Here is a 72,089-nt window from a genome sequence, read left to right as displayed (position 1 = left end):
CTGCACCTCCTGGATTTTGATGCTTGTTCCCTTTTCCATTTTAGGGAAATTCTCTACAATAATTCTCCCCAATATACCTTCTGCTCCCTTCTCTCATTCTTCTTCTTCTGGAATCCCAATTATTCTAATGTTTCATCTTATGGTGTCACTTATCTCTCAAATTCTCCCCTCGTGTTCCAGTATTTGTTTGTCTCTCTTTTGCCTAGCTTCTTTATTATCTGTCATTTGGTCTTCTATATCACTAATTCTTTCTTCTGCCTCATTTATCCTAGCAGTAAGAGCCTTCATTTTTTATTGCACCTCATTAATAGCTTTTTTGATTTTGACTTGGCTAGATTTTAGTTCTTTTATCTCCAGAAAGGGCTTTTATCTCTCCAGAGAGGGTTTCTCTAATATCTTCCATGCCTTTTTCAAGCCCGGCTAATACCTTAAGAATCACATTCTGAATTCTAGATCTGACATATTACCAATGTCCGTATTGATTAGGTCCCTAGCCTTTGGTACTGCCTATTGTTCTTCTTTTTGTTGTGAGTTTTTCTGCCTTCTCATTTTATCCAGATAAGAATATATGAAGGAGCAAATAAAATACTAAAAGGGTGGCAAAGACCCCAGGAAAATGCACTTTAGCCAAATCAGAAGAGACTCCAAATCATGGGGGGATAAAGGGGATAAAAAGAAGTTCAGAGAAAAAAATTTAAAAAAAAAGAAAACAAATTTAAAAAAATATAAAAAAGTAATATATATATATATATATATATATATATATATATATATATATATATATTAGACTGGTGACTAGAACAGGGTCACCCACTTAATTTTTGAAGTATTTTGATCTCTTAGAAGAAACTACCTCCCCAAATTTTAAAGAATGAAAAATATATATATAGGTAAACACAATGAAGGGATGGAATATGCCTATAAAGATAATTTTTTTTAATTTCTTAAAAAGGAGTTGATAAAGTAAGTTGGTTGGGAGAATAAAGAAAAAGAAAGTGGAGAGATTTTGCTTGGGCTGGAGACTAGAACAAGCCCGCAGCTAGATTTAGGGCATATTTTGATCTATTAGAAGTTGTACCCCAAATTTTTTAGAAGAAACAACCCTATGTGTATACAAATAAAGTTAGATACAATGAAGGATAAAATATGACTGTAATAATGAAGGTTCAAAAAAGATCATCATTATTATTATTTTTATGAAAGGTATTGTTAAGATAAACTAGTTAAAAAATGTTAAAAGAGGAAAGGGTAAAAGTTAAAAAAATTCAGAAGAAGAAAAAAATTAAATTAAAAAAAATTTAAATTAACTGCAAGACTAAGGAATCATGGTGAGAAAGTCATGAATTCCATGCTTTGCTTTCTCCTCCTCTGGGATTCTGCTGTTCTCCTTGGTACATGAACTTGGTCTTGGCTAGATTTTTGTTGAACTTCTGGGGGAGGGCCCTGTTATAGTGATTCTCAAGTGTCTTTGCCTGAGGTGGAATTGCACCGCCCTTACCAGGTTCACTTTTAGGAGCTTTTGTTCCCTGAAGGCTTTCCATAGATTTCCAGAGGATGGGAATGAAAATTGCGGCCTCCCAATCTCCGGTCCAGTGGAGCTGAGAGCTCGGGGTGCCACTCCTCAGTGCGCCCTCAGAGACAAGAGCTCAATCACTACTGTGTCCCTGGCCTCTGGCTGTGCTCCGAGCTCACCCAGCCTGTGACTGGTTCAAGGTAACCCCGAGCTGTGACCTCACCCCTTGGCTCTGTCTCTGTAGCCGGCTTCCCCGCTCTAATACGTGTGAGCTCTGTGACACTCAGACACCCCTGATCATTCTGTGAACCTGAGGGACCTGGGGCCACGCTGACCCCGCGTTGGCTTCACTCCAGTTTAGCCTCTGGAGCAATGTCCCTCAATGGAGCAGACTTTTAAAAGTCTTGATTTTGTGCTCTGTTGCTCCACCGCTTGCCGGGAGCCAACCCCTCTCCCCACGGTCTATCTTCCCATCGCTTTGGATTCACTTCTCCGCTGGTCCTACCTTTCAGAAAGTGGTCAATTTTCTGTTTCTAGAATTGTTGCTGTTCTTCTCTTCAGTCTTCTGTTGTTTTGTAGGTGTTTGTAATGGGTTGGTAAGCTATCTAGCTGATCTCCTTCTCTGCCATCTTGACCTCAACAACATATTCCTTTTTGTTCTCCAATTCTGTGGTATTATATAAATAAGTTCAATGAGTGTATTTGGACAAGTCTCCCTGTGAAAGTAAGAGTTGCTTTAGGACAAATACCCAGGATAGAAATAAATGGATTTTAGAACCAGGTAATTCCTGATTATTTTCCAAAGTGATTGAGCAAATTTATACTCTTATCTTTAATGCATCAGACTTTGTATTTTGCTCCACAACATCATGAAAATCTGGTATATTTGCTCATTTAAATATTTGCCAAAAATGAGTGTGCAATACTATCTATTGGTTTTGTTTTCATTTCCATGATTATTAATTATACCCAGTATCATTTTATGGGTTTATTAATCATCCATGATTTCTGTAAAATTACCATTCATGTCTTTTGCACACATTTTTTTTTCCTTGTGGGATGTTGTCTTCAGGGATTCCTAAACATTTTACATGTATTCACTTGCTGATTCACTCATGCATCTAACTGCTTAGGTGAACTTCCCATTTGAATGGCTCCTATACATCTCTGATGTAACAAGTTCAATCTTGTATCTTGATCCCCCGTCCCATAATTTTCCAGGCACATCCTTCCTTATTCCTGTGGACAGCAGTGGCATCCTTCAATGCCTGACCCAAAGCTTTGGGGTCACCCAATTGTGCTCTGATCTGCCCACACTCTTATGTCCCATTCACTGGGATTTCTATGGTCTCTACCTCCAACACATCCAGAATCAGGTGACTTCTCACCACCTCTACTGTAACTACCTTGCTCTGATCCACATGTATCTCTCATACGGATTTCTGAAATGTTTGCTTAATCTCCCTACCTCTACCCATGACCCTCAGAAAACTACTCTCAACAAAGTAGCTAAAATCAAACATGAAAGCCAGATTATAGCCTTTGCTTAATTGCTTTCCATTGACCTTGGAGCCAAATTCACAGTCCTTATGAAGTCTTCCAAGATTCTGTCAGTAATATTTCTAGATATCTCTGACCTCTTCTTCATGCCAACAAACTGACATCCATGCAGTTATGGAACATACTATCCACAGTCTTCTATCAAGTGTGTATGGGAATAATTCTCTCCTTGCTTTCTAGTCTGTGCTCTGAAGTTATTATTCAAACAGGCCTCAATGAACTTCCCAATATTACACTCATTATTTTTTATTGGTCTCACCTTTGCTACTTTTTCTTTCACCAAATCACCAATACTCTTCTAACATCCTGCATAATTTACTTACCTATTCTGTGTATATTTAGTGTCTGTTTTTCCCCCAATGCACATACACACACACTCAACTTAAAATATACTGTGCTCCTAAGCAGGAATTTTTGTTTGTGTTCTTTTATAATCTTATTTTATTTAAATTCAATTAATTGACATATAGTGTATCATTAGTTTCAAATGCAGAGTTTATTCATCAATCACATATAATACCCAGTGCTGATTCTTTCACATGCCTTTCTTAATGCCCATCATATTTTATTTATCTCCCTCCCCTCCAGCAACAATCAAATTGTTTCCTAAAGTTAAGCATCTCTTATGTTTGTCTCCTTCTATGATTTAATCTTGTTTTATTTTTCCCTCCCTTCACCTATCATCCCTCATTTTGTTTCTTACATTATATACATGAAGTGATGTGATAATTATCTACTCCTGATTCACTTATTTCACTGAGCATAATATCATCCAGTCCAATCAATGTAGCTGCAAAAGATAAGATTTCATCCATTTTGATGTCTGAGTAATATCTCATTTGTATATATACATCTTCTTTATCCAATCTTCTGTTGATGGATGTCTGGGCTCTTTCCATAGTTTGGCTATTTTGGACACTGCTGTTCTGGAACACTGGGGTGCATGTACCCCTTTGAATTACTATGTTTGTATAAATATATAGTAGTGTAATTGCTGAGTCATATGGTAGCTCTATTTTTAACATTTTGAGAAACCTCCATGTTGTTTAACAGATTGGCTGTACCAGCTTGCATTCCCATTTCTGGGTTCCCCATTTCTGTTCTATTAATCTATGTGTCTGTTTCTGTGCCAGTACCATACTCTCTTGGTGATTACAGTTTGAAATCTGGCATTGTAACTCCACCAACTTTGGTTTTCTTTTTCAGATTGCTTTAGCTTTTGTGTGTGTGTGTGTGTGTGTGTGTGTGTGTGTGTGTGTGTGGTTCCAAACAAATTTAAGATTGTTTCTCTAGTTATGTGAAAAATGTTGTTGGTATTTTGATAGGGGTTGCATTAAATATGTAGATTGCTTTTGGTAGTATGGATATTTTAACAGTATTTATTCTTCCAATCCAAAAATGGAATGTCCTTCCATTTCTTTTTGACATTTTCAATTTCTTTCTTTGATTTTTTATAGTTTTCAGAGTACAGGCCTTTCAACTTTTTGGTTAAGTTTATTCTTTTTTTTTTAATTTTTTAAATTTCTTTTCAGCGTAACAATATTCATTGTTTTTGCAGCACACACAGTGATCCATGCAATCCGTGCACTCTCTAATACCTAACACCTGGTTCCCCCAACCTCCCACACCCCGCCCCTTCAAAATGCTCAGATTGTTTTTCAGAGTCCAGTCTCTCATGGTTCACCTCCCCTTCCAATTTCCCTCAACTCCCTTCTCCTCCCCATCTCCCCTTGTCTTCCATGCTATTTGTTATGCTCCACAAATAAGTGAAACCATATGATAATTGACCTTCTCTGCTTGACTTATTTCACTCAGCATGATCTCTTCCAGTCCCGTCCATGTTGCTACAAAAGTTGGGTATTCATCCTTTCTGATGGAGGCATAATACTCCATAGTGTATATGGACCACATCTTCCTTATCCATTCGTCCGTTGAAGGGCATCTTGGTTCTTTCCACAGTTTGGCGACTGTAGCCATTGCTGCTATAAATATTGGGGTACAGATGGCCCTTCTTTTCACTACATCTGTGTCTTTGGGGTAAATACCCAGTAGTGCAGGGTCATAAGGAAGCTCTATTTTTAATTTCTTGAGGAATCTCCACACTGTTCTCCAAAGAGGCTGCACCAACTTGCATTCCCACCAATAGTGTAAGAGGGTTCCCCTTTCTCCAAATCACCTCCAACACATGTTGTTTCCTGTCTTGCTAATTTTGGCCATTGTAACTGGTGTAAGGTGATATCTCAATGTGGTTTTAACTTGAATCTCACTGATGGCTAGTGATGATGAACATTTTTTCATGTGTCTGATAGCCATTGGTATGTCTTCATTGGAGAAGTGTCTGCTCATATCTTTGCCCTTTTTTTGATATGATTGTCTGGTTTGTGTGTGTTGAGTTTGAGGAGTTCTTTATAGATCCTGGATATCAACCTTTTGTCTGTACTGTCATTTGCCAATATCATCTTCCATTCCGTGACTTGCCTCTTTGTATTTTTTGTTTGTTTGTTTGTTTTTCTGTTTGTTTTGTTTTGTTTTTGCTGAGCAGAACCTTTTGACCTTGATGAAGTCCCAAAAGTTCATCTTTGCTTTTGTTTCCTTTGCCTTTGGAGACGTATCTTGAAAGAAGTTGCTGTGGCTGATATCGAAGAGGTTACTGCCTATGTTCTCCCCTAGGATTCTGATGGATTCCTGTCTCACATTAAGGTCTTCTATCCATTTTGAGTTTATCTTGGTGTATGGTATAAGAGAATGGTCGAGTTTCATTCTTCTACATATATCTCTCCAGGATTCTCAGCACCATTTATTGAAGAGACTTTTTTCCACTGTATATTTTTTCCTATTTTGTCAAAGATTATTTGACCATAGAGTTGAGGGTCCATATCTCGGCTCTCTACTCTGTTCCACTGGTCTATATGTCTGTTTTTATGCCAGTACCATGAGGTCTTGGTCATCATAGCTTTGTAGTAAAGCTTGAATCAGGTAACGTGATGCCCCCAGTTTTATTTTTGTTTTTCAACATTTCCTTAGCAATTTGGGGTCTCATCTGATTCCAAACAAATTTTAGGATTATTTGCTCCAGCTTTTTGAAAAATACCGGTTGTATTATGATCAGAATGGCATTAAAATTATAGACTGCTCTAGGCAATAAAGACATTTTAACAATGTTTATTCTTCCAATCCAAGAGCATGGAATGGTCTACCATCTTTTTGTGTCTTCTTCAGTTTCTTTCATGAGTGTTTTGTAGTTCCTCGAGTACAGTTGCTTTACCTCTTTTGTTAGGTTTATTCTCAGGTATCTTATGGTTCTTGGTGCTATAGTAAATGGAATCGATTCTCTAATTTCCCTTTCTGTATTTTCATTGCTAGTGTATAAGAAAGCCACTGATTTCTGTACATTCACTTTGTATCTTGTCATGTTGCTGAATTGCTGTATGAGTTCTAGTAGTTTGGGGGTGGAGTCTTCTGGGTTTTCCACATAAAGAATCATGTCATCTGTGAAGAGAGAGAGTTTGACTTCTTCATTGCCAATTTGGATACATTTTATTTCTCTTTATTGTCTGATTGCAGGTGCTAGGACTTCTAATACTATGTTGAACAAGAGTGGTGAGAGTGGGCATCCTTGTCATGTTCCTGATCTCAAAGGGAAGGCTGTGAGCTTTTTCCCACTGATGATGATATTTGCTGTGGGTCTTTCGTAGATAGAATGTTACCTCTATCCCTATACTTTGAAACATTTTAATCAAGAATGGATGCAGGATTTTGTCAAATGCTTTTTCCTTGTAGCCCAGGGAATGAATCCAACCTGGTCATATTGGATAATCATTGTAATGTGCTGTTGGATTCTGTTTGCTAGGATCTTGTGGAGAATCTTAGCATCCATATTCATCAGTGATATTGGTCTGAAATCTTCCTTTTTGGTAGGATCTTTGCTTGGTTTGGGGATCAGGGTAATGCTGTATTCATAGAAAGAGGCTGGAAGTTTTCCTTCTGCTTCAAGTTTTTGAAACAGCTTCAGGAGAATAGGTGTTATTTCTTCTTTGAAAGTTTGGTAGAATTCCCCAGGGAATCCGTCAGGTCCTGGGCTCTTGTTTTTTGGGAGGTTTCTGATCACTGCTTCAATCTCGTTACTAGATATCGGTCTATTCAGGTTATCAATTTCTTCCTGGTTCAATTTTGTGAGATTATAGTTTTTCAGGAAAGCATCCATTTCGTCTAGGTTGCTTAGCTTATTGGCATATAACTGTTGATAATAACTTCTGATGATTGTTTCTATTTCCTTGGTGTTAGTTGTGATCTCTCCCTTTTCATTCATAATTTTATGAATTTGGGCTTTCTCTCTTTTCTTTTTGGTTAGTGTGGTCAATGGTTTATCCATCTTATTGATTCTTTCAAAAATCAGCTTCTATTTTCATTGATATGTTCTACTGTATCTCTGATTTCTACCTCATTGATCTCTGCTCTAATCTTGATTATTTCCCTTCTTATGTGTGGAGTTGGTTTGATTTGTTGTTGATTCTCCGGTTCTTTAAGGTGTAGAGAGATCTGGTGTATTCTGTATTTTTCAATTTTTTTTGAGGGAGTCTTGGATGGCTATGTATTTCCCCCTTAGGACCGCCTTTGCTGTATCCCATAGGTTTTGGACTGAAGTGTCTTCATTCTCATTGGTTTCCATGAATTGTTTCAGTTCTTCTTTGATCTCCTGGTTGATCCAAGCATTCTTAAGCAAGGTGCTCTTTAGCTTCCAGGTGTTTGAGTTCCTTCAGAACTTTTCCTTGTGATTGAGCTCCAGTTTCACAGCATTGTGATCTGAGAATATGCAGGGAATAATCTCAGTCTTTTGGTATCGGTTGAGTCCTGATTTGTGACCCAGTATGTGATCTATTCTTGAGAAGGCTCCATGTGCACTTGACAAGAATGAGTATTCTGTTGTTTTAGGGTGGAATGTTCTGTATATATCTATGAGGTCCATCTGGTCCAATGTGTCATTCAATGCTCTTGTTTCTTTATTGATTTTCTGCTTTGATGATCTGTCTATTTCTGAGAGAGTTGTGTTAAGATCTCCTACTATTAATGTATTCATATCAATATGACTCTTTATCTTGATTAACAGTTTTCTTATGTAATTGGCTTCTCCCATATTGGGGGTATAGATATGTACAATTGTTAGATCATCTTGGTGGATATTCCCTTTAAGAATGATGTAGTGTCCTTCTGTACCTCTGACTACAGTCTTTAGTTTAAATTCTAATTTATCTGATATGAGAATCGCTACCCCAGCTTTCTTTTGAGGCCCATTGGCATGAAAGATGGTTCTCCATCCCTTCACTTTCAGTCTGGGTGTATCTTTAGGTTCAGAATGGGTCTCTTGTGGACAACATATGGATGGGTCCTGTTGTTTTATCCAGTCTGAAACCCTGTCTTGTTTTATGGGTGCATTTAGGCCATTCACATTGAGAGTGACTATTGATAGATACATTGTTAACGACATCATGTTACCTTTAAACTCTTTCTCTCTGTAGATTGTCTCTATATTTCTGTTCAATGGTATTTTTAGGACTTTTCCTCTTTTATAGAAACCCCCTTAATATTTCCTGCAGTGTTTGCTTGGTGGTTGCGTAATCTTTTAAGCCTTGCCAGTCTTTGAATTTCTTATCTCTCCATCCATTTTTTTAATTAATTAATTTATTTTTTTAATAATCATATATTTTTATCCCCAGCAGTACAGGTCTGTTTTACACATTTCACAGCACTCATCATAGCACTTACCTTCCACAATGTCCATATCCCCACGACCCTCTCCCATCCCCCCCTCCCCCAGCAACCCTCAGTCTGTTTTTTGAGATTGAGTCTTTTATAGTCTGTCTCCCTCCCAATCCCAAATTCTTTCATTTTTTTCTTTTCCTACCTACCAATCCCCCCCACATTGCATCTCCACTTCCTCATATCAGGGAGATCATATAATAGTTGTCTTTCTCTGATTGACTTATTTCGTTAAGCATAATACCCTCTAGTTCTATCCACGTCACCTCAAATGGCAAGATTTCATTTCTTTTGATGGCTGCACAGTATTGCAATATATATATATATATATATATATATATATATATATATATATGCCACCTCTTCTTTATCTGTTCATCTTTGATGGACATCTAGGTTCTTTCCATAGTTTGGCTATTGTGGACATTGCTGCTATAAACATTCAGGTGCACATACCCATTCGGAACACCACATTTGTATCTTTAGGATATATACCCAGTAGTGCAATCTCTGGGTCATAGGGTCGCTCTATTCTCAGTTTTTTGAGGAACCTCCACACTCTTTTCAGAGTGGTTGCACCAGCTTGCATTCCCACCAACAGTGTAGGAGGGTTCCCCTCTCTCCACATCCTCGCCAGCATCTGTCATTTCCTGACTTGTTAATTTTAGCCATTCTGACTGATGTGAGGTGGTATCTCATTGTGGTTTTGATTTGTATTTCCATGATGCCCAGTGATGTGGAATATTTTTTCATGTGTCTGTTGGCCATCTGAATGTCTTCTTTGCAGAAATGTCTGTTCATGTCCTCTTGCCCATTTCTTGATTGGATTACTTTTTCTTTGGGTGTTGACTTTGCTAAGTTCTTTATAGATTTTGGATACTAGCCCTTTCTGTGATATGTCATTTGCAAATATCTTCTCCTATTCTGTCAGTTGTCTTTTGGTTTTGTTAACTGTTTCATTTGCTGTGCAAAAGCTTTTGATCTTGATAAAATCCCAACAGTTCATTTTTGCCCTTGCTTCTGTTGTCTTTGGCGATGTTCCCAGGAAGAAGTTGCTGCGATTGAGGCCAAAGATGTTGCTGCCTGTGTTCTCCTCAAGGATTTTGATGGATTCCTTTCTCACATTGAGATCCTTCATCCATCTTGAGTCTATTTTCATGTGTGGTATAAGGAAGTAGTCCAGTTTCATTTTTCTGCATGTGGCTGTCCAATTTTCCCAGTAGCATTTGTTGAAGAGGCTGTCTTTTTTTCCATTGGATATTCATTCCTGCTTTGTCGAAGATTAGTTGACCATAGAGGTGAGGGTCTATTTCTGGGCTCTCTATTCTGTTCCATTGATCTATGTGTCTGTTTTTGTGACAGTACCATGTTGTCTTGATGATGACAGCTTTGTAATAGAGCTTGCTGTCCGGAATTGTGATGCCACCGACTTTGGCATTCTTTTTCAATATGCCTTTGGCTATTCGAGGTCTTTTCTGGTTCCATATGAATTTTAGGATTATTTGTTCCATTTCTTTGAAAAAAAAATGGATGGTACTTTGATAGGAATTGCATTAAATGTGTAGATTGCTTTACGTAGCATAGACATTTTCACAATATTTATTCTTCCAATCCAGGAGCATGGAACATTTTTCCATTTCTTTGTGTCTTCCTCAATTTCTTTCATGAGTACTTTATAGCTTTCTGTGTATAGATTCTTAGTCTCTTTGGTTAGGTTTATTCCTAGGTATCTTATAGTTTTGGGTGCAGTTGTAAACGGGATTGACTCCTTAATTTCTCTTTCTTCTGTCTTGTTGTTGGTGTAGAGAAATGCAACTGATTTCTGTGCATTGATTTTATAACCTGACACTTTACTGAATTCATGCACAAGTTCTAGCAGTTTTGGAGTGGAGTCTTTTGGGTTTTCCACGTATAATATCATATTATCTGCGAAGAGTGATAGTTTGACTTCTTCTTTGCCAATTTGGATGCCTTTAATTTCCGTTTGTTGTCTGATTGCTGAGGCTAGGACTTCTAGTACTATGTTGAATAGCAGTGGTGATAATGGACATCCCTGCCGTGTTCCTGACCTTAGCGGAAAAGCTTTCAGATTTTCTCCATTGAGAATGATATTTGCAGTGGGTTTTTCATAGATGGCTTTGATAATATTGAGGTATGTGCCCTCTATCCCTACACTTTGAAGAGTTTTGATCAGGAAGGGATGCTGTACTTTGTCAAATGCTTTTTCAGCATCTATTGAGAGTATCATATGGTTCTTGTTCTTTCTTTTATTAATGTGTTGTATCACATGGATTGATTTGCAGACGTTGAACCAACCTTGCAGCCCTGGAATAAGTCCCACTTGGTCGTGGTGAATAATCCTTTTAATGTACTCTTTTATCCTATTGGGTAGTATTTTGGTGAGAATTTTTGCATCTGTGTTCATCAAGGATATTGGTCTGTAGTTCTCTTTTTTGATGGGATCCTTGTCTGGTTTTGGGATCAAGGTGATGCTGGCCTCATAAAATAAGTTTGGAAGTTTTCCTTCCATTTCTATTTTTTGGAACAGTTTCAGAAGATTTGGAATTAATTCTTTTTTTTTCTGTAAATGTTTGGTAGAATTCCCCCAGGAAGCTGTCTGTCCCTGGGATTTTGTTTGTCAGGAGATTTTTGATGACTGTTTCCATCTCCTTACTGGTTATGGGTCTGTTCAGGTTTTCTATTTCTTCCTGGTTCAGTTGTGGTAGTTTATATGTCGCTAGAAATGTATCCATTTCTTCCAGATTGTCGAATTTGTTGGTGTAGAGTTGCACATAGTATGTTCTTATAATTGTTTGTATTCCTTTTGTGTTGGTTGTGATCTCTCCTCTTTCATTCATGATTTTATTTATTTGGGTCCTTTCTCTTTTCTTTTTGATAAGTCTGGCCAGGGGTTTATCAATCTTATTAATTCTTTCAAAGAACAAGCTCCTAGTTTCGTTGATTTGTTCTATTGTTTTTTTAGTTTCTATTTCATTGATTTCTGCTCTGATCTTTATGATTTCTCTTCTCGTGCTGGGTTTAGGCTTTCTTTGTTGTTCTTTCTCCAGATCCTTTAAGTGTAGTGTTAGGTTGTTTATTTCAGAACTTTCTTGTTTTTTTGAGAAAGACTTGTACCGCTATATATTTTCCTCTCATGACTGCCTTTGTTGTGTCCCACGATTTTGAACTGTTGTGTTTTCATTATCATTTGTTTCCATTAATTTTTTCAATTCTTCTTTAATTTTCTGGTTGACCCATTCATTCTTTAGAAGGATGCTCTTTAGTCTCCATGTATTTGGGTTCCTTTCAAATTTTCTCTTGTGATTGAGTTCTAGCGTCAGAGCATTGTGGTCTGAAAATATGCAGAGAATGGTCCCAATCTTTTGATACCAGTTGAGACCTGATTTATGTCCCAGGATGTGATCTATTCTGGAGAATGTTCCGTGTGCACTAGAGAAGAATGTGTATTCTGTTGCTTTGGAATGGAATGTTCTGAATATATCTGTGATGTCCATCTGGTTGAGTGTGTCATTTAAGGCCTTTATTTCCTTGTTGATCTTTTGCTTGGATGATCTGTTCATTTCAGCGAGGGGAGTGTTAAAGTCTCCTGCTATTATTGTATTATTGTAGATGTATTTCTTTGATTTTGTTATTAATTGGTTTATATAGTTGGCTGCTCCCATGTTAGGGGCATAGATATTTACAATTGTTAGGTCTTCTTGTTGGACAGACACTTTGAGTATGGTATAGTGTCCTTCCTCATCTCTTATTATAGTCTTTGGCTTAAAATCTAATTGATCTAAGGATTGCCACCCCAGCTTTCTTCTGATATCCATTAGCATGGTACATTGTTTTCCACTCCCTCACTTTAAATCTGGATGTGTCTTTGGGTCTAAAATGAGTTTCTTCCAGGCAGCCTATTGATGGGTTTTGTTTTTTTATCTATTCTGATACCCTGTGTCTTTTGATTGGGGTATTTAGCCCATGAACATTCAGGGTAACTATTGAGAGATATGAATTTAGTGCCATTGTATTGCCTATAAGGTGATTATTACTGTATATTGTCTCTGTTTCTTTCTGATCTACTACTTTTAGAGTCTCTCTTTGCTTAGAGTACCCCTTTCAATATTTCCTCTAGAGTTGGTTTGGTGTTTGCTAATTCTTTCAGTTTTTGTTTGTCCTGGAAGCTTTTTATCTCTCCTTCTATTTTCAATGATAGCCTCTCTGGATATAGTATTCTTGGCTGCATGCTTTTCTCATTTACCTCTCTGAATATATCATGCCAGTTCTTTCTGGCCTGCCAGGTTTCTGTGGATAGGTCCACTGCCAATCTCATGTTTTACCCTTATATGTTACAGACCTATTTTCCTGGGCTGATTTCAGGATTTTCTCTTTGTCACTAAGACTTGTAAATTTTACTATCAGATGATGAGGTGTGGACCTATTTTTATTGATTTTGAGGGGTGTCCTAAGCATCTCCTGGATTTTGATGTTTGTTCCTTTTGCTATATTATTGAAATTCTCTACAATAATTCTCTCCAATATACCTTCTGCTCCCCTCTCTCTCTCTTCTTCTTCTGGAATCCCAATTATTCTAATGTTGTGTCATCTTATGGTGTTACTTACCTCTCAAATTCTCTCCTTGTGGTCTAGTATTTGTCTCTCTTTTGCTCAGACTTTTTATTCTCTGTCATTTGGTCTTCTATATCACTAATTCTTTCTTCTGCCTCATTTATCCTAGCAGTAAGAGCCTCCATTTTTTATTGCACCTCATTGATAGCTTTGTTGATTTCGACTTGGTTAGATTTTAGTTCTTTAATTTCTCCACAAAGGGTTTTTATCTCTCCAGAGAGGGTTTCTCTAATATATTCTATGCCTTTTACGAGCCTGGCTAGAACCTTGAGAATCGTCATTCTGAACTCTAGATCTGTGATATTAGCAATGTCTGCATTGATAGGTCCCCAGCCTTCAGTATTGCCTCTTGTTCTTTGTGTGTGTGTGTGTGTGTGTGTGTGTTGAGTTTTTCCGCCTTGTCATTTTGTCCTGATAAGATTTGCTTTCTCCTCTGGAATTCTGCGGTTGTCCTTGGTGAGTGAAGTTGGTCTAGGCTGTGTTTCTTCTTAATCTTCTGGGGGAAGGGCCTGTAGTAGTTATTCGCAAGTGTCTTTACCCCAGGTGGAATTGCACCGCACTCACCAGGGGCCGGGCTAAGTAATCCGCTCAGGTTTGCTTTCGGGAGCTTTTGTTTCCTGAGCGCTTTCTGTAGAGTTCTGGAGGACAAGAATGAAGGTGGTGGCATCCCAATCTGCGGCCAGGAGGGGCTGAGAGCTTGGGGTCACGCTCCTCAGTGCGCCCTCAGAGAAAAGCGCCCAACCCGCCCCCATGTCCCTGGCCTCTGGTCGCGCCTGGAGAAAAGCACTCAATTGGTCGCACTTGGAGAAAAGTGCCTGGTTGCTTCCATCTCCGTGGCCTCCCGCCACGCTCTGAATTCACCCAGCCTGCGACCGGTTCAAGGTAACCCCGAGCTGAAAGGTCACTCCTTGGCTTTGTTGCTATAGCCAGCTTCCCCGCTCTAATACCTGTGAGCTCTGCGACACTCTGACACCCCCAGCCCTTCTGTGACCATGCGGGACGTGGAGTTTTGCTGACCACGCATGGGCTTTTCCCCGGTTATGCTCTGGAGCGATGTTCCTCCATGGAGCAGACTTTTAAAAGTCCTAATTTTGTACTCCATTGCTATGCCGCTTGCCAGGAGCAGGCCCCTGCCCCCGCGGTCTATCTTTCTGTCAGTGGATTCACTTCTCCGCAGGTCCTACCTTTCAGAAAGTGGTCGATTTTCTGTTTCTAGAATTGTTGCTCTTCTTCTCTTTGATTTCTCTTTGGATTTGTAGGTGTTCGCAATGGTTAGATAAGCTATCTAGCTGATTTTCTGCTACCTGATGTCATCTCAGCCTGCTAGTTTTCCGCTATCTTACTCCTCCACTCTCCATCCATTTTGAATGTCAGTCTTGCTGGATAAAGTATTCTTGGCTGCATGTTCTTCTCATTTAGTGCCCTGAATATATCTTGCCAGCCCTTTCTGGTTTGCCAGGTCTCTGTGGACAGGTCTGACGTTATTCTGATGGGCTTTCCTCTGTAAGTAAGAAGCCTCTTTGTCATAGCCGCTTTCAAGAGATTGTATCTACAATTATGATTCCTCAATTGGACTATCAGGTGCCCTGATGTTTTTTTGGAATCTATAACCTTGGGTGGTGACGGTTCGGCCTCTAGTACATGAACGCTGGTTCCATTCGTGAGATTGGGAAAATTTTCATGAAGAACTTGATCCACTATAACTTCTAGACTTCTTTCTTTCTCCTCCCCTTCAGGGATTCCAATAATTCTGATATTGGAACGTTTCATGGCATCATTTATTTCCCTGATTCTGTTTTTTGTGGCTCTAAGCTATTTGTTCCAGGCTTCCTCCTGGCCCTTTCTCTCTATCTGTTTGTCCTCCAGATCACTAATTCTATTTTCTGTCTCAGTTACTCTAGCTTTTAGAGAATTTAGATTAGATTGGAACTCATTGAGAGCATTGTGAACCTCATCCCTGGTAGCTTTGAGTTCTGTCCTAACATTGTGAACATCATCCTTGGTGGCTTTCAGTTCTGCCCTAATCAATTCCGTTTGGTCATCCATGGCTTTGTCCAACCTAGCTATTGCCTGGGTAATTGTTAGCCTGAATTCCCTTTCTGACATATTGTCTATGTCTATAGCCATTAGCTCTGTTGCAGAAGGCCCATCCTCTGTATTTTTCTTCTGTTGGGCATTCCTCTTCCTAGTCATTTTGGTGAGAGATGACTGAATAGATGTAGCTGGATGTATCAACTGTGGTGCAGTCAAGGTGCACCCTGGAATGCTTCTGAGCAATCAGGGTTCCCCACCCAAACGAGAGAAAAAAGAAAAGAAATAGAAAATAGAGAGAGAGAGAGACAGGAAAAAAGGGAAGATAAAAGAGAAGGTTCAGCCCAAATGGGCCCCAAGGTAAGATTGATGAAGTATACAAACAAAAACAGACAAACAAAAAGGCTGATAAAAGTATATGACAAGAGAAAAAAAAATATGTATATAAGCAAATAAAGGAAGAAGCTTGTCAAAAAGAACTCCAAGTGTAAGATTTATATACTATCAGGACAAAAACAAAAACACAGAAACACTGGTGGAATTAAAAGATGCGAAAGTAGTTATAAATGCTCAGTGTGGGTGCGAAAGGTTGTTTTGATTCTTCCTGGATGCATGTTGATATCTTTGTTAAAGGACTCAACTTTCCTAAGATAAATGAGGATTAAAAATTGGTTTACCTATAGGGGTAGCATTGATTGGGGAAAGGGGATTACTTTGAAGTTTAACTCTATATGAATATTAGAAAATAAAAATAAAAAATGAATAAACAAGACTAAAACTAAAATTTAAAAAAAAATTAAAAATAGAAATGGAAAAGAAAAACACAGGTGTATGTATCAAAAAGTTTGGGTTTGTAGGTTATTATGGAATTTAATGTACTGGACATCTCACTGTGATGGTAAATAGGTTAAAAATTATCTATATAAAAAACTGAACCAGAATAGTGGGAATGAGTCAAAAATAAAAGTTGTCGTATGAAGTAGTGGTGGTTGTTCTCCTGTAGTCTTTTTTTTTTTTTTCTTTCTTGGTTGGTTTTCTGGGGGAGGGGCCTGCCACGTGGGTTTTCAGTCAATGATGTTCCCTGAGTTGAGTCCTCCCGCCCCCCTCAAGGGGGTGGGCTCTGAGGAAACTGGTTTTTTCAGGCTTTTGTTTTCTGGAGGTTATTATGTTTGTTCACTTTTTTTTTTCTCTCGCCTTGACTGCTTTTGATGGTTTTTGTAGGTTTAGAGGAAAGCAAATTGCACCCTTACCTCCCTGTCAGAGAGAAGCCTCAGCCTGGTCCCCTGTGGGTGCTGCAGAGCCCATATAAATTCCCCCTTGGCCGCTGGCAGAGCAGGTTCCGAGTCGCCGTCCTAGGGGATGCAGGGTCTTCTTGTACCCAAAACCACGGCAGCGGTGGCTGTCTGGGCAGCTCTAGACCACCAGAGAAGTTTCAAGCAGCGATCCCACAGTGAGATTTTCCTGCTGGCCCAGGCTGGGAGTACCTGGTCTTTCTGGGTCTAAGAGTGCTGGGCTTGTGCACACCTCTCTCAGGGGAGGGTGTGGGTCATGCCCTCATCTTAGGCTCTGATAGCAAGGCGCGGGTCCGAGAGTCCCAGTCTGGGCCTTCGCACACTGTGGCTTTCGCACTCTCTCATGGTAGGGTTTGGGGCGTGGGGGTGTATCAGTCTCTGATCCAATGGCACGGGTCTAAGAGAACCAGGCTGGGCCTTCATGCACCTCTCTCAGGGGATGGTGAGGGGCGCGTGCATCTCAGGCTCTGTAGCAAGACTCAAGGTTCTGCCATCTGGCGAGGCTCCCAGCCCCTCATAGGAGCCAGACCCCACGCTTTCTCAGGTGCTCTGGTGGCTTAGGGAGCAAGACCTGGTTTCTCTGCAGCACCTTCTCTGGCTCAGCACCAGTGGAGGCTGTCCTTGGTCTGGGGACTTAAGCCCCTGTCCCTAGCGGCCCTGATTGCCACAATTTCTACCCCCCACCATGATCCTTTGCTCTTTTGGAGTGTTTTCAACCAGTCTCCAAGTTAATACTGGTCCCCAAATGCAGGGCACTCTCGTATTAGGGGTATTACTTTCAATTAGTTGCCTCTGGTTGCTCCCTCCCCCTTTTCTTTATCTTCCAATATCAGTCTGACGTTGCTACTCCACTTTACCTGCCCACTGGTGTCTTCTGCCCCTCTAGAGATCCAGACGTGTATAATTCTGATCTCAGGCTGATTTCATGGGTGATCGGAGTTCTTTGGTAGGTAATCAGCTCACTTTAGGGTACAGGTTGAAATGGTGCCTCCTCCTACTTCCCCACCATCTTGTCCCACTCCCTATGTTTATTCTTGATATCTTATTTTTTTGGTACAGTTGTAAAAAGATTGTTTTCTTAATTTCTCTTTCTGTTGCTACTCTATCATTGGTGTATAGAAATACAACAGGTTTTTGTATATTATCTTTATATCCTGTGACTTTGGTGAATTAATTTATCACTTCTATTAGTTTTTTGGTGGATTTTTATTATTATGTTTAATTAACCAGCATATAGTACATCATTGATTTTTGAAGTAGTCCTCACTGATTCATTAGCTGCATATAACACCCAGTGCTCATCATCATATCGTACCTATCACCCAGTTACCACATCCTACACACCCCTCCACTCTGTAACCCTGTTTGGTTCTTGGACTCTAGACACGCTCATGGTTTGTCTCCCTCTCTGATTTCTTGCCATTTAGTTTTCCCTCCCTTCCCCTGTGGTCCTCCCCACTATTCCTTATGCTCATATATGACTGAAATTATGATAATTGTCTTTCTCTGCTTGACTTATTTCACTTAGCATAATACCTTCCAGTTCTACCCATGTCGATGCAAATGGTAGGTATCCATCCTTTCTGATGGCTGAGTAGTATTCCTTTGTATATATGAAACACATATATGTTTATTCACTCATCTGTTGAAGGGCATTTCAGCTCCTTCTGCAATTTGGCTATCATGAGCGTTGCTACTATGTACATTGGGGTACAGGTATGCCTTCTTTTCACTATGTCTGTATCTTTAGGGTGAATACCTTGTAGTGCTATTTCTGGGTCATTAGGTAGCTCTATTTTTAACTTTTTGAGGAACTTTCTGTACTGTTTTCCAGAGTAGCTATACTTCTTGCATTCCCACTAAGAGTGTAAGATGTTTCCCTTTCTCCAGATCCTCATCATTTGTTATTTCCAGACTTGGTAATTTTTGCCATTCTAAGTGGTGTAAGGTAGTATCTCATTGTGGGTTTGGTTTATATTTCCCTGATGTCTAGTTATGTTGAACATTTTTTCATGTGTCTTTTAGCCATTTGTATGTTTTTGGTGGATTCTTTAGGGTTTTCTATATATAGTATCATATCATCTGCACATAGTGAACGTTTTGCTTTTTCCTTATTGGTTTGGAAGTCTTTCATTTTTGTTGTTGTCTAATTGTTGTATCTAGAACTTCCAGTAGTATGTTGAATAAGAATGATAAGATGGGAAATTCTTGTCTTTTTCTTGACCTTAAGGGAAATTTTCTCAGTTTTTCTCCATTGAATATGGAGGTTTCCATATTAGGGTTTCCATATAAGGCCTTTATTTGTTGAATTATGTTCCCTCTAAACATACTATTTTGAGAATTTTTATCATCCAATGAATGTTGTACTTGGTCTAATATTTTTTCCTGGATTTATTTAAATGATAATTTAAAAAAATACTTTCTGTTATTGATATGATGTGTCATCTTAAAGTATTATTATTATTTTAAAGATTTTATTTATTATCAGACAGAGATCACAAGTAGGCAGAGAGGCAGGCAGAGAGAGAAGGAGGAAGCAGGCTCCCTGCCAAGCAGAGAGCCTGATGTGGGGCTTGATCCCAGGACTCCGAGATCATGACCCAAGCTGAAGACACTAAGCCTTTCTCACTGAGCCACTCAAGTGCCCCATATAAATTATTTGAAATTATTAAACACACTTGCATCCAGGGAATGGATGTCACTTTATCTTGGTGAATATTTTTTTTTATGTATTGTTGGTTTGGTTTGCTAACATTTAATTGTGGATTTTTATATATCTCTTCAGGAAAATTATAGTGTAGGTCTCCTTTTTGTGGTGTCTTTGTCTGGTTTTGGTATCAGAGTCATGCTGATTTCATAGAATGGTTTAAAAATATTTTTTTTCTTCTCTATATTTTGGAATAATTTGAAAACAATAGATGTTAACTCTTCTATGAATGTTTGGTAAAATTCCCCTGAGAAACTCTATGGTCCTGGACTTCCATTTGTTGGGAATTTTTGTTTTGTTTTGTTTCTGATTTAGTTTTATTGGTGATAATTGGTCAGTTCAAATTTTCTGTTTTTTCCTGCTTTAGTTTTGCTAGTTTATTTTTTGGGGATTTATCCATTTATTCTAAGTTGGCCAATTTGTTGGCAAATTTTTCAAACATTCTTTTATAATTGTTTGTATTTCTGGGATGTTGGTTGTTATGTTTCTTCTATCCTTTCTGATTTTGTTTATTTGAGTTCTGGTTAGAGTTTTATCAATTTTGTTTATCTTTCCATGTGTATAGCAGCCTATATTAAGCCTATATTAAGTTGATGGTGGCTTAAGCTTGAAACTACTTACTTCTGTCTAACTCTGTCTAACTCTGTCTTACTCTGCCTAACTCTGCCCTATTTTACATCTTTTTATTTGTGAGCCCCTTGACTGATGCTTATAGAAATATTTATATTGCATTTGTGTTTCTTACTTTTCACACTATTTCTTTTTTTAAAGGATTTTATTTATTTATTTGACAGACAGAGATTACAAGTAGGCAGAGAGGCAGGCAGAGAGAGAGGAGGAAGCAGGCTACCCGCTGAACAGAGAGCTCAATGTGGTGCTTGAACCCAGGACTCTGGGATCATGACCTGAGCCGAAGGCAGAGGCTTTAACCCACTGAGCCACCCTGATGCCCCTTCATATTATTTCTTGATGCCTTCCCTTTCCATACAGAGTCCTTTTAACATTTCTTCTAGGACTGGTTCAGTGGTCATCAACTCTTTTACTTTTTGTTTGCCTGAGAAACGCTCTATTTCTCCTTCTATTCTGAATGATAACCTTGTTCAATGGAGTATTTTTGTCTGCAGATTTTTTCCTGTCATCACTTTCATTATGCCATGCCATTCTCTTCTCGCCTACAATGTTTCTGTTGGAAAAATCTGCTCATAGCCTTACAGGGCTTTATATGTAACTTTCTTTTCTCTTGCTGCTTTTAATTTTTTTCTCTTTTTCACTACTTTTTTTTGAAGATTTATTTATTTATCTATTTGACAGTCAAAGATCACAAGTAGGCAGAGAAGCAGGCAGAGAGAGAGGAGGAAGTAGGCTCCCCACTGAGCAAAAAGCCTGATGCAGGGCCCAATCCTAGAACCCTGGGATCACGACCTGAGCTGAAGGCAGAGACTTTAACCCACTGAGCTACCCAGGCATCCCTTTTTCACTACTTTTTACAATCTTAATTAGGTGTCTTGGTGTGAACCTCCTTGGGTCAATTTTTTGGGGTGCTTCTCTATGCCTTTTGAATCTGGATATCTGTTTCTTTCCCCAGATTTGGGAAGTTTCCAGCTATTATTTATTCAAATGAATTTTCTGTACCCTTTTCTCTTCTCTTCTTTTTCTTATTCTCCTTCTGGGGTTCCCATAATGTAAACGTTATTACACTTGATCCAGTCAATGAGTTCCCTAAGTCTATTCTCATTTTGCATAATTTTCTCTCACATGTTCAAGTTGATTTCTTGATGCCCTCTACTTTTTCTTTCTCAAGTCCAGTGAGTGCCCTTATAATTATTACTTTATAGTCTTTACGAGGTATATTACTTTTATCTGTTTCACTCAGGTCTGTTACTACGATTTCATCCTGTTGTTTTATTTGGGAAAATTTCTTCTTTTCCCTCATTTTGTCTAGCTCTTTATGTCCATTTTCAGGTGTTATGGAAGTCATCTATGTCTCCTGATCTTGAAGGTAGTGGGAACGATGCACACTTTTTATAAAGTGACTCTGGTTCTCTTTCACAAGGGATGTGTAGTCACTTTGGAGATGAGGGCTGCCACTACACAAAGCTCATTCTGGTGGGCCCACAGTGCTCACAAAGTATGCATGGTGGTCCCCTTCCATAGGGAATATGAAGTTTCTGCAGGAAGTAGGGCTGGTTGGGCCTGTTTCACAAAGTGCCCACACATGGGGCTATGGTGCCCTCACCACTTATGTTCTGATCCTCTTCCACAAAGGTCTTACAGAGGCTGTAAGCACCACAGTGTCTGTTACTGTTCAGCAAACCCTGGATGGGTATTGCAGTTTTAATTAGGTGCACTCATTTTCTCTGAGTGTTGACCAAAGAAAAGGACCAAATTCTCTCAAAACACTTGGGTAGGGAGACTTGTTTTGCAAGATTTTCACAGGTCTCCTTGGGGTAGGGAACCCACAGTGCCAGGAATAAGGCAAGTATGACCAGAAAAGGCAGATCTAGTGAATGGCAGAAGGGCAGGACTTGATGTAAGGAAAATTATTTAGTGAATGTCATCACAGCACTTGTTCCTGTAGGTAGCCCTATGTTTATGATGAAGAACAATGGAGAGAAATGGCTGCTGCCAGCTCTTACGTTCCTGAAGGGGTCTCCCTGTGATCTTTGACTCTCTGGGACACACTCTAAATCTGAATCTGAAACGAGTAAATAACTCTCCTTCCCATATATCCCAGGTGTTTTTCAAAATCTACTTCTATGCTCTTTCCATCGGCTGTTTTTTGTGCTGTCTTTTTAAGGGTAGAAACTCAGCTTCCTAAAGTCCCCTGGATTTTGGAAGAAAGCCAAGTCCATTGGTACTTAAAATTCCAGCCTTTAAGCCATGCTGGTTGTAAGAATTCAAGAATTTTGGAACTCCTTGATTTCAAAGCCAAATAATATGGAATTCGTGTTGCATTCCTGGTGTGATAGTAAATTTTTCTCCCTTCTCCATGCCCCTGGAATCTCTATGTCAGTTGGTCAGGACCGTTTTAACTCTCTACCATATGTCCACCTTTTCTACCATATTTAATGTGCCCTCTTCTCTACTTTTAGCTGTGGATTTCATTCTGCTAGTCATCAGATCCTTTTCTGAGTTATTTACACTTTAAGTATTATCTAGTTGTGTCTGTGGGAGAAGGCAAGTTTAGGTTCCTCCTACTCTGTCGTATTCACAGTGTCCTTGAGTTGATATTTTATAATTGACTCCTAAGTTATAAATTGTGTTTTCCTGAATTAAGATATAAATAAAAAGGTACTTTGCAATTGATTGATAATGCCTCTAAATACTTTTGTTCTGAGTTTGCCTTTATCTTTTTACGTATTTATTTTTAATTTTGTCATTTTATTATTGTTGAAGAAAGTGGTAGTTTGTTAGGAAGACTCTTGTAGTCTGGATTTTGCTGGATGCATATTCATGATGTCATCTTCCTCTAAACCCTGTAATTACCATTAATTTATTGTTATATATAAACATTTGATGATTTCATTTTTTGGAATGATATATATATGTGGTTCTTTCTATTTTGAAATTTTTAGCAAACTCTAAAAATTGTTACCTAGATTTATGCAGTCATTAGAATATGCAAAGTGATGTTATTGACATTATATCTTTCTTCTTCATTTCTTAGCTGAACTCTTTCTTGAAGACAACCAACTGACCATACATAATCCAATCATTTGGCAACCTTCTCTTCCTGATATACAGATTATACAGGAAGTGAAAAATACTATTTTTTTTCTTTAATAGTTTTAATGAGTTTGTTCCCTAAAATCTTCCAATGTTCACCAAAACATTTTGGGATAATTTGAAACTCACTAATTTAAACATATCTGCTGTGTTAAATATATGTCAAAAAGAAGGAGATGCATTTACTTATATTGCTCTTATGAAACTATCATATTAGTACACAAAAGTCCAGTCCTTGGCAGTAGAAGAACATAACTTGTTACTTAGATTCATTTACCATGACCTTATTTAGTCACGTTCAGGTTTTCTGGTGTGACCACAAATTCCCAGATTGTTATACACAAATTCTACTTCTTGCCTGTAGCTTATCATTACTCTAAGGACTTGTGATTCTTTTTATAGGAAATAGTTTTTAGATACCACAATCACAGGGATGGTAGTGTTCATTGTTATTATAGTAGTTGTTATATCTAACTCTTTCAATGGGCAAAGGTATGAATTAAGCAAAGTTTAAAGGTAAACTATACCATGAGTTCTTGTATTTTTTTAATCTTGTAAAATTTTTTTGTTAAAAATTAGGAGTTTATATGGATGATTTGATGTATTTTATCTTGAAATCACATAAGTTAACAGAAAACACATAAAAACTTTTTGAAATTCTTTGCATTTAGGTTGTATCACATGACATAAACAGAGTCAAGTTACTTTGTTTTAAACTCACTTGGATCAATTATAATACAAGACATTTGACTATAATAAAAATTCCAAAATGCTATAAACTTTTAGAGATGTTTGTAACATTCCTTGTTCAAAGTTAAGTTAACACACATACTGTCCTTAAAATGTAGGAGTTGCACTTAAAAATATTTATTTATGTATTTTACAGAGAGAAAGAGCATGCATGAGTAGGGGTAAGGACAGAGGAAAAGGAAGAATCTTTAAGCAGACCTCTGCTGAGCCTGATGCAGGTCTCCATTCCAGAATGCTCAGATCATGACCAAAATCAAGAGTAGGAGGTTTAACTGACTTAGACATCCAGACAACCCTAGAGTTTGCATTTATTTTCTTTTATTTCATTATTTTTTCAGTGTTTCAAGATTTATTGTATATGCACCACATGCAGTGCTCCACATGCCTTCCTTAATAACCACCACCAGGCTCACCTAACCTTCTTCTCCCCATCCCAAACCCTCAGTATGTTTCTCAGAGTCCACAGTCTCTCATGGTTCATCTCCCCCTCCAAATTCCCCCAATTCACTTTTCCTTTCCTTCTCCTTGTGTCCTCTGTGTTATTCCTTATTCTCCACAAGTAAGTAAAACCATATGATAACTGAGGTTGCATTTTTAAGACAAATGTGAAATTAACTTATTTTTGAAAAAAAAAAAGCTAGTTATATGTTTTTAAATATTAGGACTCAATGTTACTAAATATGCCTACCATTATGAGATTTTGTTGGATAAAATTAACCTGTTTTTAAATTGTCAAAAGAAGTAGTCCAAATCTGTTGATTACCCATTTTAAATAAAACAAGCCTACAGCACTTTGACTTGTTTATAAGATCGAATTTCAACAGCATGTTGGTATATTTGTAGAAATATACTGAGAAGTGTCATGGTTTAGTAAACACCACAATTAATGTATTTGCCCGATTTTGGAATGAATTATGTTGGGAGATGTCATTTTTAGCTCTTATAGTCAATGAATATAAATATTACAGTATAATACACTAGAAAAGTCATATCCAGTGAATGGCAGCAGGGCAGGGCTTGGTATAAGAAATAATCACAGCAGAGCCAGGTCTTCTATTCACTAATTATGAAATATTAAATAATATGTCAAAAAGAAGGAGATGCATTTACTTATATTGCTCTTATGAAAAAAATAATGATTTAGTTTTATTATGTATGATTGTGATCAAAATGTGTACATCATTAATAAGTTAATTATATTAAACCTATTAAAATGTTGCTCACTTTTCCCTAAACTTGCAATTTTATTAATATTTAAATATTTTATATTATACAATATATAAATATAAAATAAATATTAATGGTAGTCAAAATTTTAAAGACATAATTTTAAAGCCAAACCTTATAACTGTGCCAAGTGGCATTTTGCAGCTGGTATTACTGTGGTCTCAGTCTTGGTATTCTCCCTTTCTCCATGAAATGTTACACTACCATTAATTTTGTGATCCTAAATCTGTGCCTATGACATATTTGTTGTTATATACTACTGGTAATTGGAATAATATAAATACCTCCTTCCCTTTTCTATGTATATTAACTACAAAATTTGTTCAGGGGTGCCAAGTGCCTGATCTCCAAATTTGCTCCTCTATTCAGTGCTTACAGTTTGAGGTGTTGCAGTGATATAGATATGTCCAGTGTGATGTAAGTGCATGGATATTGAGTGATTCTTATTTTACAAAATGATGAGATACACTGTGCATATCTTATAAGTTTATTTATTAATTATACCTCAATAAAACTGAAATAGGAGAAAGATTCCCATGCCTTTTGATACCTCCAACTTTAGCCTTCATTCTGCCTGGGCCATGATTCAGATGCCTAGGAATACAGAAGCCTAGGGAAAATTAGGTATAGCAGGAAAACACACACACACACACACAACCCAAAAAACAACAACAAAAACAAACTTGAAGGATACCCGTTCTTTGATGGTACCCTTGCGAGGATATAGTCATTATTAACTGTTGCACACCAGACTTCTGTTGCATGGGGCATAAGTCTATTTACTGTTTCAAAACGACAGAAGTAGTATTCTGTATTATCTGTAGCTGAATGTTAGAAAGTTAACAAGAGATAGTCTACATTTGTGTTCAGTGGACTAGGATATTTGTCCAACGAAATTTAAAAATAATCCACTTGAGGTCCAAACTCAGAATGCCAGTCTCATAAAAAGAGTGTTCTAAGGCAAGTAGCCCAAATAATTGTTGAATATTTGTTATACACTATATCAAGTACTACATACAATGAAAGGGAAATCCATTTTATACCATAGTTCTCCCCATCCCACCTTCACATATCAGTATATAAATGACAAAAATACTGAAACCACTCATCTCTTATTTTGAAAATAAAAAAAAATCCTCAGTAGGCTTATAATTTAAGATGGATGTTTGCAATGCTAAGAGGTACACGATAGTGTGCAAGAAATATGGGGAAGATACAATTTCAACTTTACACAGTATTTACTCTCTTTTGGATAACAAACACGTAAGCACTCTAGATTTTTAGCTACACAGAGTTCATTCTCTTCTATGTTGCATGAGCTGTACATGCCAGTATAATGGGTTAGTTAGAAATCATGCAAGATAGTCCAAAATATACATATTACAAAATGCAATGCACAATATAATGATAAACAAGAATAATATGGAACAGTGAAACAAATTCTGAGATGTGGGAGTCCAGAATTAGTTTCCTTTAAAATTTTTCCACTTAAAATAAAAATTCAGAACGAAAATACATTTAAGTGTTTCAAATGATTGTTTAACTTTTTTCAAAACCTGATTATACAAGTTGGTTCAGGCACTTTGGAAACCACTGTTTTCCTTGGAAATCCTTGGAGATTCCTTAAGAAAGTAAAAATAGAGCTTTCCTATGACCCCACAATTGCACTATTGGGCATTTACCCCAAAGTTGGGATGTAGTGAAAAGAAGGGCGATTTGTACCCCAATGTTCATAGCAGCAATGGCCACTGTTCCCAAACTGGAGAGAACCAAGATGCCCTTCAATGGATGAATGGATAAAGATGTAGTCCATATACACTATGGAGTATTATGCCTCCATCAGAAAGGATGAATTCCCAACTTTTGTATCAACATGGACAGGAATGAAAGAGAGTATGCTGAGTGAAATAAATCAAGCACAGAGAGTCAATTATCATATGGTTTTGCTTATTTGTGGAGCATAAGGAATCACACGGAGGACATGGAGAGATGAGGAGGAGAAGGGAGTTGGGGGAAATTGGAGGGGGAGGTGAACCATGACAGACTATGGACTCTGAGGAATTAACTGAGGGTTTTGAAGGGGAGGAGGATGTGGGGTTTGGTAAGCCTGATGGTGGGTATTATGGAGGGCACGTATTACATGGAGCACTGGGTGTGGTGCATAAACAATGAATTCTGGAACAATGAAAAATAAATTTAAAAAGTAAATAAAATTTGGGGGCACCTGGGTGGCTCAGTGGGTTAAAGCCTCTGCCTTTGGCTCTGGTCATGATCCTAGGGGCCAGGGATCAAGCCCCACATCAGGCTCTCTGCTCAGCAGGTAGCCTGCTTCCTGCTCTCTCTCTGCCTGCCTCTCTGCCTACTTGTGATCTTTCTCTGTCTCTCTGTGTCAAAAAAATAAAATCTTTAATTTTTTTTTTTTTAAGAAATGAGAATGGAAGGGGAAAAAAAAGCTTCTGACTAATGTCTGCTCAGCTTGTCTGGGTGAACAGATAGACCATGAAATTTTTCTGATCATCATCATCAAAACACACACACACACACACACACACACACACACACAACATCAACATCAGAAAGTCACTATGATAGAGCAAGATAGAAACAAGCCTCTCCATTGACATATCTCAGAATGGAAAAAATATGAATGCAATCTAAAACTCAGAAATGATAGGTATGTTCTTCTCCTAGTTAATATGATCTACTGCTACTTATTTACCTATCACAGCTTAACAACTTTTATTCTATATGCCTCCTAAACAAATTTCTCTCATTTTCTGATCCAATCTAGGGAAAATCATCCTTGTGTGATTTTTCATCAAGTACTCCAAAAAATCCCAAATAAATAATTTCTAGCTTCCTCTTCAATGTCCAGTTGCATCATGCAATAAATCCAGCTTGTTCACCTACACATTCATACAGTATTGTCTTCAGCTATAAGGCATTAGAGGTATCTTCCTATTCTTGTCTGTTATGTATTTATTTAGAATTCCTCATCACAGGCTATGTAAAACATGCCAACAATAATATATGGTTATTGTTTTCATGAAGTAAATTCTAAGTAAGGCAATGAAGACATGAAGTAGATTGTTTCAAGAAGATTAGTATGACAAAATACCTGTGTTTTTAAAATGTTACAGTGAAACACGAATTATAACTGATTTCAAGGGAAAATTGTACTGTATGCATCACAAAATGTCACAAAGTAATGCAATATATTTTCTTATTACAGAATGAGAGACCTGATTTGATTCACAGACTGATTAATTTTATAATATTAGAAGCACTTTCTTTCTGAATAGATACATAGCATATACATGTTAATATATTTAATGCTTACATATGCTTACAGGAAAATGCTTATGTATATGCATATATAAGAAGGAGAAAAATGTACATATTTTTAGAAGGATGTTGGGATATATATCATTATATATATTTATGTGAGATAGTATGTATATTACATTATAGATATTGTTGAAATTAAATTTATAAAATTGTGGAGACACTGAGAAAGCTGCGAATAGAATAAGAATGAGAGGAAAACTTTACATTTACTGTGATTAATAGTGAAAGCTTTCATAAAAAAGTATTTTAGAAATATATAAAGTAGTAAGTGTAAATCAGTAATGTAATGGTAAGAAAGTAAGTGCATTTCAGAAATCAGGAGCTAAGACAGTGATTCATAATGGAATGAAACATTGTTACTCTTAAGAAGGAATAGGGAAATCTGGGAAGGAAATATCTATAAATGATCAGTAAAATATGAGATGTTCTAGGAGATGATTCTGGAGTACAGAGCTGACATTCCCTTTTGAAACTACTAATGTTTCAGAAATGGAAAAACTTTCTGAATCCCTATCTGCATCTCCTTGTTTCGGAAACTATACACAATTGGGTTTAATGTTGGGGTCACAAGAGTATAGAGTGCAGCTATCACCTTGTCTCTTTCAAATGAGTAGCTGGAAGCAGGGCGGATATAGGTGTAGATTACAGGGGAGTAGTAAAGGGACACCACTATGAGATGGGACGAACATGTTGAAAAAGCTTTCCTCTTCCCTTCTGCTGTGCGGATGCAGAAAATGGAAGCAATGATAAAACCATAGGAGATGCAGGTGAGTGTGAAGTCGCCTATGGCCAGGGTAATATCAGCAACATATACCATAATCTCATTGATTCTAACGGGGCTGCAGGACAATGACAGCAGTGAGGGTATCTCACAGAAGAAGTGGTCAATGGTGTTTGGCCCACAGAATGTCAACCTCAGGATGAGACCAGTGTGTACCCAGGAATTGGTTACTGCAATCACCGTGGTAATGCTCAGCAAGGTCACACACATAAGGTGGTTCATAATAGTTCTGTAGTGAAGAGGGAAACAGATGGCCACATGGCAGTCATAGGCCATTGTGGTGAAGAGAACCATCTCAGCTCCTAGGGACCACGTGAGGAAGAAGAGCTGGGACATTCAGCTTTCATAGGAAATACTCCTTCCTGATGTTAGCATGGTCACCAGCATCTTTGGTATAATGCTTGTTGTGCATACAATGTCCACAATAGCCAGTGCCAAAAGGAAAACATACATGGGTGTATGCAAAGTGGTGTTATAGATGATGGCAATGACATTCAGTGCATTTCCAAGAAAGACCACAATGTACATGAAGAGAAAGACAATGAAGAGAACTCTTTGCAGTTCAGGTTTTTGGGTGAGGCCCAGAATCATAAACTCAGTTACAATGCAGTTATTCATCTTGCTTTGATGACAGATATTGCAGAAAGTGAGCAATTGGGAATTAAGATGATCTGGGTGCTTTATTAGGAGGTGTGTGTGTGTGTTTGTGTATGAATTTAGTGATATGTGTGATGATTTGTTACAACTTAGTAGCAAGAACTCCATTTTGATAGAGTTCTGACTTCCAGGCAATATCTTCTATTCTTCAGATGGATGTAATTTTCTGATGCATGTTCTTCAATCAATGACTCCATTGAACGGGAGCCACTGATTGAGAAAAAAAAGGGTAAGAAAAGTAAATATATTCAGGTATTTCAATATTACCATTTTGAGTTGAAACTTATTTGAGTATAATTCACATATATATGAAATAGAATACAAGAATTGCATATCTCACTAGTAGTTAACTAATATGCTATCTTTCTTGAAACATATGTGAGCAGAAATATCTGCTGACAGGGCTAATAATAGTGGAAAGCCTTCAGAGGGAACATGTCCAACAGAATATCCTGAGACTGCATATTCAGGGACCGCTGAATAATTCATTGGTGTCTAAAAACAAGAATTTAATCAATTGCTTGCCTGATATTTTCTTTTCAATTTCAGAATCACATTTCCAAAATTGCATGAACTAACTTGTTGTGCTGTCATACAATGGTGAAAAGATTGGACATAAGTTTAGAAGATCTAGGAGTGCATCTTTATTTTAGTATAGCTGTAAATTTGCCATTAAAGCTCCATAAGCTTCATATTTCTTATGAAAATTCTTTATTTCCAAAAATGATATGAAATGGAAAAAAAATATTAGATATTATACAGCCTTAGCATAATACCCTCTAGTTTCATCCATGTCATTGCATATGGTAAGATTTTATGCTTTTTGATGGCTGAGCAATATTCCTGAGTGTGTGTGTGTGTGTGTGTGTGTGTGTGCATGTGCCCATGTGCACATGCACACAGTCTCTTCTTTGTATACTCATTTTTTGATGGATGTCTGGGCTCTTTCCCTAGTTTGGTTAATGTGGACATTGCTGCTATGAACTTTGGGGTGCATATGGTCCTTCTTTTCACTACATCTGTATCTCTGGGGTAAATACCTAGTAGTGAAATTGCTGGGTCATAGGATAGCTCTATTTTTAAACTCTTGAGGAACCTCCATACTTTTTTCCAGAGTAACTGGACCAGCTTGCATTCCCATCAACAGTGTAAGAGAGTTCCCCTTTCTGTGGGGGAAAGTTCTTGTTCTTTTTATTACTTCCCACCAAAAACCTTCAGTATTTTCTCAACTACATTCCTTTTTTGGATAGATCTGTTTTCATGCATAACCAGATTTTTACATGTATATATGACTGTGAGGACTATTCTGACCTGGTACATCTAGTAAAAGTGTCCAAAATGTCTTTAAATTTATTGATGACTTTATGTTTCATAATAGTTCTTTGAATTTTCAGAGATCATACTCTACCCCTGTTACCCAAACAGAGGAAATAAAAATCATTTTGAGACCATATGCAGTCTGGTTTTTCCTCTAAGCTCTGAAACCTGAATTATTAATTTCTTAAATTTAATGGACTAATAATATGCTAAATTTACTGACTAATCTATGTGTAGCTATTCAGACCAATAGAAAAAAATTATTTTATCAAATATTATAAGCCACCTTCAGAATCCCTATATTTATTTCTTATTTTCTTTATTTTAAGATTTTATTTATGTATATGACAGAGAGAAAGATCACAAGTAGTGGGGGGGGAGCAGGCTCCCCACCAAGCAGAGAGCCAGAAGTGGAGCTCAACCACAGGACCCTGAAATCATGACCTGAGCCAAAGGCAGAGGCTTAACCCACTGAGCCAACCAGGTGCCCCATTTCTTATTTTCTGATAGCACAATAATGTAACACTTGTCATTGCTTATATCTATAATCATTTTGTAACAAACATGATGGGACTTTGACATTTTCATCTGTATACAGTTGATATGAAAACAGTGGAGTGACAGAAGAATAACAGAGGCCAAGAATGCATATCTCATAAGAGGAAGAGCCAGGATTGTTTCTATTTGATGCAAAATGAAAGAAAACTTTTAGAACTCCTAAGAAAAAAAAAAAGAAAGAGAGAGAGAGAGAGAGAGAGAGAGTTTTATTTGAGCCCAAATGAGGATGGCTGTCTGGGATACACAGTCTTCACAAAGGAGAGAGTGCTCTGGAGAGAATGAATACTTAAACAGGGATATACATAGTTACATCAGGAATTGCAAATTATCATAAGGAAGGATATTTAAGAAAATCGCAAACTTTATTTTGTTTTTAGTAATCAAGTTTGCAAGCTTAGGAGGTATGGGAACAGAATTTAGGGAGATTTTTATTTATATCTTTAGTTTGATTTTTTAAATACTTTATTTATTTTAAATACAGAGATCACAAGTAGGCAGAAAGGCAGGCATACAGAGAGAGAGGAGGAAGCACGCTCCCTACTGAGCAGAGAACCCAATGCAGAGCTCAATCCCAGGACCCTGAGATCATGACCTGAGCTGAAGGCAGAGACTTTAACCCACTGAGCCACACAGGCGCCCATTTATTTATTTATTTATTTATTTAGGTTATTTGCTAATGAAGCAGATGTACTGTGTGTGCTCAAGGCAGAATTACAGCACATGTTTTGAATTTGGTGAATCCATCCTGAACTTGATGAAAGTGTAGCTTCCCTGGGAGCCCAGGAGCAGGCCACACAAATACTAAACATTGAAAGTTTCCTTTATCTTACTTAGACTGTCTAACCTTTAACAAATTGTTCTTAACCTTTCTGCTATATCCTTTTGGGTAAAATACCAAGTATGGCAAACATACATGAAAACTGAATAATATGTAAAGTACTTTAAAGAACATGAGAGTTTTATTCTGAATGAGACATGACTTGAAACAGGAAAATAAAGATGAGATGGTTGCTATTTGAAGTTCAATTAACATATTTTTAATATTAGGGCACCTGTGTGGCTCGGTTGGTTAAGCATCTGTTTTTGGCTCAGATCATGATCCCAGGGCCGTTGGATCTAACCTCACATCTGGCTCTCTGCTACATGGGGAGCCTGCTTCTCCATCTCCTTCTGGCCTTCCCCTTGTGTATGCTCTCTGTCAAATAAATAAATAAATCTTTAAAATAATATGTTTAATGTCATATTAAAATGAGTAATAACTAAATTTTGAAATACTGAGTGCTAAATATACTTTAAATTATATTAAAAGGCCCTGGTCTGGTTATTTCATCTGAATCAGAGATCTGTTATCAAGTATTTTTGGATGAATCTATAAGGTAACAGTCCTCTTCCAGTCTATGTGATCTTACCCACTGAAATATACACTCAAATATAAACTTAACCTTCTTTGGTGATGAAAAAGAAACCTTCAGTTTTCATTTGGATAATTTTTACCTATCCATGTAAAAATTCTATTTATCTATTTAATTGTTAATCAATTTTTGTGAAGCTAGATGTGAGGGAGAAATTCAGTCCCAAGATATAAAACAGAATTTTATAAAATGGTGAAACTTTGCAAAAATATTGGGTAATTCACCTGTGGTTCACTGTCTCTGAGTTAAGAACAAAATATTGAGGGTACCTGGAGATTTCTTTTCTCATCTCTTCTTGGAGCATCCTATACCTTACCCAGTGCTAATGACATTGGTTCAGTCCTGGTCTGTGTTGGTTCTATGAACTGGGACCATTAATGTGTGTATATGAGGACAAATACAAAAGGGGACCATCATCCATTTCATGGAGAGAAGAAGGTATATATTGACAATAATAAATTTGTTCAGAATAAGCATTATTGACCTAGAGTAGAAATAGATACTTTTGTTAATCCACAGGAATCCAGTGTGGTCAATGGTTTCTATTGATATTCTGCAAGTAAGCCATGCCTGTTTTTGATGCTATCTTCAGCCCTAAAAGGCCAAAGTATACAATGAATGAATGAATGAATGAATGAATAATAAATAAATATTTGCTCACATCAACAGGGAAACATATTTCTCCAGGTTTTATAAGTTGAAAATCTTTGACTCTTGACCATGTCCTTTTCTATTCCTTTCATCTAAATTATTTATATTGTTTTAGTTTTCATGTTTAATCCAACTCACATTTTCCATTGATTTAAATTTGGAAGTACAAAATCACTAAATTTTAGTTATAAATAGGTTAATACATAAAAAACAATTCCTGATTCTGGCATTTTTTCTCTATGACATTGGAGTTTTAAAGTGCATTGTCTGAGTTTCCATCTATCCTCATTAGTTTAATGGAGAATAAAAACAGTGGTAAGCTTTGAGTTGCTCTGAGGATTAAACAATGCATGCAAAGCCTTAACCCAAAACTTAAACCACAATGAGCTGCCAATTAAATGTGATAATGATTATTATTTGGAATCCAAATCTAGTCTATAATTCTACCAATTTCCCTTTAAGGTCTTTTGCTCTTTTTGAGTGTTTTTAATCATACTGCAAGTTAATGCTGGTTCCCAATTATAGGGCACTCTTGTATTGGTGTATTACTTTCCAATGTGTCACTTCTGGTAGCTCCCTCTCCCTTTTGTTTATCTTCTGATATCAGTCCGACGTTCTCACTCCACTGTACCTGTCCACTGGTGTCTTCTACCCCTGTAGAGATCCAGAAGTGTATAATCCTACATCTTAGGCTGATTTCATGTGTGTTTAGAGTGATCTGGTAGATAATCAGCTCACGTTAGGGGACCAAGTTGAAACAGCATTTCCTACTTCACCATCTTGCCTTCCCTCCACACTATAGACTGTTTTTAAAACATAACTTTAACATCTGGAATTTTTTAATTAATTATGAGGCAATTTTTAATGATTAGTGGAAATAAAAATTCCGATACTACATTTGAAATTATTGAATAATTATTATAATAAAAGAATAAGCAGATTGTGTTGACAACATAAAAGATAATTCAATTAAATCTGATCATCATTAAAATGCTTTTATTCAATAATTATTTAAATATCACACTTCATACTAGTCATTATGCTATCATATTTAATTAAAAAGAAGCAGGAATGCAATATATATCTTCAGTTTTCTCAGGGTTAATGGTAAAACATTTAATCAGCATACCTTGGGGGTTGGGGAAATTATTAGATATACAACAATTGTGTGTAGGGGCACCTAGGTGGCTCAGTCATTAAGCGTCTGCCTTTGGCTCAGGTCATGATTCCAGGGTCTTTGGATCCAGCCCCACAACAGGCTCCCTGCTCTGCAGGAAGCCTTCTTCTCCCCCTTCCACTGCCCCTGCTTGGGTTTCCTCTCTCGTTGTATCTCTATCAGATAAATAAATAAAATCTTTAAAAATATATAGCATATTAATCTGCTCTTGGATAGGACTATGGAAGATCTAATCAAACTATTAAATGTAGTATTATTCTGGAAAGGTAAATAATTTTCAGTGAATGTGAAAGGATAGAGAAGAAGGAAATAATTTCCAAGCAAAAATAAGGAGGTATGATATACAAATGTATCTGAGAAATGGCAAGTAGTTTCACTAGAAGACAATGATGGTATGCACAGAATTATTGTGTGAACAAAACTGAACTTGTTCAGATTATTATGTTATAAATTATTGTTTTTCTGTAGGCATAAAGGACAATTTGAAAATTTCTGAGACAGGGACTGATGTGTGTTTTTCTCCTATTTTTAGAAAGATAGCCCTAAAGGCAACATAGAGAATAAAGGGAGGCATTATGTTGTCCATTTTGAGGTGAAACTCCGTTTATAAGCACCAATTGATTTGCAGAAAATATAAATTTAATTAAATCTAACATAAGTATGTGCTTGTAATAACTAGTTACCAGAATAAAATAAAATTTATATAATAAATAAAACTATCTATAGAAATAATTTAGACAAGTTAATTTTAATTGTTTGGCAGGATGCAAGCACTCTGACAAATTAACATTACCTATCTTTTCCTAGAGGGAAAGAATTGAGGTCATTTTGTGTTTTCTGACTTCTAGAGCTCAGAGCATTTATTAGAAGTTCATATTGATGTTTTATTTATGTGTCATTTACTCAGCTATTTTGTTTAATTCTGAGAACAGGATTAGTGAAGAATTAAGAATGTTAATGTCTTTTAAATATCATGAAGTCAGTGAAATTTGGTACAATTAACAAACTTACTCATTGTCATACAATCTGACATTGGTGACATGGAGATCTGGATCCAGAGAATCCAATGAAAAAATTCACTCATGTTGTCATTTATAAGATAATGTTATGCTGATGCAAATCTCAGATCACAATATATTCTGCCAAGTTATAAAGTACATCATCATCATGATCACTGTTTTCAAATGTCTTCATCTTTATTGCTGGCATGAACAACATCAGCACACTTTTAAATTTATGTCCTGCCATGGATAAGGCAGGTTGCTACGAAGTCACCACAGCAGCAACCCTGTTCAATGGGACTAGAGTGGTACAATTTATTGTCTTCTCTTACATTATTGAATACCTTTTTACGTTAGGACACTTTCCATTGGGAAGTTTAAGTCACAGGTATTCTAATTCAAGTTTGGTTCAAGGAGGATGTTTCATTTTCACAGCTTAAGTAATGGAAATAGATGAAAATGGCCACTTTTCAATTTTTAAAGATTTTGAAGATATCAAAGAGAGACGGTAATGAACAATCAGTGTGATGAGAAATAGAATTCAGTGTAAAAAGGTAAAAGCTGATGGGCATTAGGGAAGTGTGTAAATAACAGAGTACAATTATGGCCCTACCTCAGCAAGATAATAAACTATCTTGGTTAGTCTGAGACTGCCCCTGTTTTGCCACTGGAATTCTCACATCTTAGAAAACTCTATCTCAAAAGAACTGGGACAGTTGATCACTCTGGAACACCTGAAGCCAGTACAATGGCTATTTCTGAGAATATTAGCCACACATTCACTTCAAAAGCATTTTTTTCTAAGTTTGGAAAAATATAATTTTACAAATTCAACTTTAAACTCATAACTCTCCTTGTTTAATCTCTCATAGAGTCCACAATCCAATTGGGAAATTTTTCCATGGAGTAGGAAGGAAATAATGGGGCCATTGATCAAAGTCTTCCATAAACATTCTATTAGCTGGATTTCAATCTCTCCTATAGTAATGAGTTGTGTGCTTGAAAACTGTAAATAAACCATAGTATATTACAAACGATGGAAAGAACCCATATGTCTATCAACAGATGATTGGATAAAGAAGACATGATATATATGTATATACACACACAGTGGAATATTACTCAGCCATAAAAGGAATGTGATTTGCCATTTGCAATGATGTGACTGGAACTAGAGGGTGTTATGCTAAGCAAAATAAGTTAGTCAAATAAAGACAAATACCATATGATTTCACTCACATGTGGAATTTAAGAAACAAAACAAAGATAGGAAAGGGAATGAAAAATAAAATAAAAATAGAGAAAGAGACAAACCGTAAGAGACACTTAACTCTAGGAAACAAACAGGGATGCTGGAGGGGCATGGGTCGAGGGATGGGGTGATTGAGTGTTGGGCATTAAAGAGCACATGTAATGTGATGAGCACTGGGTGTTATAAGCAACTCATTAAATTCTACCTCTGAAACTATTAATACACTATATGGTATATAAATTGAACTTAAATAAAAAATAAAAACAAACAAAAGAAACAGAACAAAAAGTATCTTACAAAAGGTATATCAAAATGAAGCATTGAGAATCACTTCATAACAAAGTCTTCTGGAAAGTAAAGAACAGCTGGGGCACCTGAGTGGCCCAGGGGGTTAAGCCTCTGACTTCAGCTCAGTTCATGATCTCAGGGTCCTGGGATTGAGCCTCCACATTGGGCTCTCTGCTCATTGGGGAGCCTGCTTCCCCCTCTCTCTCTGCCTGCCTCTCTGCTTACTTGTGCTCTCTCGCTCTCTGTCAAATAAATAAAATCTTAAAAAAAAAAAAAAGTAAGGAACAGCTTATTTTGTAATATGTGGACCCTGGATATAGGAGGCAGGGGTTTAAGCCTCATTTTGCCATTTCCTGCACATTCTCTTGGCAAGCTATATTGCCTGGTTCTTTGTCAATATTTGCCTAAAGAGATCTTCTGTACAGAACTAACTACTTCAGGAAGAGCTCTAGGATTATTGCTGCTTAACTCCAATCTCTTCTACTCACTCTTATCTCAGGTGTCTAGTAGTAATTTCACTATTTTATGGGGATTTATTTGTTTTTTTGATATACAATCTTATAAATCTGATACATAGCTCTGCAATTAGAAAGGAAGATTTGACAATAGAAATATTTTATAAGTCTCTTCTATTTCTTGCTCTAGCCTATCCCCTTATCTATACCATATACACAAACTGGAATATTTGAAATAACTTTAGCTCACTCATTTATTTAAGAGATAATGTCAGTAAAAGAGGCTTTAGAAATTAAATTCTGTAATTTTGGTAACTATGAATAACTTAAATTTTACTATCTTAATTGTTTTCAAGTGTACAGTTCATTAGTGTTAATTATATTTACCTTGTTTTGCAATCTCCAGAACGTTTTTATCTTATAATGCTGAAATTCTATACCCATTAAAAAATTTCCTCTATCCACCCACAGTCCTTGGCAATCACAGTTATGATTTCTGATTCTATAAGCTTGATTATCCTAGATAACTCTTATAACTGGAATCATACACAATTTGTCTTTTTATAACTGGGTTATTTTATTTAGTGTAATGTCCTCAAGGTTTATTCTGGTTGTAACATGTGTAAGAAAATACTTCTTTAAAAAAAAAAAAAAGAAAAAAGAAAGAAAATCCTTATTTTTAAAGGTTGAATAATATTCTACCATGGAATACCATATTGTGTTAACTCACTTATCTGTTGATGTGCATTTGAGTTTCTTCTACCTTTTGGCTATTGTGAATAATGCTAGTATAAATACTCGTGCGCACATATCTCTTTGAGAGCTTCCTATCAATTCTTTTAGATATATACTCAGAAATAGAATTGCTGTAAATGTATTTGGGTATCAAATAAGTGCATATATTTTCAATAAAGTTGGAAAATAAACAAATCTATCACAGATTCTTATATATGATGGGCAGAATGTACACATCAAATAAAGCTACATTTCTGAGTCATTTTTAAAGCATCATAGACCATTTTTATACATTGAGAAGTCTTGAAAACCCGTTTTAAACAACCTTGCTAATTAAGCCTTGATGTTAATTAAAGAAATGAGATATTCCAAAAAAAAAGATTTCCCAGATATATTAAGTATTCCTACCACACCAGTAACAGTATATATTAACCTAGATTTTGTTGACTTTGTTCTAAACTCCAATTCATACATTTCTGATGTAAAATAAATCAATTAAGAAGCAATCAAAGAATATAACTACATTTATCATCAAATTAATATCCCCTCTTTGGGGCTGTATTTTAAACCATGGGTGGATTTTTTTTCTCACAATGTACCTAAAAAATAACTAAAGAAGTTGTTTGCTTCAGAAATATTTCTACCTAGGACATAATTTCATGGTAGCTATAAAAATTAGACTGAATGTTTACAAATACTTACTTTAGTTCTTTGCAGGGCATCATTTTCAAACAGTGACCCATGTTAAATTACTAGAAAAAAAATGGAAAATGGGTAATAGTTCATTTAATTGCAGTCAACAGACTTTTATGTTTGCTTAAGTGTTATTAATTATACTTAAGATCTCTCAAAGTGTTTCCTGACTCAAAAACAGGGGACCCAAGAGAATAGCTTATAGGACCCAGTTTGTCACAGTTAGATTAATATAGGTCTCAGGGGATTAATTAAAATAACACTGCACTGATTACTAATTATAATGTATCATCATTTGTCTATAACACCAAGTTGTATCCCGAGATTTCAACCCATTCTTCTATCTTCTCCACATTTTAGGTACATGTTATTATACTTTGTATCATGTTTTTGTTAACTTATTGACTGATTTTTTAAAAATACTCCTGTTTACCGTTTTTGTGTTTCCTACTGATATACTGTCACTTTTGGTCTCTCCTTTCCACTCAAAGATTCCCTTTTATTATATCATGCAGAGTCGGTTTAATGATCATGAACTCCTTTAGTTTTTGATGTTTGTTGTTTGTTGTTGTTGTTGTTTGGTCTGGGAAATTCTTAATTTCGTCTTCTATTCTGAATGATACCTTGCTGGGTGCTTTATTTTTAACCCTAGATTTTTCCCTTTCAGCACTGTGAATATATCATGCCACTACATTCTGGCTTGCATACTTTCTATTAAAAAATCTACTGCTGGGGCGCCGGGGTGGTTCAGTGGGTTAAAGCCACTGTCTTCAGCTCAAATTATAATCTCAGGGTCCTGGGATTGAGCCCTGCATCGGGCTCTCTGCTCAGAAGGGAGCCTGCTTCCTCCTCTCTCTCTGCTTGCCTCTCTTCCTACTTGTGGTCTCTCTCTGTCAAATAAATAAATGGAAAAAAAAATCTCCTGCTAGTTTTATGTGTTTTCCCTTGTTAGTTAATGACTTCTTTCATTTTGGTGCTTTCATTTTTTTTTTCTTTATCACAATATTTTGTCATTTTAATGACAATATGTCTTGGTTTAGTCTAATTTTTTTGTGATTCTGTTGGGAGTGCTGTGTCTCGACCTGGATATCTGTTTTCTTCCCCCAGATTAGGGGTATTTTAATCTATTATCTATTTGAATACATTTTCTGCTTCCTTTTCTCTCTCTTCTTCTTCTGGGACTCCTATAATATGAATGTTACTGTGTTTGATTGAGTCACTGAATTTCCTAAGCCTATTCTTGTTTTACATAATTCTTTTCTCTCTCTTTTGTTCAGTTTGACCACATCCATTACTCTTCCTCTAGGCCACTTATTTGTTCTGCTGCATCTTCCATCTTACTGTTCAGTCAAGTGTGTTTCTCATTTTGTTTATACTATATTTTTCCTTATTTCCTGTGAAGGATCTCACTGATGTCTTAACTACCTTACAGGTCCACTGAGTATCCTTATGTTCATTGCTTTAAATTCTCTATCAGGCGTGTTACTTATACTTCTTTTGCTGAGATCACTAGCCATGGCTTTGTCTTGTTTTTTAATGTGAGATCAATTTCTCTGTCTCCTCATTTACTCTGCCTTGTCTCTGTTTGTTTCTCTGTGTTAAGAAAGTCAATTATGTCTCCCCCTCTTGAAAGTAGTGACTTTATGATGAAGAGTTCCTGTACTGCCTTGCAATGCAATGTTGCCTGCTCATTAGAATTTGACACTTCAGAAGAGTAACCTATATGTGTTGCTTATTCACTTTTATTGTGTTAGTCCCTTTTTCTTTCAGTGGAATTATCTGCACTGACTCTTTGCCTGTTGCGCACTGTACCAGCTTTCTAAAATGTTAGTGGGATCCAGGCGGATTACCTCCAAGGGAGTGTGCATGCCAGGGAATGTTGGAGCAAGGGTTAGCACAATTTGCCCCAGGCCACCCATCTTATGCCTGATCCCCCAAAGTATTGCAGCAGCTGGAAGTGGGAGCTGAATGGCTGTGTGACTGAGGACAAAAAGACTGATATGGCATGTGACTTCGGTTTGGGGCATGTGGTTGGGCATGGTGCAGTGGCAGCTGCACCTGGAAGCTGGGTACAGAATGTGAAGGGAGCTCAGAAAGAATGACTAGGCACAGCATGTGAGAGTGAGCATAGAAGGTGCCTGCCACTCTGCACCTGGTAGCTGGGCACAGCAAATGGTTATGGTGGCTCAGTGCATCATATGGCTGGGTGTGGAATATGGCAACATATGTCACCTTAAGAAGAATGTGGTTTGGAGAGAAGCTATGCATCTGGCCACTGGGCAGATCATTCAAGGCTCTGATAGAGTTTTCCCAGAGCCCAGTACCTATATTAGAAGATGTGTAGTGGCCAAGTCCTCATGTGAACTATTGGGTATGGTACACAGCTTGCAGGCTAGGTAGCAAGTGTTTCCTAACTCCTGAAGATGACTCTGTGTTTTTCCTGAGTAGTGCAGGAAAAAATGACGACTGCTGTCTGTCGTTTAAATAGCAACCATTTAAATCAACTTGAATGCTATGCATTTAAATCATCTTTATGTATGTAGTGTACACTGATATAATTTTTCTAACATAGTGAAAAACTCTATATTATCAGTTGTAAAATATAATATAATGTAGATTCATTTACAAAAACATTTTGTGACAATTTTTGCTTCAGTTATCACATAATGTGAACAATTTAAGAGGTTTTGTGAAAATATTTTTCAATTTTATGATTATATGATCCAATTTTTAAAATTTAATTTAATTTTTTTCAGTGTTACAAGACATTGCTTATGCACCACACCGAGTGCTCTCTGAAATATGTGCCTTCCTTAATACCCACAACCAGACTTACCCATCCCCTGACCCCCTCCCATCCAAAACCCTAAGTTTGTTTCTCAGAGTCCACAGTTTCTCATGGTTTGTGTCCACATCCGATTTCTCCAGTTAATGTTTTCTATCCTTCTCCTAATGTTCTAATGTTATTGTCATGACCTTCTCCTAATGTTAATCCTTATGTTCCACAATTAAGTAAAACCATATGATAATTGACTTTCTCTACTTGACTTATTTCACTCAACATAATCTCCTCCAGTCCTGTCTGTGTGGATACAAAAGTCGGGCATTCATCCTTTCTGATGGAAGCATAATACTCCATGTATATATGGACCACATCTTCCTTATCCATCATTCAGTTGAAGGGCATCTTTGTTCTTTCCACAGTGTGATGACTGTGGCCACTGCTGCTATGAACACTGGGGTACAGATGAAGGGAGGCAAGATGGCAGGGAAGTAGGAGGCACTGTTTCAACTGGTCCCCTAGAATGAGCTGATTATCTACCAAAGTACTCTGATCACCCATGAAATCAGCCTGAGATTAGAATTATACACTTCTGCATCTCTACAGGAGCAGAAGACACCAGTGGACAGGTAAAGCAGAGTGGGAACAACAGACTGATATCAGAAGATAAACAAGAGGGAGAGGGAACCACCAGAAGTGACCCTTTGGAAAGCAATACCTCAGTACGAGAGTGCCCTGTGATTGGAGACCAGCATTAACTTGGAGTCTGGTTGAAAGGACTAAAAAAGAACAAAAGATCTTAAGGGGAAATTGGTGGAATCAGGAGGTTAGGGACAGGGGCTTAAGCTCACAGACCCAGGACAGCCACCATTGGCGATGAACCAGAGGGTGTGGTGAAGAAGTCAGACGTTGTTCCCTGAGATACTGGAGCACGTGAGAGTGTCTGGGTGGCAGCGCACGTGAGAAAGTCTGGTGTGGACGCCAGTGGGCGCTCTCTAGAAACACAGCCTTTTGCACTCTGCACACGTGCTGCTCTACTAGAGTCTGAGTCATGCCCTCCCTGAGTCACACCCTCCCGTGAGAGAGGTCCGTGCAGGTGCTAACTTGTGCTCTCTAGGACCATACAAATTTGTATGCATCAACTGAGAGCACCACGTGGTTCTCCTCTCTTCTTTTATTGATGCATTATATCACAGTGATTGATTTGTCAATTTTGAACCACGTTGCAACCCAGGGATAAATCCCACCTGGTTATGGTGGTTAATCTTTCTAATGTACTGTTAGATCCTATTAGCTAAGATCTTGTTGAGAAACTCGGCATCCATTTTCATCAGGGATATTGGTCTAAAATTCTACTTTTTTAGAGTCTTTTCATGGTTTGGGCATCAGAGTAATGCTGGGTTCATAGAAAGAGTCTGGAAGTTTTCCTTTGGTTTCTAATTTTTGAAACAGGTTCAGGAAAATACATTATTATATAAAGATATATAATTATATATATATAATATATAAAGATTACATATATAATATAATACTATGTATATAATATTTAATATTATATATATATTATATATACATATATTCTTATATAAAGAATAAATACATTATTTATTCTTTGAATGTTTGGTAGAAATACCCTGGGAACCCGTCAGGTACTTGGCTCTTGTTTTTTGGGAGGTTTTGATCACTGCTTCAATCTCATTACTAGATACTGTTCTATTGAGGTTATCAATTTCTTCCTGATTCGGTCGTAGAAGTTTATAGGTTTTCAGAAATGTATCCATTTTTTCTAGGGTGCTTAATTTGTTGGCATATAACTGTTGATAGATATTTCTGATGATTTTTTTTCCTATTTCATGTGTGTTAATCGCAATATCTCCCCTTTCATTCATAACTTTATTAATTTGGGCCCTCTCTTTTCTTTTGGATAAGTTTGACCAGTTATTTATTGATCTTACTGATTCTTTCAAAGAATCAGCTTCTAGCTTCATTCATGTGTTCTACTGTATCTCTTGTTTCTAACTCATTGATCTCTACTCTAATCTTGATTATTTCCCTTCTTGTGCATGAGATTGGCTTAATTTGTTGTTGATTTTCCAGTTCTCTAAGGTGTCAAGAGAGTTGGTGTATTCAAAAATTTTCATATGTGAGTGAGGCTTGAATGGCTATGTATGTTCCCCTTAGGACTGACTTTGTCATATCTGATAGGTTTTGAACTAATGTGTCTTCCTTCTCATTGAGTTCCATGAATTGCTTAAGTTCTTCTTTGATTTCCTGGTTGATCCAAGCATTATTGAGCATGATGGTCTTTAGTTTCCAAGAATTTGATTTCCTTCCAAACTTTTCCTTGTGGGTGTATTCCAGTTTTAAAGAACTGTGGCTTGAGAAAATGAGGGAATAAACTCAGTCTTTTGCTATAGTTGAGCCCTGATTTGTGACTCAGTATGTGGTCAATTGTGAAGAAAGTTTCATGTGCACTTGAGAAGAATGAGTATTCCTTTGTTTTAGGGTGGAATGTTCTGTATATATCTATGAGGTCCATCTCGTCCACTGTGCCATTGAAAGCTCTTATTTCTTTGATGATTTTCTTCTTTAGATGATCTGCCTAATGCTGAGAGTAGCTTGTTAATACCCCCTACAATTAATGTATTCTTATCAATATAACTCTTTAATTGTATTAACTGTTGGGTTATGTAGTTGGCTGCTCCTATTTTTAGATCATAAATGTTTACAATCATTAGATCTTCTTGGTGGATAGACACTTTAATAATGATGTGCTGTCCTTCTGTATCTCTAACTACAGTCATTAGCTAAATACCTAATTTATTTGATATGAGAATTGCTACCCCAGCTTTCTTTTGAGGCCGGTTGGCAAGAAAGATGGTTCTCCATCCCTTCAATTTCAGTCTGGCTGTATCTTTAGGCGAAAAATGTGTCTCTTTTAGACAACATATGGAAAGGTCCTATTGTTTTATCAAGTCTGCAACCCTGTGCTGTTTTATGGGAGCATTTAGGCCAGTCACATTGAGAGGGATTATTGAAAGATACCATTTTTTTTTTTTTTACATCATGTTGCCTGTGAAGTCCTTGTTTCTATAGATTGTCTATGTAAATTTCTGTTCTATGTCACTCTTGGGTTCTTTCTTCTTTTGTAGAACCCTCCTTAATATTTCTTGAAGTGCCCACTTAGTGGTCACATACCCTTTTAAATCTTGCACATCTTGATAGCTCTTTATCTCTCTATCCATTTTGAATGTCAACCTTGCTGGATAAAGTTTTCTTGGCTGCATGTTCTTCTCGTTTAGTGCCCTATATATGTCTTGCCAGTCCTTCCTGGCTTGCCAGGTTTCTATGGACAGGTCTGAAGTTATTCTGATGATCTTTCCTCTGTAGGTTAAGAAATCTCTTCTCCAGAGGTTCCTTAAGACCTCTTGTCTGAAATTATAACTCATGAATTTCACAGTGAAGTGTCTCAAGGTGTTTCTAGACTCATTGATCCTGGGGGGTGTCCTTTCTGCCTCTAGGACACAAACACTTGTTCCAATCCTCAGATTGGGAAATTTTCTTTCTTTCTTTTTAAGATTTTATTTATTTATTTGACAGACAGAGATCACAAGTAGGCAGAGAGAGAGAGAGAGGAAGGGAAGCAGGCTCCCTGCTCAGCAGAAAGCCCAATGCGGGGCTTGATCCCAGGACCCTGGGATCATGACCTGAGCTGAATGCAGAGGCTTTAACCCACTGAGCCACCCAGGTACCCCTGGGTAAATTTTAACCTAGAATTTGTTTGACTATATCTTCTTCTAGTTTTATCTCTGTCTCCATCCCTCAGGGATCTCAATAATTCTGATGTAGGAATTATTGGCATAACATGATGTAAACATAGCATCATGTATCTCCCTAATTCTGTTTTCATGGCTTCTAAGCTGTTTGTTCCAGGCCTCCTCCTGATCCTTCTTCTCTATCAGTTTGTCTTCTAGATCACTAATTATTTTTTTAAAGATTTTATTTATTTATTTATTTGACAGACAGAGATCACAAGTAGGCAGAGAGGCAGGCAAAAACAGAGAGAGGGAGAAGCAGGCTTTCCACTGAGCAGAGAGCCTGATGTAGGGTTTGATTCCAGGACCCTGGGATCATGACCTGAGCCAAAGGCAGAGGCTTTAACCCACTGAGCCATCCAGGTACCCCATAGATCACTAATTTTATCTTCTGCCTCAGGTATTCTGGTTGTTAGAGTATTTAGATTAGATTGGATCTCATTGATAGTATTTTTTAACTTCTGCCAGATAAGCTCTCACTTCTGTCCTTAGAGAGTCTATGTTGTCACAGATGCACTAATGGTCTTCTCCAACCTAACCATTTCCTGGATAATTGTTACCCTGAATTCCCTTTTAAACATACTATGTATGTCCATATCCAGTAGTTCTGTGGTGGAGGCCATGGTCTCTGAATATTTTCTCTGTTGGGGTTCCTCCTCTTAGTCATTTTGGTGAGAGGTGGTTGAGGGGATGTATAGCTGAATATATCAACCATAGTCCAGGTAAGGAAAGCCCTGGAAAATTTCAGATCAGTTGGAAGTCACCTCCAGAAAGAAAGAAAAAGAGAAAAAAAGTGAGAGAAAGAGGAAAAAAAGAGAGAGAGAGAGAGAGAAAACCCAGCCAAATGATCCCCTAAAGTAAGATTTATAAGGAAAAAAAAAAATGAAGAAAAAAACCGACAAAAGTAAAAGACAAGAAAAAAAAAGAAAAAAAAAAAAAAGAAAAAGAAAAACTCAGCCAAAATGAATATTTATATAGTACCAGAATAAAAACAAATACACAGAAACATGGACAGAAGAATAAGATGGGAAGGTGGTTATAAATCCTCAAAATGTGAGTGATGAAGGTTATTTCAGTTCTTCCTGAACTTCCTTGTTATCTTTTTTAAATGACTCAAATTTACAGAGATAAAAAGAAATTAAAACTTGTTTATCTATAGAGTAGTATTGAATAGGGAAATAGGATTACTGTGAAGCCCATATCTATAGGTACATTTAACAGAAAAAGAAAAAGAAAAAGAAACCCAGGAATATGTATGAAAAAAAGTTCTAGTTAAAAAGTCATTATGGAATATGTTGTATTAAACTTCTAGTTGTAATGGTAAGTTGGTTGAAAAAATTATAAGAACAAGAATCTTGAGAAAAAATAAAAAAAAATTCTATGAAATATATAGGTTTTAGGGCAATACTGGAAGCTTAATGTATTGTTTCACCCTGATGTTGTCATTTTAATTTTATGGGGACCCTGTGGTGGTTATCCTCTTGTTCTTTTAGCTTGTCTTCTGGGGGAAGAACCTGCCACATTGTTTTTCTTGGGCTGATTCACCCTGCCCCCTACCAAGGGGCTTGGCTCTGTGGAAACCGGTTTTTCCAGTTTTTGTTCTCTGGAGGTTTTTGTTCTTTGGTGGCTTTTTACTGTTTTTCTCAGGTTTAGTGGAAAGTAAACTGTCTGCACTCAGAAATCTGCCTTGGAGAGAAGCCTCAGTCTGCTACCCTCTGGTTGGTCCAGAACACACAGACTCCCCTCCTGCAAATCTGCTGAACACCACAACATCCCACAGGTATCCTGCACTCCCAGCCACTGTCTCCGTGGTTGTCTGAGGCCCCCACTTGTCTCTGCACCCCCATGCCACTAAAACCTTGAATGATATTGATCCAGAGAGCCTGATTCTGGTTACTGCCATTTCCGGGTCTTCTGTCTGGATTCCAGACCCATGCCCAGTGCATTGACACCCAGTAGCCATGCAGGCCCTGAAAGGCTGCAGGCCAAAATATCCTGACTGGAGTCCATGCTGGGTTCCCTCAGGCGTGGGCTGGGTGTGCTCAGACCCCATGACTTTGCAGGTCTCAGAAGGCTGTGGGCCTAGAGACCACTAGCTGTCACCACAGCAAGATATCTCATGTGTGGGTGGTAGTGCATCCAGCCTGAGGAGTGGTGTAAGCAGTGGAAAGCCATGTGCTCAGAGACCATGGACTGGAAGCCCTGCCGGATTATTTCTGGCATGGGTGGTCTGGCATGGGTGCCAATGATGACTGTCCTGGGACCATGGACTTAGGCCCTTGCCCATGATTGCCAGATTCCACCAGTTGCTCCTTAAAATCTTTTGCTCTTTTTGATTGTTTTTAACCAGGCTCCAAGTTAATGTTGGTCCCCAATCACACAGCAATTTTGTATTGGTGTATTACTCTCCAATGTGTTGCTTCTGGTGGCTCCCTTCCCCTTCTGTTTATCCTCCAATATCAGTCTGAGCTTTCCCACTCTGCTTTACCTCTCCACTGATATGTTATGCCCCATAGAGATCCAGCAGTGTATAATCTTATATCTCAGGCTGATTCAATGGATGTTCAGAGTGTTCTGCTAGAAATTTAACTCACTTTAGGGGACTAGCTGAAACAGGGTATCCTATTTCTCTGCCATCTTGCCCATCCTCCCACTTGAAATTATTTTAAACATCAGTTCTTTTAGAACATCTCTTGTAGGAGGTCCTTGGACTGCATAGAGAACACTCTGATGTTAGAAAGCTGGGGAAAAAAACATAAATCAACCCTTATTAATTCATTAATATGTGTGGTGCACTATGATGTGGGTTTACACACATTATTTCATGTAATATTTACAATAACTTTGAGACCTTAAATGTTAGAAAGTAAGGGAATGTAGTATAAATGCCTGGCATTAAGCTTTCCAATGCCAAAGCAACTATTAGAAGCCATCAATCTTGAATAAACATATTGCCAGCTTTCTGATAGAACCATTAGCTAAACAACTATAAAAGGAACCAAACTGCTCCTTGAAGTCGCCCATTTAGAAAGCCCTGAGTAACTTAAACAACTGGTCACTTGACTGACCCCACATTTCACTTATCCTTATTTACATCCATGTTTTTAATTTTCTAGTAAATAGTAAACCCAGACTATCCTAGGTACTTTACACTTAATTCCAAAAAATCAGAGCCTTACCCCACACACTCCTCATTGTGTGTATGTGTTAGACATAGAGGATACTGGAATTGAGAATGTGTTCTGGGCCTGGTAGTAAGGAATTAGAATTTTAAACTGATAGTGACATGAATATGACTAGAGAACAACAAATCTAAGTTTGTAGGGACTTCCCAAAATGACCTTGCCTCAGGCCATGCAACAAGGATGTTGGGATCATAAACATACTGAAATACTATGTAATGTTGAATTATATTATAATGAATATCTATTGAATGTACTCTGTCATATAATAATATTTTATATTGACAACTCAACAAATTAAGATGGAGTTCCACAAATACAAAATATAGAATTGTTGAAGGTAGTGAAATACAAAGGTGTTGGTTTATAAGGATGCATGTAGCTGTGGTAATTAGAGGAAATACTATGATGAAGGGTATGACCTTGGCTTAGATGAGTTAATCAGGGAACTTAAAGAAGGGAAGAGAAGCAAGGGAAGACAAGACATTAATCAAAAGAAGACATGATATGGAGTAAAAAACAATGGGAGATAAATTGTTGAACAAAATATTTTAATATAAATTGTTAACGTAGATTTGGGGGCAAGACCTGGTTTAAATTTTATTTTAATTGGTAATATTAAATAATATCCATCTAAAATATTTTCAAAATAAATTTAATATTATCCCAGTACTGAATTGATCAGAACTGTTATGTGACTTTATAGACTTAATTTTATCAATATTCCTTTTATGAATTATCACCTGAATGAATAATACTCTTTGTTGTTGTGTTTCAGACATGTATTTCACAATCTTCCCCATGGCATGTATTTCCAATAATTAAAGAAAAATAAGCCACATGGCTCAATTTTATAGAAAATTGGCATGTAGAGACTTAGAGGAGTTACATAACCTGCCTGAAAACTTACAGGATAAATTTTTAAACCCAGGTCTGTTTGACTCAAGAACCATGATCATCAACAATATTCCAGGGGGTGATCCCTAACAGTATTGATCACTGGTAGACAAGAATGATGAGATGTATAACCCATCCCAAAATACCATGGATGTATAACCTGAGCAAAAACATACCTATGACATAATGTCACACTGACAGGGGTTTAACAACCAAGTGATTCTGATACACTCCCTCACAGAATTTTTATGAAAACTACATTAGATATTCCATGGAAAGTGCTTTGAACCTCTTTCGCAAAAGTCAGAACTATATAAATCTGTCACTCATTTTTTTGTTGTTAAAATTAAGTGATCTTTATTTTATTATTATTATTTATTATTATCAACATAGCGATTCAGGGACTGTAGTGTCAATGATTGGTCACATAAAAGTGATTAAGAGCGTGGCTTGTTTATATATTTTTAGAGCCCATGGCGAAATGAAAAGGTAGAGTAACTTGTTCTAAAAATAGTAAGAGCAAGTGGCATTTAAAGTATTTATACATAAAGGCTTTTTCCCATTTTTTCTTATTTCTCAGTCATTTTTAATATATTTGTTGTTGAATGTCCTTCAAGATAAAATTAAAATTTTAAGTTTTTAACATGAATCTCACTGTTTATCTTAATATTGTGCAGAACTATTTTTTCACAGTTACTGTAAATCTGTTTCTATTTTTAAGTTTTTATTTTAATTTCAGTTAGTGAATATACAGTGTTATATTATTTCAGGTGTACAATATCATGATTCAAAAAGTCCATACATCACTTGGTGTTCTTTACAAATGCATTCTTTAATTCCCATTACCTATTTCACTCATCCAACACACCCACCTCCCGCCTAGTAGCCATCAGTTTGTTTTCTATAATTAAGAATCTTCTCTTGGTTTGTTTCTCTATCTCTCTCTTCTTTTTTTTTTTTCTTTTTAAGTTCCACATAAGTGTGAAATCATAGGCTATTTGTCTTTCTCTGACTGACTTATTTTGTTTAGCATAATAGTCTCTAGTTTCACCCATGTAATTGTAAATGGTATGATTTCATTCTTTTTATTGTCAAGTAATATTCCATTATATACTCATGAATCAATCCATGGGCATATGGACACTTGGGATGCTTCATATCTTAGCTATTGCAGATAATGTGTCTATAAATATAGGGGTGCTTGTATCCCTTTGAATTAATATCTTTGTATTGTTTGGGTAAATACCCAATAGTGTGATTGCTCTATAAGAGGATGGATCTATTTTTAACTTTTTGAGGAACCTCCATCCTCTTTTCTAGCATGGTTGCGCTAGTTTGCATTCCTAACAACAGTGCAAAAGGGCACCTTTTTCTGCACATTCTCAACAGCATCAGATTTGTGTGTGTGTGTGTTGTTGTTGTTGTTGTTGGTGGTGGTGGTGGTTTTAGCCATTCTGACAGCTGTGAAGTGATATCACATAGTAGTTTTAATTTGCATTTCCTTGTTGATGAGTGATGTTGAACATCCTTCCATATATCTGTTGGTCATCTTGATGTTTTCTGTGGACAAATGTCTATTCATGTCTTTTGCCCATTTTTAAATTGGATTACTTGTGTTCTTTGTTTTGTTTTGTTTTTAAAGTTCTTTATATATTTTAGACACTAACCCTTCATCAGATCATTTGTAAGTATCGTCTCACATTCCAAAAGTTGCCTTTTAATTTTGTTGGCTGTTTCCTTTGCTGTGCAAAAGTTTTTAATTTTTATGTAGTCACAATAGCTTTGTCCTGTTATTTTTTTTTAAATTTTATTTATTTGACAGACAGAGATCATAAGTAGGCAGAGAGGCAGACAGAGAGAGAGGAAGGGAAGGAGGTTCCCTGCTGAGCAGAGAGCCTGATGCAGGTCTTGATTCCAGGGCCCTGGGATCATGACCTGATATGAAGGCAGAGGCTTTAAACCACTGAGCTACCCAGGGGCCACTTGTCTTGTTATTTTAGAAAATTTTAATCAATATATTATCTCATTTTATTTTATTTTTCTTTCATCCAAATTTGCTTTTATATTCCAGTTAGTTAACATATAGTGTAACATTAGTTTCAGGTAGAGAATTTAGTGATTTATCACTTAAATACAACACCCAGTGCCCAACACAACAACTGTCTTCCTTAATATATATCACTTATTAAATCCATCCCCTGCCCACCTTCTGTCCAGTAATCATGTTTGTTTTCTGTAGTTAAATCTGTTTCTTGGTTTGCTTCTCTTTTTTCCCCTATAGTCATTTGTTTTCCTTCTTAAATTCCACACATGAGTGAAGTCATGTGGCATTTGTCTTTCCCTGATGGACTGATTTTGTTTAGCATAATACTATCTAGCTTCATACAGAACGTTCCAAATGACAAGATTTCATTTTTTTTCATTATTTTTTATGTCTGAGTAATATTCCACTATAATATTCCATTGCATTCCAATATATATACACATACCATATGTTCCTTATCCATTCATCAGCCAATTGACACATTCTTGCCATAATTTAGCTCTTGTTGATAGTGGTCATATAAATATCAAGATGCATTTATACCTTTGAATTAGAATTTTTGTATATTTGGTAAATACCTAGTAGTGTAATTGTTGGATCAGAGGGTATTTCTATTGCTAATATTTTGAGGAACTTCCATACGGTTTTGCAGTGGGTTCACAGTTTGCATTACCACTAACAGTTAAGAGAATTTTCTTTTCTCCACATGCTTTCCAACACAAGTTATTTCCTGTGTTGTTAATATACCTATTATGTCAGGTGAGAAGGGATATCTCATTGTATTTTTGATTTTTAATTCCCTGATAATCAGTGATGTTGGGCATCTTTTCCATCTCTAGGACTTCTTTAGAAAAATGTCTATTCATGTCTTCTTCCCATTTTTAACTGCACTGTTTTGGGGGTATTGATATTGATAGTTTCTTTACATGTTTAGGTTATTAACCCTTTCTCAGACATGTCATTTGCAAATATCTTCTCCCATTCTAAAGGCCGTCTTTTAGTTTTGTTGATTATTCCTTTTGCTGTGCAGAATATTTTCATTTTGATGGGGTCCCAATAATTTATTTTTGCCTTTGTTTCCTTTCCATAAGGAGACATAGGATTTGCTAGGGTTGATGTTTAAGAGGTTACTGACTGTGCTCTCCTCTAGGATTTTGATGGTTTCCTGTCTCACATTTAGGTATGTTCTCCATTTTTTTCCCTCACTTTTTAAATTTAAATTTGATTAGCCAAGTTATAGTACATCATTAGTTTTTGATATACTGTTCAGTAATTCATTGTTACAGTATAATACACAGTGCTCAGGGCACGTGGGTGGCTCAGTAAGTTAAGCCTCTGCCTTTGGCTCAGGTCATGGTCTCAGGGTCCTGGGATCGAACCCCGCATTGTGTTCGCTGCTCTGCAGGGAGCCTGCTTCCCCCACCCCCCGGCCTGCCTCTCTGCCTACTTGTGATCTATGTCAAATAAATAAAATATTTAAAAAAATATTCAGTGCTCATCATATCATGTGCCCTCTCTAATGCCCAACATCTAGTTACCCCATCCCTCCAACCACCTACCTTTCAAAATACTTAGTTCGTTTCCTGGAATCAAGGTTTTCATATCATTTGACTCACTATCTGATTTCTTACCACCCAGTTTCCCACCTCACCCCTATTGTCCTCTGCACTATGCCTTATGTTCCACATATGAATGAAACCATGTGATAATTGCTTTTCTGATTGACTTATTTCACTTACATAATCCCCTACAGTTCCATCCATGTTGATGTCAATGTTAGATATTCATTGTTTTGATGGCTGTGTAATATTCCATTGTATATACGATCCACATATTCTTTATCTATTCGTCCATTGAAGGACATCTTGACTCCTTACACAGTTTGGCTATTGCAGAGATTGCTGCCATGAACATTGGGGTGCATGTGCCCCTTCTTTTAACTATATATGTATCTTTGGGGTAAATACCCAGTAGTGCAATTCCTTGGTTGTAGGGTAGTTTGATTTTTAACATCCTGAGCAACCTTCGTAATGTTTTCCAGAGTTGCTGTACCAGCTTGCATTCCCACTAACAGTGTAAGAGTGTTCCCCTTTCTCCACTTCCTCACCAACATTTTTCTCCATGACTTGTTAATTTTTGTCATTCTAACTGGTGTAAGTTGGTGTCTCATTGTGGTTTTGATTTGTATTTCCCTGATGGAAAATGATACAGGGTATTTTTTTCATGTGTTTTTTGGTCATTTATATGTCTTTCCTGGAGAAGAGTCTTTTCATGTCTTTTGGCCATTTTTTGACTGGATTATTTTTTGAGTGTTGACTTTGAGAAGTTCATTATAGATCTTGGATAGCAGCCCTTTATCTGATATGTCATTTGCAAATGTCTTCACCCATTCTGTTGGTTGCTTTTTGTTTTATTGATTGTTTTCTTTGCTGCACAGAAACTTTTTTATCTTGATGAAGTCCCAATAGTTCATATTTGCTTTTGTTTCCCTTGCCTTTAGAGACTTATCTTGCAAGAAGTTGCTTTTTTCAAATTTGAAGAGTGTACTGCCTGTGTTCTCCTCTAGAATTTTGTTGGATTTCTGTCTCACAATGAAATTTTTCATCCATTTTTAATTTATCTTTGTGTATTTTGTAAGAGAATTTCCCAGTTTCATTCTTCTGCATGTGGCTGTCCAATTTCCCGGCACCATTTATTGAAAAGACTGTTTTTTGCTTGGCTGGTTTTGTTTACATTGGATAATCTCTTCTGGTTTGTCGAAGATTATTTGGCCATAGAGTTGATGGTCCATTTCCAGGCACTCTGTTCTGTTCCATTGATCTGTGTGTCTGTGTTTGTGCCAGTAACACACAGCCTTGGTCACTATAGCTTTTGTAATATAAAGTGATGTCCGGAATAGTGATGCCTCCAGCTTTGCTTTTTCTTTTTTGTTCTTTTAAAGATTTTATTTATTTATTTGATAGACAGAGATCACAAGTAGGCAGAGAGGCAGTCAAAGAGAGAAGAGGGGAAGCTGGTTCCTTGTTGAGCAAAGAGCCCAGTGCGTGGCTTTATCCCAGTACCCTGAGATCTTGACCTGAGCTGAAGGCAGAGACTTAACACACTGAGCCACCCAGGCACCCCCCAGCTTTGCTTTTTCAAGATTGTTTTGACTCTTTGGAGTCTTTTGTTGTGCCATACAAATTTTAGTATTGTTTGTTCTACTTCTGTGAAAAATGCTTGTGGTATTTTGATAGTGATTGTATTAAATGTGTATTTTGCTTTGTGTAGAACAGATTAAATAATATGTTTTTCTTTTAATCCATGAACAGGGAATGTTTTCCCATTTTTTTAAATTTTTAATTTATTTTCTGTGTAACAGTATTCATTGTTTTTGCACCACACCCAGTGCTCCATGCAATCCGTGCCCTCTCCAATACCAACCACCTGGTTCCCCCAACCTCCCATCCCCCCCTTCAAAACCCTCAGATTGTTTTTCAGAGCCCATAGTCTCTCATGGTTCACCTCCCCTTCTAATTTCCCTCAACTCCCTTCTCCTCTCTAACTCCCCTTGTCCTCCATGCTATTAGTTATGTTCCACAAATAAGTGAAACCATAAGATAATTGACTCTCTCTGCTTGACTTATTTCACTCAGCATAATCTCTTCCAGTCCCGTCCATGTTGCTAAAAAAGTTTTCCTGTCATTTTCTGTTTATTTTCTAAGTGTTTTACAGTTCAAAGAGTATAGATATTTTACCTTTTTTGAGGTTTATTCCTAGGTATCTTACAGTTTTGGGTGCAATATTTTAAATTATATTTTTTATGTACTTTTCTCAATAAGATATTGTCAAGCAAGTGAAATTTGTGAAGAAAGTACTCCAATATCTGATGCATGTACTTATGGCTCCTAAGAATTCCTAAGCTGGGTTAATGGGGTCATATTATGAATCCCATACTTCAAAATGACTTGAGTCCAGTGAAATCTCATTAGGATTAATTTATTTCAGGGATCCTTAATGGTTTTCTTTTTTCTCATTTTTCTTTCTTTCTTTCTTTCTTTCTTTCTCTCGTTTTATGTTTATTTAGCCAACATATAGTACATCATGTTTCTGATGTAGTGTTCAATGATTCATCAGTTGTTTATAACACTCAGTGCTCATCACAACATGTGCCCTCCTTAATACCCATCACCCAGCTATCCCATCCCCCACTGTCCTCCCTTCTGTAACCCCCAGTTTGTTTCCTGGATTCCAGACTCTCTCATGATTTGTCTCCCTCTCTGATTTCCTCCCATTCAGTTTTCCCTCCTTTCTCCTATGGTCCTTAATGCTATTCCTTATGTTCCATATATGAATAAAATCATATGATAACTGTCTTTCTCTGCTTGACTAGTTTCATTTAGTGTAATATCTCCATTTAATCCATGTCAATGCAAAAGGTAAATATTCATCCTTTCTATTGGCTGAGTAATATTCCATTGTATATATGAACCATATATTTATCCATTCATCTATTGAAGGACATCTATGTTTTGGATGCAATTTTAAATCAGATTGATTCTCCGTTTTTTCTTTCTACCATTTAATTATTGTATAAAAATGAAAAAGATTTCTCTATGTTGATTTTGTATCATGCGACTTTACTCAGTATTTTACTTCTGTTAATGGGCAGAAGACATGAATAAACATTTTTCCAAAGAAGACATAGAGATGCATAAGAGATACATGAAAAGATGTTCAACATCACTTATCAACAGCAAAATGAAAATAAACACTGCATTGAGAAATCATTTCATACCTGTCAAAATGGCTAAAAACAACAGGAAAAAACAGATGTTGAAAAAGACGTGGAGGAAGGGGAACCATCTTACACTCTTGATGAGAATGCATAGTGGAGCTGCCACTATCAGAAATAGTATGAAGTTTCCTCAAAAAGTTAAAAATGGAACTATCCTATTTATGACCCAACAATTTCACTACCACATATTTACCCATCAGATTAAAAAATAATACTGATTTGAAGGAACACATACAACCTGATGTTTATAGCAGCATTATCAACTATAGCCAAATTATGGAAAGAGTCTAAATGCTCATCAGTTGATGAATTGATAAAGATGTCACATATACATACAATGGAACATTACTCAGCCATCAAAAAGGATGAGATTTTTGTCATTTAGGAAGGTGTTGATGGAGCTCCAGTGTATTATGCCAAGCAAAATAATTCACTCAGAGAAAGAAAATACCATATGTGGAATTTAATAAGCAAAACAGATGAATATAGGGAAAGAACACAAGCAAAAAAAAAAGACAGATGGTTGCTCGAAGGGAGGTGGGTGCAGGGATGGGTGATGGGGATTAAAGAGGGCACTGAGTTTTACAAGCAAGTTATGAATTATCAAATTCTACCCCATAAACTAATCTTAAACCTTATTTTAACTAACTAGAATTTAAATAAAAACCTGAAACATAAAAAAGAATAATTTCATAGTGTATAAGTTTGTCTGTTTTTTTTAATTTGAATACTTTATTTAATTCTACTTTCTTCTTGTTTACAGTGTTCTTGAGAAAAGTCAAATGTAATATCTTAGTGTGTAATTTGTTTTAGTTTGTTTTTGTCTGGTTGTTTTCAAGATTTCTTTCTTTACCCTTGAATGTCTGTAATTTGATAATGATGTGCCTAAATGTAACTATTCTGGTATTTATTCTGCTGGTGTCTTCTGAGATTTCTGGATTTGTGATTTGAAAACATTAATTTAGAAAATTCTCAGTCATACTTTTTTTTCAAATATTTCTTTTTTTCTCTTTTCACTTTCTCATAGTCTCATATTCCCATTATGCTAATATTCATTTTTTGTAGTTGTCACACTGTCCTTGGATTTTCTGTTCTATTTTTAAAATCTGTCTTGTTTGCTTTTAATTTTTGACAATTCCTATAATATATTATCTAGCTTAGAGATTCTTTTCTCAGATGGTTCCAGTCTGCAAATAAGACCATTAAAAATATTTTTTCTGTTAAATTGTTTTTGATCTGTAACTTTTGTGTTTTTATTTTTTTCTTAGAATTAATCTGTCTGATTACATAACTCATTTTTCATTATATCTACTTCATACATTACATTTCATTGAATATTAATTGTATTTGTTTTGAATTACATGATCTAATAAGTTCAACATCCTTGGATATCAGGATCTGATGATTATTCTGTGTCTTCATTTTTTAATAACTTTTTTTTCTTCATAGCTGGAGATACTATCCTGGGTAAATAAGAATCAACGTACTCAGGCCTTTAAAAATGTGGTGATAAGGTGTTGGTGGATGGAATGCATTCTATAGTGCTATGACTAGATCTCAGTCCTTTGAAGCATCTATGTCTCTGGTCTGTGAGCCTCACAAGTGTTTCTCTCTCTTTCTCTCTTTTTTTCCTTTATTTTTCTCACCTAACAGATTTTTAAGAATGCCTGGAATGAGCTCTACTTGAGTATTTCCTGTTTCCCATGTTGATGTCTAGACTGGGCTGGAGTTGGGTATTTCTCTTTTCCAACTAGAGATGACTGGTGTTTGTTATTTCACTTTCCCTAGTGTGTTATACTCTGATAAGACCCCAGAAGTTTACTTTATGTTTAACTGGTTTCTTCTGAGGGAAGGCCTTGTTAAGAACTACATAATGTTGTCATATTTTAAAATGTTTCCTTGTTCTCTCCTTTTATCAGAGAATGCGAGAATTGGTCAAGTTCCTTGAGGTAAAACTCACAAAAGTTTGGAAGCCTCACAAATGACTGGAGACCCATGGTGTTTTTAAATCTCGAAATTGCTTACATTGAGTTCCTGGAATCTAACTGATTACAGTCCAGGTTCTCCTAATCCAGCACTGATTCCCATAGTAGTTTCTTCTTGTAAATCTCTAATCAATTAAGTTATGACTCCCAATATGTGTCTTTCTCTTCAGTCTTGGTGAAGGGCTTTGTGCTGTGTTGCATCTAATTTTCATATCCAAGGTGGAGTTGTTAATTTTTCAGTGTGCTCACCTTTTTACTTGTTAGGATGGACTTATGACTTCCAAGCTACTTAACTGTGGAATCAGAAACCAGAAGTCAGCATTATTTAATTTGTGGTAGAAAGCTGTATCTTTTGTTCTTTCTTTAATTATACCTTGTTTCTTTATACCTAAGTGTGCTTTTATGTTCACATTTTGCATTTTTATCCAATATTAAAATACCTTTTAATTAAAATATTTGGAACATATACACCTAAGTAATTACTTTATGTGGTTAATTTTAAGTCTATCTCACTTTTTGTTTCCTCTTTGGCTTTGCTATTTATTGCTTTATATAGTGGGTTGGTGCCCACCCATGACTTCAAAATAGTGGAGCAGAGAGTGCATGTGAGCCCATAACAGCTCACATTCCCAAAGTCACAAAATGCAGAGATGCACACAGGCTCCAGGAATTCCTCCCAGGAGAACTTCAATGAGTGCAAACCATGGTAATCTGTGAAGTTTGGTGCACACAGAAGTGGAGATGGTTTGTCCCAGAGAGTTTATTGAAGATGTGTCCATGATCTTGTGGCTCCCAGCCAGAGATCCAGTCACAACCATTTTTGCTCTGACCCTCTGAAGAAGCATGAAAATCCACCAGGAAACAAAAGCCCACATAGAGAACCAGCTTACATTAAGCCCATCCTTCTGACGAAGGGTGGGGCAGCTCTGCTCAGGCAAAGATACTTGTACAGCAGCACAAAGCCCCTCTCTCAGAAGACAGCCTGGAAGAACAGGTGAATGACAAACTGAAGGATCCCACAAGACTGTAAAACTCCGGAGACAGGGGAAAACAGATTCAGGTATTTCTTCACTACATGTTTACCCTTCATTCTATTTTTTTTTCTTTACATTTTACCCATTTAATAGATTCTTATTTTACCAGCTTTTTTTAAGATTCTATATTCATTTGACAGAGAGAGAGAGCGAGAGAGAGAGAGATCACAAGTAGTCAGAGAGAAATGGGGAAGCAGGCTCCCCACTGAGCAGATAGCCCAATGTGGGCCTCGATCCCAGGACCCCAGGACAATGACCTGAGCTGAAGGCAGAGGCTTTAACTCACTGAGCCACCCAGTTGCTCCACCAGCTTTTGTTTTGAAGTCATTTCTTTAACTTCTATTTTTCACATCTACATTTTAAAGATATGTGCTTCATTCTAGTTCTTTTTTCTCTCGATTCAATTTGATTTTTATATAAATAAAAATTTGGATTTCTTTGCAATTTTGGGATGTGGTGTCCTCTAACAACAGAACAGAATTCAATCAGGAACAAACAGACCACCCTTTTTTTCCACCCTGTGTTGTTATAGTCCCTCCTCCCCTTTTTAAATATATTTTTATTGTATCTTGGCTTTCTGTTTATATTGTATCTTTTCCATGTTGGCTTCCAACTACTTTGGATTTTTTCTAGGGTGAATTCTACTTGGGCAATGGTTGATATTTTAGACTCTGTTCATTCACTTACCCACCTTTCCCTGGGCAGAGTGACTAAGAGGAACTCACAACAAAGAAGGGAACTAGAGGTAATGTTCTCTAACAGAGCTAATCAATATAGCTATAAGTAGGTTGTCAGATATGGCATACAGCATAGCAAAAATAGTGAATAGCTAGTCTTGGAAAAAGCATACATTACAATACTGAATCTCTGATGGCAGAAATGAGATCTAATTAGGCTGAACATAAAACTGCTATGAATTAGATACAGTCCAAATTGGATGTTCTAACAGCTAGGGTCAATGAGTCAGAAGAAAGAATAAGTGACCTAGAGGGCAAGCTTATGGAAATGAAGCAAGCTGAGGAAAAGAGAAAAATACAACTAGTAGCTCAAGAAGAAAGTCTTAGAGACATTAATGATGCCTTGAAACAAATGAATGTCCTTATTATGGGGATCCCAGAGGCTGTGGAAATATAGAAGACTAGAAGGTATATTTCAGCAAATCATGGCTAAGATTTCTTTCCCTATTCTAGGGAAAGAAACAAGCATCCATGTTCAAGAGGCAGAGAAGCCAGTTCCCCAAATTAATAAAAATAAATCAACATCCCAAAATATAATATTGAACCTTGCAAATCTTACAGCCAAAGATGCTATCCTGAGAGCAGCTAGGGAGAGGATGTTCCTTATATAAGGAACAAGGAACAACAGACCTATCCAAAGAAAAAAAGCCAAAAAGTGTTGGCAAGATATATTAAAGGTATTAAAAGAGAAGAACCTGTAGATTTTCCTGTGAGGCTGTCGTTCAGAATGAAAAGTGAGATAAAGAGCTTCCAGGACAGATAGAAAATGAAAGATTATGTGACTACCAAGCCAGGCAGCCCTGCAAGAAATATTAACGGGGGATACAGTACGTGAAAAGAGAACTTAAGAGTAACATAGACCAGAAAATAATAGATAATCTACATAAACAGGGACTTTATAGGCAATATAATGTCACTAAATTAATATAGTTTTATGGTTACTCTGAATATAAATGGAATGAATATTCCAATCAAAAGAAACATATTTCTATCAGATTGGATATAAAAAGCAAGAGCCATCCATATGTTGTCTACAGGAAACTCATTTTATACCTAAAGATACCTCCAGACTGAAGGTGAGAGTGTAGAAAACTATTTAGCACACTAATGGACTTCAAAAGAAAGCAGTGGTAGTAATCCTCATATCAGACAAATTAGACTTTAAACCAAATATTGTAGTAGGAGATGTAGAGGGACACTATATCATACTTACAGAGTCTATCCTACAAGAAGATCTAACGATTTTGATGAAATCCCAAAAGTTTATTTTCGCTTTTGTTTCCTTTGCCTTTGGAAACATATCTTGAAAGAAGTTGCTGTGGCTGATTTCGAAGAGCAAAGAACATACTGCCCAGGTTCTCCTCTAGGATTCTGATGGATTCTTGCCTCACGTTGAGGTCTTTTATCCATTTTGAGTTTATCTTTGTGTACGGTGTAAGAAAATGGTCGAGTTTCATTCTTCTACATATAGCTGTCCAGTTTTCCCAGCACCATTTATTGAAGAGACTGTCTTTTTTCCACTGTATATTTTTTCCTGTTTTGTCGAAGATTATTTGACCATAGAGTTGAGGGTCCATATCGGGGCTCTCTACTCTGTTCCACTGGTCTATGTGTCTGTTTTTATGCCAGTACCATGCTGTCTTGGTGATCACAACAGTCAAGAAAACAAAGAGGCAACTCATGGAATGGGAGAAGATATTTGCAAATGACAGTACAGAAAAAAGGTTGATATCCAGGATCTATAAAGAACTTCTCAAACTCAACACACACAAAACAGACAATCATATCAAAAAATGGGCAGAAGATATGAACAGACACTTCTCCAATGAAGACATATACATAGCTATCAGACACATGAAAAAATGTTCATCATCACTAGCCATCAGGGAGATTCAAATTAAAACCACATTGAGATACCACCTTACACCACTTAGAATGGCCAAAATTAGCAAGACAGGAAACAACATGTGTTGGAGGGGATGTGGAGAAAGGGGTACCGTCTTACATTGTTGGTGGGAATGCAAGTTGGTGCAGCCACTTTGGAGAACAGTGTGGAGATTCCTCAAGAAATTAAAAATAGAGCTTCCCTATGACCCTGCCATTGCACTACTGGATATTTACCCCAAAGATACAGATGTAGTGAAAAGAAGGGTCATCTGTACCCCAATGTTTATAGCAGCAATGGCCACGGTCGCCAAACTGTGGAATGAACCAAGATGCCCTTCAATGGACAAATGGATAAGGAAGATGTGGTCCATATACACTATGGAGTATTATGCCTCCATCAGAAAGGATGAATACCCAACTTTTGTAGCAACATGGATGGGACTGGAAGAGATCATGCTGAGTGAAATAAGTCAAGGAAAGAGTCAATTATCATATGGTTTCACTTATTTGTGGAGCATAGCAAATAGCATGGAGCACAAGGGGAGTTAGAGAGGAGAAGGGAGTTGGGGAAAATTGGAAGGGGAGGTGAACCATGAGAGACTATGGACTCTGAAAAACAATCTGAGGGGTTTGAAGTGGCAGGGGGTGGGAGGTTTGGGGAACCAGGTGGTGGGATTAGAGAGGACACGTATTGCATGGAGCACTGGGTATGGTGCAAAAACAATGAATACTGTTACGCTGAAAATAAATTTTAAAAAAATGAAAAAAAAAAAAGAAGAAGAAGATCTAACCATTGTTAATATCTATGTACCCAACGTGGAAGCAGCCAATTATATATACCAACTAAAAACCAAAGTAAAGAAACATATTGATAATAATACATTAATAGTAGGAGACTTTAATAACCTACTTGCAGCAATGGACAGATGATCTAAGCAGAAGTTCAACAAAGAAATAAGGACTTTGAATGACACATGGGACCAGATGGAATTTCCAGGTATATATATAGAATATTCCATCCTAAATCAACCCAATACTCATTCTTCTTGAATGCACATGTGGTTTTCTCCAGAATAGATCACATAGTAGGCCACAAATTAAATTTCTACCAATACCAAAAGTTTGAGATTGGATATTTTCAGACCACAATACTTTGAACCTGGTACTCAATCACAAGAAAAAAAAAAATGAAAGAAACACAAACACTTGGAGTTTAAAGAACATCCAACTAAAGAATGAATGGGTAAACCAGGAAATTAAAGACGAACTTAAACTATTCATGCAAGCCAATGAATATGAAAGCATATCAGTTCAAAACCTATGGGATACTGAGAGAGCAGTCTTAAGGGTGAAAAACTGCCATCCGAGCCTCTCTCAAAAAAATTAGAAAAAAACCTAAATGCACAACCTAACCTTACACTTAAAGGACTTAGAAAAAGAACTTGAAATAAAACCTAAATAAATCAGGAGAGGATAAATAATAAAGACTAGAGCAGAGATCAAAGAAATAGAAACCAGAACAGCAAAACAGATCAACAAAAGTAGAAGCTGGGTCCTTGAAAGAATTAATAAGACCAAAAAAAAAAAAAAAAACCAAAAAAAAAAAAACCTCTGGTGAGATTTATTCAAAATAAAAGAGAAGCAACCAAAATTGATAAAATCATGAATGAAAGGGGAGAAGTCATGACCAATACCAAGGAAATACAGAAAAGTGTTAGAACATATTATGAACAAGTATGTGCCAACAAATAGGCAATCTGGAAGAAATGAATTTATTCCTGAAAATGTATAAATGGCCAAGACTGACACAGGAAGAAATAGAAAATCTGAACAGACTCATGCCAAGCAAGGAAGTTGAAGCAGTAATCAAAAACCACCCCCCAAAAACAAGAGTCTTGGGCCACGTAGCTTCCCAGAGAAATTCTACTAACATTTAAAAATGAAATAATACCTATTCTAGTGAAGCTGTTTCAAAAAAAAAAAAAATACAAATGGAAGGAGAACTTCCAAACTCTATGAGGCCATCATTACCTTGATCTCGTAACCAGACAAAGACCCCATTGAAAAGGGAAATTTCAGGCCAATATCCTTGATGAACGTGGATGCCAAAATACTCATCAAGACACTAGCTAAGAGGATCCATCAGTATATTTAAAGGATTATTCACCATGACCAGGTTGTATTTATTCTTGGGATTCAAGGCTTATTCAAAATTCAGAAATCAATCAATGTGATAGAGCATATTAATAGAAGAAACAGAAGAACATGCAATCTTCTCCATCTTTTGCAGGAAAGGAATTTGACAAAATACAGCATCCTTTCTCATTAAAACTCTTCAAAATATAAGGATAGCGGGAACATTCCTCAATATCATAAAAATAATCTATAAAAAGTCCACAGTGAAGATCATTCTCAATGGGGAAAAACTAAGAGCTTTTCTCTTAAGGTCAGGAGCACCACAAGGATGTCCACTTTCACCACTATTCTTCAACATAGTATTATCAGTCCTAAACTCATCCATCATACAACAAAAATACATTTTAAAAAATTCAAATTGACAAAGAAAAAGTTAACCTCTATCTCTTCACAGATGACATGACACTTTATGTGGAATACCCAAAAGACAACCTCAAAATTGCTAGAACTCATACAGAAATTCAGCAATATGGCAGGATACAAAATCAATGAACAGAAGTAAGTTACATTAATATATAATACCAACGTTACTGAAGAAAGCTAAATTAAGGAATTAATCCTATTTATAATTGCACTAAAAACCATAACATTACTATGAGTAAACCTAACCAATGAGGCAAATGGTCTGTATTCTGGAAACTACACAATATTTATGAAAAAAACTGGGGAAGACACAAAGAAATGGAAAAGCATTTCATGTTCATGGATCAGAAGAATAAATATTATTAAAATGTCTTTGCTGCTCAGAGCAATCTACAAATTTAATGCAATCTCTATCAAATTACCGTGGACATTTTTTCACAGAGCTGGAACAAATAGTCTTATAATTTGTATGGAGACAAAAAAGATCCTAATTCACCAGAGAATGTCGGAAAAGAAAACCAAAGCTGGTGGCATCATAATACCCGAGTTCAAGCTATATTACAGGGCTGTGATCATCGTAATTACAGCATGGTAATGGCACAAAAGTAGACAGATCAATGGAACAGTACAGAGTGTCCAGAAATGGACCCTCAACTCTAGGGTCCATTAATCTTTGTCAAATCAGGAAAGACTATCCAATGGTGGGGGGGGGGGGAATGACTCCTCACTAAATGGTGCTGTGACAGCTGGACAGCCACATGAAGAAGAATGAAATTGGACCATTCTCTTACACCATACACAAAGATAAACTCAAAATGGATGAATGACATAAATACCAGACAGGAATCCTTCAAAATCTTAGAAGAGAACAAGGGCAATAACCTCTTCAATCTTGATTGCAGCAACTTCTTGCAAGACACATCTCTAAAGACAAGGGAAACAAAAGCAAAAATGAAATATTGAGATATTATCAAGATAAAAATCTTCTGCAGAGAGAAGGAAACAATCAACAAAACTAGAAGGCAACCAACAATATGGGAAAATGCATTTGCAAATAACATAGCAGGTAAAAGGCTGGTATCCAAATTCGATGAAGACCTTCTCAAACTCAACACCCAATAAACAAGTAATCCAGTCAAAAAATGGGCAGAAAACATGAACAAACACTACTCCAAAGAAAACATACAAATGGCCAACAGACACATAAATAATGCTCCATATCACTTGCTATCAGGGAAATACAAATCAAAACCACAATGATATACTAAATTACACAAGTTAGAATGGCTAAAATTAACAGGACAGGAAACAACAAATGATGGCAAGGATTCAGAAGAAGAGAAAAATTCTTATACTCTTGGTGGGAATGCAAGGTGGTATACAACCACTATGGAAAACAGTATGGAGTTTCCTTAGGGTGCTAAAAATAGAAGTACCCTATGACCTAGCAATTACACACCTAAGTATTTACCACAAAGATACAGATGTAGTGAAAGAAGGGACATATGCACCCCAATGTTCATAGCAACAATGTCCACAGTAGCCAAACTGTGGAAGAAGCCAAGATGTCCTTCGGCAGATGAATAAGTAAATAGTGTGTGGTTTTTACATACAATGGAATATTACTCAGCCATCAGTCAGATGAATATGTATCGTTTACATCAACATGAATGGAACTGGAGGACATTTTGCTGAGTGATGTAAGAAAGAAAGACATAGAAAGACAATTATATGGCATAGAAAGACAATTATATGGCATATTACACATATGAGTGTCACTCATATGTGGAATATAAAGAATAGTGCAGAGGACAATAGGGGAAGGGAGGGAAAACTTAATGGGAAGAAATCAGAGAGGGAGACTAACAATAAGAGACTCTTGACTCAGGAAACAGAGATTTGCAGATAGGGTGGTGTGTGGGGGTTGGGTAACTTGGTGATGGGCATTAATGAATGTATGTGATGTGAGGAGCACTGGGTGTTTTATGCAAGAAATATATCATTGAAAGCCTATCGATGTACTATATGTTGGCTAATTGAATTTAAATTTAAAAAAAAGAAATAGGGGCAGAAGTTGTGAGTGATGTTTCCCTATAGAAGATACCTAGATGGCAACCAGACACATGAAAAGATGCTCATCATCACTCATCATTAGGGGAAGGTAACTGAAAAGTTCAATGTGATATCACCTTACACCTCTCAGAATGGCAAAAATAAAAAAAAAAACACAAGAAACAGGGAGTGTTGGTGAGGATCATGAGATAGTGGAACCCTCTTGCACTACTGATGGAAATGCAAATTGGTGCAGCTACTGTGGAAAAGAGCACAGAAGTTGCTCAAGAATTACCTTTCAACCCAGTAATAGCTCTACTGGGCATCTTCCTCAAAATGCAGAAACACTAACACAAAGTTGTACAATCAACTCCCCCCCCCCCAATTTTTTTTAGCTGCATTATTTACAAAGATAAATGATGGAAGCAACCTGTGTCCATTAATTGATGAAGAGATAAAGAAGAGTTACAATGGGATAATAATTGGCCATAAAAAGAAATTAAATCTTTGGGAGGCTCAGTCAATAAGGTCAGGTCATGATCTCAAGGTTCTGGGACTGAATTTCCTGACAGGTCCCCAGTCAGCAAGAAACCCACTTCCCTCTTCCTCTCTGCCCCTCTCTCCATTCTGATGTTATCTCTCTTTCAAATAAATAAATATTTTAAAAAATAATGAAATCTTTCTGTTTAAATGACATGGATGTAGCTAGAGAATAATATTAAGTGAAATAAGGCAGTCAGAGAAAGACAAATACAAGACAGTTTCACTCATATTTGGAATTTAAGAAACAAAACAAATGAGAAAAGAGAGAGACAACAAAGAAACAGACTCTTAACTTATAGAGAAAATGCTGATGGTTGCCAGAGAGGATGTCTGTTGGGGGAATAGTGAAATAAGTGGAGTGGCCTAAGGAGTGAACTTGTAATGAGCACAGGATGATGGAGGGAGCTGTTGAATCACTATATTGTACACCTGAAACTAATTTAGCACTGCATGTTAGTTATACTGGAATAAAATAAATAGTATGTTACTAACATAAAATATAACCACAGATCAATGGAACAGGATAGAGAACCCAGAAATACAGTGATGCCTATATGGTTAATTTATCTATGAAAAAATAAGTGAGACAATGCAATTAAGAAAAGGTAGTCTCTTCAATAAATGGTGTTGGGAAAACTAGACAGCAACAAGCAAAGGGATGAAATTGGGCCAATTTTTCACACTACTTTTTCACACCAAACACACACACACACACACACACACACACACCAACATAGATTAAAGACCTAAATATGAAACCTGAAACCATAAAACTTCTAAAACATAGACAATTATTTCTTGTACACTAACATTAGCATCATATTTATAAGCATGATTCCTCACCCAAGGGAAAGAAAAGAAAATTAAACTTCTGGAATTACATTTAAAAAAAAACTTTTACATAGTGGATGAAATAAAAATTTACACAACCCAAGAAAACCAAAATTCAAACTAGTTAATGAGAGAAGATATTTATAAATAATATATCTTTTAAGTTCCTGTCTGAAATATACAAAGAACTTGCACAGCTCAACACCATAAAGAACAAATTATCCAATGAAATTATGGGCATTAAAGCTGAATAGATATTTTCCCACAGATATACAGGTGACCAATATACACGACTCAACATCAGTTATCATCAGGGAAATTTAAATAGAAATAAAATGAGATCATTACCTCACACTAAGTGCTGGCAAGAATGTAGGGGATAAAAGAAACCTTGTGCACAGCTGGTAAATTGGTGTACCCATTGTGTTGCATTGCACTGTGGTGCAACATAATGGAGTTTCCTCAAAAAATTAAAAATACAAATACAATTTTATGCAGTAATTCCACTACTGGATATTTACACAAAGAGAATGAAAGCACCCATTCAGAAGGTTAGGGGCTCTCTTATATTTATCACATAATTGTTTACAATAGCCAAGTTATGGAAGCAACCCAAGTGTCCATGAAAGAATGTATATCACATAAAATTCCTGAGATCCTGTCCTTTACAAAAACATGGATAAACATAGAAGGTATTATGTTAACTGATATAAGTCAGACACAGAAAATGCCATGTATTTATTATATCTGGCATCCAAAAAACAAAGCATGAACAAACAAGAAAACAGAAACAGACTCATAAATACAGGGAACAAACTGGTAATTGTCAGAGGAAAAAGTGAGGAGATACACAAAATAAATAAACTTAAGAGATATAAACTTCCAGTTGTAAAATATATAAGTCAAAGAGACAAAATACAGCATATGGAATGTGCATAATAATATTGTAAAATATTTTTTTATTTATTATAATTATTATTGTTATTTTATATATAATAACATATATATGTTATAATAATAACATTATGGTGGGAGATGTCATATGTTGAGCTGTGAGTAGTATGTAGAGTTGTTGAATCACTATGCATCCGAAGCTAATATAGCATTGCATGCTAACTATAATTCAATAATAAAAAAAATAAAAATAGATAAAATTAGGCTTACGTTAGAAAACTGAATATACAATGGGGAAAAGGAATTCAAATAATTGGTGTTGTGGAAAACTGGAAAGCTACAAATAAAATGATAAAACGGGACCACTATTTTACATTATATAGAAAAATAAATTGAAAATGGATTAAAGACTTAAATGCGACAACTAAAATTATAAAAGTCCCATAGAAAACATAGGGTGTAAGCTCCTTGACATCAGCCTTAACAATATTATTTTTGTACCAATCACCTCAGGCAATGGCAACAAAAGCTAAAACAAACAAGTGTCATTGCATCAAACTAAGCTTTTGTGTAATAAAATAAATCACCGACAGGGGAATTCTATGAAACATTTAAAGAAGGATTAATAAATTTTCTCCTGAAGCTGTTTCAAAAAATAGAAATAGAAAGAAAACTTCCAATCTTGCCCAATAAGGCTAGCATTACCTTGATCCAAAAACCAGACAAAGACCCCACCTAAAAGGAGAATTACAGACTAATATGCTTGATGAACATGGATGCAAAAATCCTCACTTAGGTACTAGCTAATAGGATCCAACAGTACATTAAAAGGATTATTCACCACAACAAAGTGGGCTTTATTCCTGTGCGGCAAGGATGGCTTAACATCTGCAAGTTAATTAGTGTGGTGCACCACATTAACCAAAGAAAGGGCAAAAACCACATGATTCCCTCAATAGATGCAGAAAAAAACATTTGCCAAATACAGCATATTTTCTTGATTAAAACTCTTTACAGCATAGGGATAGCGGGAACATACCTCAGCAGCAGAGAAGACATTTATGAAAAACCCTGCAAGAATATCATTCTCAATGAGGAAACACAGAGCTTTTCTCCTAATGTCAGGAACACAACAGGGATGGCCACTCTCACCACTTTTGTTCAACATAGAACTAGAAGTCTTAGCATCAGCAGTCAAACAAAAAGAAATAAAAGTCACTCATATCAGCAAAGAAGAAGTCAAACTCTCACTCTTCATAAATGATATGATACACTATTTTGAAAACCCAAAAGATGCCAACCAAAAATTGCTAGAACTCAAACAATAATTCAACCAAGTGGCAGGATACAAATTGTACAAAATTCAGTTGAATTTCTGTACAAAACAAACCACCAAAGGAACGAAAAGTCACCTGACCAAGTAAAAGGAAACATTTGAAAAATTCTTATTTATAATTATGTATACATTTAAATTAATTTATACATCTGATAAGGGGTTAATATTTAAAATGTTAAGAATTTATATGACTGTAAGGGCCTATTTAGCCAGAGCAATTCCATCCGGTTAAACAGTGATTTTGTTGTTTATGCAGTAAAACTTAAACTGACACTGCTCCCCCCACAGAACTTACTTATAAACAAGTCCAGGAAACCAGTAAAATGTGGTTGACTAGTCCCTGATAACAGGGCCCAAATACAAGGGCGGGTCAGGTCAGGTGGAGATAACAGCCCGATTGCAGGGATGAGTCGGGTCAGGTGGAGACATCCAATCAGTGGGGCACGCATACTGTCTCCCTAGCTACCAAGGAGTGTGGGCCCTGCCTTTTGGGCGCCAATTCTGACCAAGGTGATAGGCTAGTTCAAATAACTACTATGGGTGAATTGTAATTCAATTGGCCACCCGTGTGTGACCTAGCATGACTGTGCAGCTTTCTCTGTGTGTTCCAATCTCATTGGCCACCTGTGTGTGGCCAGGCTCAACCACATGGTCTTTGCTCTATAAAAATTAGTCTGTGAGGCTGGGAGGGGTCGCCCTGTCTGTAAGAGGCAGCCTGACTGATCAGTTAGATTCTCGATGCTTGGAGCAAAATAAAGCTTTGCTTGACCTTCGCTTTGTATCAGTGTCACGCCTTTGATCACGGACCTATCATCGGGGGACCCATCATTGGGGGATCTTTCATGACTAAGTTTAAAAAGCAAACAACATGACCAAATCATGGCCAGAGGTCTTAAATACACGTTTTTCCAAGAAGACATAGAAATGACACATAGGAACCATTAGAAGGTGCTCAATACCAATAATCATCACAATGCTAACCAAAAGTACAATTAGATATCTCCTCACACTTGTAAAATTGGCTATTATCAAGAAGGCAAAAAATAAGAAGTGTTGGCAAGTATGTGGACAAAAGGGAACTCTTATACACTGTTGGTGGGATTACAAATTGGTCTAACTACTATGAAAGCAATATGGAGGTTCCTCCAAAAATTAAATTAGAACAATTGTACAATTCAGCAATTTCACCTCTGGATATTTATCTTGAGAAAATA

The 72,089-nt window shown here is 36.7% G+C and overlaps 1 protein-coding gene across 1 annotated transcript; it reads right to left on the bottom strand.

The window, feature by feature from the left end:
* Nucleotides 1–29,018: 29,018 nt before the first annotated feature.
* Nucleotides 29,019–29,942, bottom strand: LOC116861109 (olfactory receptor 13G1-like). Its single transcript, XM_032847590.1, is given in 1 exon segment — nucleotides 29,019–29,942. A coding segment is annotated over 1 exon segment (924 nt).
* Nucleotides 29,943–72,089: the final 42,147 nt, after the last annotated feature.

The sequence above is a fragment of the Lontra canadensis genome, unplaced genomic scaffold (assembly GCF_010015895.1).
Source record: "Lontra canadensis isolate GAN:19392208 unplaced genomic scaffold, GSC_riverotter_1.0 scaffold190, whole genome shotgun sequence".
Taxonomy (NCBI): Eukaryota; Metazoa; Chordata; class Mammalia; order Carnivora; family Mustelidae; genus Lontra; species Lontra canadensis.
Note: the sequence above shows the minus strand (reverse complement) of the source record. Positions and strands in the feature narration are given on the sequence as shown.